General features: G+C 29.8%; 6 protein-coding genes across 6 annotated transcripts; all 6 read right to left on the bottom strand.

Moving 5' to 3' along the window:
* Positions 1-15,168: 15,168 nt before the first annotated feature.
* LOC135961701 (barrier-to-autointegration factor-like) lies at positions 15,169-15,886 on the bottom strand. The gene is made up of 2 exons (XM_065513247.1): positions 15,509-15,886; positions 15,169-15,435 (listed from the first exon to the last, which is right to left on the bottom strand). Exons 1-2 carry the CDS (start codon positions 15,632-15,634, stop codon positions 15,289-15,291), a joined length of 273 nt encoding a protein of 90 aa, XP_065369319.1. The 5' UTR covers positions 15,635-15,886; the 3' UTR covers positions 15,169-15,288.
* Positions 15,887-19,117: 3,231 nt separating this feature from the next.
* On the bottom strand, positions 19,118-19,657 carry LOC135961561 (barrier-to-autointegration factor-like). The gene is made up of 2 exons (XM_065513067.1): positions 19,461-19,657; positions 19,118-19,387 (listed from the first exon to the last, which is right to left on the bottom strand). The coding sequence occupies exons 1-2, from the start codon at positions 19,584-19,586 to the stop codon at positions 19,241-19,243; spliced, it is 273 nt and encodes a 90-aa protein (XP_065369139.1). The 5' UTR covers positions 19,587-19,657; the 3' UTR covers positions 19,118-19,240.
* Positions 19,658-31,396: 11,739 nt separating this feature from the next.
* Positions 31,397-31,937, bottom strand: LOC135961651 (barrier-to-autointegration factor-like). The gene is made up of 2 exons (XM_065513181.1): positions 31,740-31,937; positions 31,397-31,666 (listed from the first exon to the last, which is right to left on the bottom strand). The coding sequence occupies exons 1-2, from the start codon at positions 31,863-31,865 to the stop codon at positions 31,520-31,522; spliced, it is 273 nt and encodes a 90-aa protein (XP_065369253.1). The 5' UTR covers positions 31,866-31,937; the 3' UTR covers positions 31,397-31,519.
* Positions 31,938-35,188: 3,251 nt separating this feature from the next.
* Positions 35,189-35,710, bottom strand: LOC135961644 (barrier-to-autointegration factor-like). Its single transcript, XM_065513173.1, has 2 exons — positions 35,532-35,710; positions 35,189-35,458 (listed from the first exon to the last, which is right to left on the bottom strand). Exons 1-2 carry the CDS (start codon positions 35,655-35,657, stop codon positions 35,312-35,314), a joined length of 273 nt encoding a protein of 90 aa, XP_065369245.1. The 5' UTR covers positions 35,658-35,710; the 3' UTR covers positions 35,189-35,311.
* A 16,455-nt stretch (positions 35,711-52,165) lies between these two features.
* Positions 52,166-52,721, bottom strand: LOC135961611 (barrier-to-autointegration factor-like). The gene is made up of 2 exons (XM_065513139.1): positions 52,516-52,721; positions 52,166-52,442 (listed from the first exon to the last, which is right to left on the bottom strand). Exons 1-2 carry the CDS (start codon positions 52,639-52,641, stop codon positions 52,296-52,298), a joined length of 273 nt encoding a protein of 90 aa, XP_065369211.1. The 5' UTR covers positions 52,642-52,721; the 3' UTR covers positions 52,166-52,295.
* Positions 52,722-55,678: 2,957 nt separating this feature from the next.
* On the bottom strand, positions 55,679-56,220 carry LOC135961637 (barrier-to-autointegration factor-like). Its single transcript, XM_065513166.1, has 2 exons — positions 56,022-56,220; positions 55,679-55,948 (listed from the first exon to the last, which is right to left on the bottom strand). Exons 1-2 carry the CDS (start codon positions 56,145-56,147, stop codon positions 55,802-55,804), a joined length of 273 nt encoding a protein of 90 aa, XP_065369238.1. The 5' UTR covers positions 56,148-56,220; the 3' UTR covers positions 55,679-55,801.
* Between the last annotated feature and the right edge of the window lie 6,161 nt (positions 56,221-62,381).

The following is a 62,381-nucleotide window of genomic DNA, read 5'->3' as shown; positions in this document are numbered from 1 at the left end:
CGCCAAATAAATTTTGTTAAAATTGTTTTCCAAAAAATAGCTTTTTTGTGCACTTTTGTTGAACAAATATAGGAAGAAAATTTTTTTTTTTTTACTTTTTTTAGAATAATTTCCAGGGTCTCCTAATTTTTCAATAACAATATTTTTTAAAGTTGTAGCTACGGTAAATCTGAATAACTCTTGTGAACATATTAATGCAATCCGAACATATCTAGGCATTCTAAATAGCTTTCAAAATCACTTTGTAGCTTAAAATTTTTAGTTTTTTACTATTTTTTGACTGTAAAACAAAAATTTGTTGTTAAAAATGTGTGTTCGAATGTATACTTCTCTATTGTGCTGGAATAACGATGAATGGGCAAATCATTATTGGTATGATCCATGCGCATCACTTTATCCAATCTTGATCACGCAAGACCGGCTTGATGCAAGATATGAAAAAACATTACAATTTTTGAAAGTGGGCAAGGTTTGTGGAGCTTCTGAAGAGTAAATATAAGCTTTTTATATAAGTTTTTGATATCGGTGGAAACCTTATGACTTGGAGATTGAAATTTTAGTGAAATGAATTAATTTTGTGTTTTTTCGGACGTATTTTACCTTAAAAACTAACAATAATATAAAAACTTTGAATTAATGTAAAATTTCAACAGTTACAGATATCACAATAAAATTTGGAAGTAATATAGATCTAAATGCTCTTAAGTCAATGGCATCACTAATGTTGCCATTCTTTGTTTTCAAACATCGAAATTCCTAAAACGGGGAAAATGTGTTCCAAAAACTGAGTTTTTTTTAGAAAATAGCCCACTTTGACGTTATTTATAGTATGATAGTAAAAACGTTTTTTATGTATATAAACAACATATAGGGCTATACAAATATGAAGAGTTTTTGAGGATCGGTGCTTTGCGTTTTTAGAACTTTTTACTCAAACCTAAAATTTTTTTTTCAAAATTGACCAAGTTTGGATAGGGCTTTATACGTTTTTGCATTAAGTTCTCTTTTCAGATCATAAAAATTGTACATATATAGTCCCGAAGAAAATTTTTTTCTATAAAAGAAAAAAAAATATGGGGACTTTTTTGGGAAAAAAACTTAAAAAATACACGCATACAAAGTTGAAATATATAAAAAGATGCTTCAACTTTGGATGCGTGTAACTTTTTATAGGGACAAAATAATTGTTATCAGGTTTGTTTTATTTCCTTTAGAATTTTATCGCAAATATACGTCATATATAAAAAACAAATTTCGACCTTTCGTAGGCCCATCATATATAAAATACGAAAAAAAGATCGAGCAAAATTTAAAAACAAAATTAAACTTAAATATCTTTTGAACTAAAAGAGATAACCTACTAATAAAAGCATATTTTTTGTAGACCTTCTCAAGGACTATTTATATTTTGTATTTCAGCTCATTCGGATCATAAATGGCTTTTTGGCGATTTTTTTTTAAATGTGTGACATTGAGGGTCCACCCACTGATCCCCATTCCGAACACTTCAGGCGAGTAAATAATACAGCACAACATAGAAGTGTGGACTTGATCAAAAAGTATGATCAAAAAAATCCTTGTTTTAGCGTCAAAAAATAGTAAAAACGAAATTTGTTAAGGTACAAAGTGATCTTTATGTGCTATTTAGAGTGACTAGACATATTCAGAATGCATTGATATGTTCTCAAGAGTTGTTCAACTTTACCATAGCTACAAATTTGCCAAACATTATTAGTGAAAAATTAGGAAGACCCTGGAAGTTATTCTAAAAAAGTAAAAAAAAATTTTTCTTCCTATATTTTTTCAACAAAAGGGCACGAAAAAGCTATTTTAACAAAATTTATTTGGCGGACTCTTAGCTATATTATTGCCAAATAAAGTTAAGCCGTATCACAAAGTCTGAATTAGCTGTTAACCCAAAACTGATGACACCTTTTTTAGAGGCCCCACTGATTTTCAGAAACTTTAGGGGTCCATAAAAAAAATCGGTCACCAAAATGGACAAACTGAGTATAGGGTTTTACTACCCTTTGCTAGTAGAGTCGAACCTATACTGTCATGATCGTCTGTTTTTTTCACTGTTGCACAGTGTTATTAATTAAGCACTTAGTGATGATTTTACCAAACAAACAATTTATTTGATTGATCATTTCTTTACATCTTTTAGAAAAATTCAAATATTGAAAAATTTTTCCTTTGACCTTCACGATTTAAGGCTTAACGTTTTCCAATTTTAGTAAAACTTTCAGAGTATATTTAGAATTATCTGTACTATTATATCTGAATACGTTTAACTTAAAACGAGTAAGTAAGAGTATGGAAATTTAGCTCATTCGCCAAAATATAACCAAATAATTTGTTTTCTCGAAAATTTCAAAATTTAAATCGCAGGTACGGAAAATCTATAGGAGATATTTTAATAATTTGTTCATATTTTTATTCCCTATTATATTCTCAATAAATTCAAATGTGATGATCAAAAAATTCTGAAATTTATTTAACAAAATTTTTAAAAATTTGGAAATGGAGTTTTGAAACTGGTGTTAAAAAAATTTTATTTTTTTGGTCATATCTGCGAATAGGTTAACGGTTTCCTACCAAGACAAAAACTCATATACAAGTAAATATGGATATATTTTAAGTCAAAATAAGCTTTTATTTTAATATTTCTTAAAATAAGTTAATTTTGTTCCTACATTTCTTGTTCTAGTGGCCTGGGGAATTTTTAATAACTTTAACATTTGTTGACCAATTTCTGTTTTTTATGGCTCATTAGAATGACATTTACGTACACATTTGTATTCTTTTTAATTAAATTGCAAAAGTAATTTTTTAATGGCAAAATGTTTACAAAAACTGAAAAAATGCATTTTCCCCTTTTAAATGCATCTGAAAACTTCAGTGCGGCACGTCTTAATACCAACCGATTTACTTAAAATTTGTTCAGGATGATTTTTTTTATTAAGAACCACCCTAATGTATACTTTATTGTTTGAACTTTTAAAATAATTCCTTTCAATGTGGGTTAACCGGTTTAACCGGTTTTTTCCGAAAAATCGTTTTTTTTTAAAAGTCCAATTTTCTGTTAACCGACAAACCGAAGTGATGATATTTGACCACCTGAGTTCCGTCTCATTTCGATACGGTCACCAAGGGTGTGTGAATATCCATCTGCGCAGGAGTTACGTCTAGGGACGACCCGTTGGTTGCGCTTTCATCAGATATTTCATTTCCCTGGATGCCCTCATGTCCTGGAACCCATATCAACTCGTCGTGATGTTGTGTCAGTTGTACCAGTGATTGGATACAACTGAGAAGACATGTCGACCTAATAACGTTGGAGTTAAGAGCCTTGATTGATGCAAGACTGTCCAAGTCAAAGTAAAATTTTCGAGATCTAGTTCCTGCATTCTTCCTGCAACTGTATCAATGGAATAGATTTCAGCTTGGACGTGCAGGTATCCGGTAATCGAAGAGACAACAAATGGTCCAGTTCATCGAAGAAAATTCCCGAGCCCGTACCTCTTTCTGTCTTTAAACTATCAGTGTGGATTGAGATCAAGTCGTCCCTTATGACAGAATTCGCAGGCCAATCATCCCTTGTCGTTATTCTGATCCTAAATGTTCTATCAACATTCAGTGTAAATACTATGTAGTCTGTTTCTTGCTCCATGATTGGCATGCCTATCTTTTGTAGGATGGTGCCGTGAGCAATACGGCATTTGCCTTCTTCATTCGACTCTCAGCATTACATTTCCATGAGAGCTTAGAGTCCAAATTTACGCCAAAATATTCGGCTTCGCTTGAAGTCTTCAGAAAAGTACCATCCAGTCGTGGAGGTCTGAATTTTATATCTCCTGGTGAAATGAACCAGTTCGGTTTTGGCAGGATTGACAGCTAGACCGTTTTCCCTGGCCCATGATAGCAGAACGCTGAGAGCTGCACGGGTTAAATTTGTCCGATTTGATTCATGTCCGATTTGATTCATTCCCCGAAATTCGAATAAAAGTAAAAAAAAACCAAACATAGAGGAACAGTTTGGTACAGCTCTATACTAGTTAAACGATTTTTAATTTTGAAGGGACCAGAGGAATAAGCAGAGATTAATTTAAATTATCTATCTATTCTAATTAATAATAACCTAAGAAAAACTCTTTAAAGTTTTAATGTGAACTCATAATTGAGGATCCGCAGAACAAAAGGTACTTTTTCAATTTTATTTACAAATTGATTTGTTGGTATTTTTATAATATTTGGGTTGAAATCTCTCCTAGAATAAATCAATTTCCCAAAATTTTTAAATTTTCAAAAAAGTAACTTTTGTTCTGCGACTTCTCAATTCCACTTGCAGCAATTTAAATTATTTCGCGCAATAATTTGCAGTAATAAATTCTGGCAAACTGTTTGCAGAAGATTTATTTGTTTAATCTCTGCGCCAGATATCAAAAAACTAAATATCATGGTATAAATTAAACAAAAAAAATAAAACAATTAAATCCCACCAAATGGGAAATACTTGAGATTTAAAATCTCTCCAACAAAAGTTTTTTAAAGCTTAAATTTGTTGTTGTTTGGTATTTTTAATGAACATATGATGAGTTAGTTAGTCTGGCAGTGGGTTAAACGGAGTTCAATTTTACGTACCATATTGTTGTGATTGTTATTGTAGCTGTTGATTTTGCTGTAACTGTTTATGGTAGTAAAACAACAACAACAAAACGTACAAAAACAACAAATACATGGAACAGTAAAACTTAATTTCGCTAATAACATAAATAATCTAGTCTATGTTGTTGTTTATGGGTAAGATTTTACATCCTTTATTCTACAAGCCTTGATGCCATTTTACCCATTCGTACATGTGAGACTCATTTAACAATGTTGAAATGATTTTATTAGAAACAAGTAAGAAAGTATGGTCGGTCAAGCCCGACCATATAATACCCTACACTAAGTAAAAGAGCAAAAAAATTTTTCTTTTAAAATTTCAATAATTTATATTTTTGAGTGATTTTCGGAAGTGGGCCTTATATGGGGGCTATGACCAATTATGGACCGATCACCATGAAATTAGGTCATGTGATTTATGTCTATATTAAAGTTAACTATGTTGAATTTTGTGTGTTTACCAACATTTTTAAGCGATTTATGCACGTTAAAGTGATTTTCGGAAGCGGGTCTATATGGGAGCTATGACTAATTATGGACCGATCGTAACAAAATTTGGTGACATGAATTTTGTGTATATAAAACTTATTTGGAACGGAATTTGTGGAGATACATATATAAATTAAACATTTATGACCGATAAAGTCCAATTTCGGGAGGACATTCGTATGGGGGCTAGGTGAAATAGTGGACCGATTTCAGCCAGTTTCAATAGGCTTCGTCCCTGGGCCGAAAAAATAATATGTACCAAATTTTATCGAAATATCTTCAAAATTGCGACCTGTACTCTGCGCACAAGGTTTACATGGACAGCCAGCCAGCCAACCAGACGGACGGACGGACGGACATCGCTTAATCGACTCAGAAAGTGATTCTAAGTCGATCGGTATACTTTAAGGTGGGTGTTAGACTAATATTTTTGGGCGTTACAAACATCTGCACAAACGCATAATACCCTCCCCACTATGGTGGTGTAGGGTATAAATATGAAGTAGAGAGTTGAAATAAGTTAGTGAGTGCCTTATATGGGGACCAGTGTTGCCAATTTAGACCTTTTTGGGCTAAATTTAGCCCTTTTCAATCTTGTTTAGCCACAAAAAAATTAATTTAGCCTTTAGCCTTTTTTTTAGCCTTTTTTATACCCTCCACCACCATCAGTGGTGAATGAGGGTATATATAAGTTTGTCATTCCGTGTGTAACATTGAGAAATATTCATCTGAGACCCAACAAGGTATATATGTATATTATTGATCCTTATGAAATTCTAAGTCGATTGAGCCATGTCCGTCTGTCTGTCCGTCTGTGTAAAACACGCTCACGTCCAAAATACGCAAACAAACTTAGTAGATTTGCAAGAAAACTGTTTATTACTGTCCTAAGCAGTTTGGTATTGAAAATCAGCCAAATCGGTACAGTGGAACCAAAGTTATGAATTAAAATGTGGGACAACCTCAAAAAAAAATTTATAATTTTCACATATTTTTGGTCATACATGCAAATCCCGGTATAACGAATCTCAGTTTAACGAAAATCCGATTTAACGCACGGTCAAATCCGTAACATTGATCACCTTATATAACGAACGTTTCAAAAATTGTATGTTCGATATAACGAATGATGAGAAAAAACAAACAAAATCAAACAAACGACCAAATTTTTAACATTGACAACCTTATATAGCGAATATTTCGAAAATTGTATACTCAATATAACGAACAGAAAGTATAAAAAACAAAAGTAGTAAAGAATGTAGAAATAAGAAAATAAGTCGTTACAGCACCGTTTTCAATGGTTAATTTCTTTAATAATAGGTGCTGTCATTATACCCTACACCACCATAGTGGGGAGGGTATTATGCGTTAAAGTATACCGATCGACTTAGAATCACTTTCTGAGTCGATTAACGATGTCCGTCCATCCGTCCGTCTGGTCGGCTGGCTGGTTGTCCATGTAAACCTTGTGCGCAGAGTACAGGTTTGAAGATATTTCGATAAAATTTGGCTGAAATCGATCCATTATTTCACCTAGCCCCCATACAAATGTCCTCTCGAAATTGGACTTTATCGGTCATAAATGTTTAATTTATATATGTATCTACACAAATATCGCTCCAAATAAGTTTTATATATACAAAATTCATGTCACTAAATTTTGTTACGATCAGTCCATAATTAGTCATAGCTCCCATAGAGACCCGCTTCCGAAAATCAATTTAACGTGCATAAATCGCTTAAAAATGTTGGTATACACACAAAATTCAACATAGTTAACTTTTATATAGACACAAATTACACGACCTAATTTCAGTGTGATCGGTCCATAATTGGTCATAGCACCCATATACGGCCCACTTCCGAAAAACACTCAAAAATTTTGATATACATAAAATTGAGTAGTTAATGTTCCTCTTTCGATTGATTGAATGTTGAAATATTTTCCCCATGCTATGTACACATTTTTACATATATATTGAGTTTCAATCGGCTCAGTAGTTTCGGAGTTATAATAACAAATTGAAGCAAAAAATATATTTTTTATATAAAAATATAAAATTTTTGTGTTTTAAAACAGCATGTAAAATCGAAAACGGTAGAAATTGTTTAGATTTATTACTTTATCTCAAAACCACATGTAATAGGAACAAAATGAGTTATCGATCATAAAAATCGATTGATTATTTTCGAATTTATTTTCAGAAAATTGCATGTGCGTACAAGCGTGTACTTTGAGTGTAAATTTTGAGCAAAATATTCGATAAATTGTATTAGATCTCTAGACCTAAAATTAGTAAACTGATATTAATTAGTTAATTTCCACTCTTTTTCTTTGAAAGAGTATTTTACGCTCAATACTAGATCCACCTCGTAATAAAGTATTTGGTGTAATTACAGTTAGCTTAAAATGATCCTTACACACACATCCATCCAACCATTAATATTCACACAAAAACTCACACATTAGGGAAGTCTTAAGTTTGCACTTTATGGATTTTTGCCTAATATTGTTCTTCGTCTAAAAACCAAATGCTGAACATTTTCGACAAAATCGAATAGCGTTTAGAGGTTGCACAATTTACTTGATGTTTCGAGTTTTGGGTCCAATTAAAAAAATAAATGTCGAAAAAAAAAATCCAATTAAAAATTGTTTACGTATTTCATTTAACTATACATAAAAGTTTATTATTTGACATCGATAACCCATTATAATTCGATAATAAAAATTTACAATTTTGAAATTTCATTTGCCATCCCTGATCTGAGATATACATGAAATTTTTAGAATTTTTTGATCGAGATGCAATATAAAACAGATGTTTTCTAAGGAAAAGCAACGCGGATCGGGTTCAACTAGTTTCAAAAAAAAACCACTAAAGGTTATCCGATTTTGCTAAAATTTTCAAAATTTGGTTTTTAGATGACGGAAAATAATTTTAGACCTTGGTAGCCCCTAAAATCGATAAACGTCCAATATAAGGGCCACCCTATTGCCCTCATATACACACACAATATGACGTAGGATACAAAGTTTAGTGATGCGTAGGAGTTTTTAGTAGATGGAGGGGTTTTTATTATGATGGGTTGAACTAATTCTGCCGGTATCATCAATTTACGCGTTAAATCCATTTTAACGTTATTTTTTATCTTTAAGGTTCTAGGTAAATGTACAAACAGACACGGACATGTACGTTTCATATTTTACATGTTATTGGCCTCTTTCCATCAATCTTCATTTAACAAGGATGTTGCCAGGAATCAGCGCAGGTAACTATAACAACTTTTGTAACTGTATGTAACGTTAAACAGTTAAAATTTAGTATCTTATCCTCTATTTCCTGACCGTGTTGAATGTCTGTTGGAGCAGCTTTGCACAAATCATCAAAACATAATGTAGCGGAGCAAAATGAAAGCAGTCAGCAGAGTTCGAGTCTACCTACATATGAGTATTAATGGCACAAAACCCTTGTCTAACATAGGGAGCGGAAAGAACAAGCAATATGCTTTAATAAATTATGAATTAATGGTTTAAGATTTTGGAAATTTAAGCCATTGTTGGCAGATGGATGAGAGAATTTGCGTTTGAGTAACAAGTGATGGGTTATTGACAAACGTATTTCTTAAATACTGTTTTGATGTTTAACTAAATGCTGCTGTCAAAGAAATTTTGTAGTGAATTTAAATCCACTTAAGACGATACATTATAAAACCGTTAAAACGATATGAAACAGTAACATCATTATATTGTCTAACGTTATGTGAAAACAAAAACCATAGCCGTTTGTGTGATTATTTTGAGTAATTTTTTTGTTTAAGTTTTTTTCTTGTTTCCTCTCATTATGCAATTCTCTGTAATACAAACCATAGAGAAATATACATAGAGCGGAAACTCAAACAAAAAATTACTCAAAATAATCACATATACCAGTGTTGCTTTTGTTATCACCAGGGAAACCAAAATATGCAAATGCATGTTTTTTCTGGTGAGTCTAATCAGCACATGGATAATATATTTACACGTTTCAGAACTATTTAAGAATTTTGGCATCGATTTGTTAGTGCATATTTTGGCATATTTTACCCTTAAATGCATATTTTTGCATATATTTGTTTTAAGAGAATTTTTATGTCACATTTTTGCGTTTTTAGAGCATATTTTACTGTTTAATAGCATATTTTGACTTTATCAAACAAATTTTGTGTTACTTATTTTCCGCTAATGTGTTACAGGTTTTTACTTGCTTTGTTTAAAATTCAAAATTGAAAAATAGATGGCTTTTCACCAAAAAAAAAAATTTTAAAAACAAAAATTTTTTTTTTAATATTTAAAAAAAAAAATTTAAAAAAAACAATTCGAACATGTTTTTTTTTCAAAAAAATTAAAAAACTGAAAAAAAAATGTTTGTTCAGCTAAAAATATTTAAATTTTTTATTTTGAAGTATAATTTGGTGAAGGGTATATAAGATTCGGCACAGCCGAATATAGCTCTCTTACTTATTTTAATATAAAATAAGCACTCTTTTAATAATAGCGCCATCTAAATATCAAATTTTAGTTCTAATTAAAACTTAATCGATCTAAGTGTTAAAGAAATATTGTCTTTTAAATTTGCTCCTATAACATCAGTTGATGTCGAAAGAACATTTTCTATGTATAAAAATGTTTTGAGATCCAATACACAACGATTTATGTTACCTTACCTTTTTAGAAATGATTTGTATTAGCGGTATTGACAATGTAGAGTACTTGGCCTAGTAAAAAAGCAGAAGAGCTATTTATTGACAAACATTTCAATTTCTAATGTATTTTGTTTTTATTTTTTGGATATTGTGCTCATTTACTACATTGCCAGGCCAAGTACTCTACATTGTGAATACCGCTATTGATTTTTTTTAAATAAAAGTATATTTTTTGGTTAAAAATTATATAAAAGTTTGTTTTTTTAAGAGCATATTTTTGAAATTTTAAGAGCATATTTTAAAGTTTTTACTGCATATTTAAAGCGCTTAAAACGATTTTTTTAGAGCATATTTCCGGTTTCCCTGGTTATCACATAGTTTTTTTTACTAATACATTCTCACCACTTAGGTTTTTGTCCAATGAGTTAGGTCTTTGACAGTAGAGTTTCCGATCTATGTATATTTTCTCTATGATACAAACTTTTAAATAAATACAATAATAGACTTTTTTATATATATTGAGTATTGTGACGAATTGGCAAATTATATGAATTAAATATTCAACGATCAACTATACTTTAGCTTACTCTACCAAAACCAGCTTATCTTAAACGTTCACCCAACATCCGTGAGTGGTTTATCGCTCACATGGCCGACAAGTTTCTTTCGTTTTTATACCCTACACCACCATAGTGGGGAGGGTATTATGCGTTTGTCCGATCGGTATAAAATTTTAATTGGGCGTATCCAAGGAGTATTCGAATTTAAGTTATTAAAATGGGCCCTACAAAAAATCCAGGGGCGACGCTATGGGGGCTCAAAGTAGGGTACCTTCGACATGTAAAATATGTAAAGTATGAAAAAGTGCAATATTTTTAAAGGACGGAGTTTTAAAGTGGCATATTTTTGAATCTAATTGAAATATTGACTAGAAATTTTTTTTGTAAGACCAAAAATTAACTTATCTAAACTCAAAAATATAGCTCGGAAAAAATATGGATCAAATTGTTCCTAATATTTGCAATCCTATTAAAATTTTGATAAAAATTTTAGTTTTAGAAGCTCAATGAATATGTAATATGTAATAAAATCTTTATTTATCAACGAAACTCAATGAAATTTTCAGCGTTTTTTAAGTTTCTCATTCTAAATAACAAGGTGTAAAAAAACTTGTCAAAAGGTCAAAGGGAATCCCGCAATTCTTAAAAATTGGAGCGAAAATCCCACAAATGGTATTTTTACAATTTTGTCTATAGGGTTCACATTTCCTTCGGGGCTGGGAAAATTCTTTAGAGATAAATAGGGAACACATCAGGGTTTCCAAAACTGCTTTCCATTTTCTAATCCCAGCTTTGGGATTTTAGAACATGTGGTCCAAAGTTGAAATTTTGATAAAAAATAGGTAAATTTCCAAAGGGCGTAGGGCCGACATGTTCGAAAAATAGGAAATGTTTTTTATACCAAAATTTTATATTTTTCTATAAAGAAACTTTATAGAAAAATATAAAATTGTTATATGTTCATAAAGAAAGTTGTTTTTTAATAAAAACAAGAGTTATGTCACCTTTTTGTCCAAAAAACAGCAAAAATATACTATTTTTTGAATTTTTAAATTGAAAATCTGTTATTTTTGGATTCGTAATTGATATTGCTCTGACATCTGTTGTATGTTGTTGGTAATTTAGTTATCTAACTAACAAAAAAAATTCGAGTCCATTCGGTTCAAAAGTGCGCCCTATATTTTTAAAAAAGCGGACCAAGGTAATGCAAAATTTTAAAATTTCAATTTTGAAATACCTATAACTAGGAAATTATAAGAGAAAAATAGCACACGAAAGCATGTTTTTTCAAGATCTAGCCGAGCGTATTCCAAAAATATAAAATTCTTTGAAATCGGATAAGAAACAAAAAAATGGCACGTGTTTAAAAATTTCGATCAGACTTGGTACGTATTATTTTTTCGGCCCAAGGACCAAGCCTATTGAAACTGGCAGAAATCGATCCATTATTTCACCTAGCCCTCATACAAATGTCCTTCCGAAATTGGATTTTATCGGTCATAAATGTTTAATTTATATATGTATCTCCACAAATTTCGCTCCAAATAAGTTTTATATGTACAGAATTCATGTCACCAAATTTTGCTATGATCGGTCCATAATTAGTCATAGCTCCCATATAGACCAGCATCCGAAAATCACTTTAACGTGCATAAATCGCTTAAAAATATTGGTATAATCACAAAATTCAACATAGTAAACTTTCATATAGACATAAATCACACGACCTAATTCCATGGTGATCGGTCCATAATTGGTCATAGCCCCCATATAAAGGGCCATTTTAAAAGAAAAATGTTTTTGCTCTTTTACTTAGTGTAGGGTATTATATGGTCGGGCTTGACCGAACATACTTTCTTATTTGTTTTTTATTCAATTAATCATACAACAATAAAAATTTCCGGTGCATTTCATTATTTAAATTTTTTCCCAAGTTCCTAAAGCATGAGTCATTTATTTTTCTATGATAATAAGCTTAACCCAAAATAGGTACAATTGTTAGAATATACATTTTCAATCCCCATTTAGCGTTTATTAGAATAAAGAATTGTTTTTTCTTTTTTGGAAATTTCGTTTAAAATAATATGTAATTAAAAAAGTAGAAATCCGATGTCAGAAAATGTTGATGTCATATATTAAACACCTATGAATAATAGTTTTAATTGTTTATTTAAATATTTCTAATTTTAATCATTTGGTTTTAGATCCTGGTTGGTATAAAACTAATTTTTAATTTGAGTAATATAACTAATTTCTAAAGTGCAGTATCAAAAAAGAAGTGACTACACTCTAGATTACTTAAAGACACTAAAGTGACAACTGATTTCACGCTAGATTACCTGCGATATATAAAGTAACCCGTTTACTTCTCTTTGCATTACAAAGATAACATATGTACTAGGGTGATCGGCCCGGTTTTTTTGGTTAAGTCGGTTTCGGTTTTTTTGAAAAATTATTTCTAAAAGAGTGTTTTTATGACTTTTGGTATTTTAAAAACTTTAACTTTAAAAAATCGATATACTCCAAAGCATTTAAACTGTGTTTTATTCTTAAGAGATTAAAATTTACTGATGTTAACGATCTTCGGGTCAAATTTGAACTAAATCTATATAAATAAAAATCAAATGTCGTTCGTTGGTAATTGCATCAGTAGAGAATGGCCGGACCGATTAAGAAAAATTTTTTTGTTAAAATGTTGTTCATAGCCCAACTTAAGTTTTTACCGAATGAAAAATTAACCACGCTCACTTTTTTCGATTTATCTAAAATCGGAAAACGGCTACATCGATTAGGCTAATTTTTTGTTTAAATGATCATAGTAATCAAATTTAAGTTTTTACTGAAAGAAAAATTGAACACTCCAATTTTTTTCGATATATCTAAAATCGCAGGACGCCTGGACCGACTAATTTTGTTTAATGTTCGCAATACATAGTCCGCAAAAGTTTTTATATAAATAAAAATTGTCAACGTCCATTTATTAAATACATCTGCAAAATACATCGTTCTGTGATCAATCATATTTCAGACCATAATTCGTTTAATCAAGAAAAGGAGATCGATCTGTGAGCACTCGTTTTTTCAGACCAATATTCGATTACTTTTATATAAAAACTCAAAATATGTACATTGATTTATATTTATTCTGTTGTTGCAAGACTTAGGTTTTTGGCAACAAACTTAGGTTCTTTATTGCTCAGTAGCGCTTCTATACATATATATTTTATTCTAGGTCCTATATGAATAAAAATTTTCATTCAATAATACTGTTACGAAATTGTACTTGAATTCAAATATATATCGATTTTGAGGGCTGATTTAAAAGTAGCATAATGCTTTCAAATAACAGTGCTGTAATGGCAGACATATCTGTGGGCATTATTAAATAAAAGCTTTCAGTTGATTTGATCGTAAGTTGGCAATGCTGTATTCGGATTCGAATATTCAGTTAAAGAACATTGTAGAAAGTACACCACGGATGGCGTATGTATTAGTAAGATCTAGAATATTCGAATTTTGACAGTTAAAGAGCAATCTAGAATGCAGATGGCAGTGTTATAAATAGTGGCAGAGGTTGCAGTCGTGAGTGAGTTTATCAGAGACGCTTTTCGAATAAACATCAACTAGTGCCTTAAAGTGTGTTGTGTTTTTCAAGTAAATTCGTGTACATTATAAATTGTGTCTGTATTTCTGAGAATTTATAAACGTGTATAAAAAACATTGAATGACTATTTAATTCTGTTGTTGTTGTACATTTGAATAAATAAAGAGTTGCTACCATTTTCAAACTACTAAACGGCTTTTATTTGCAATCAAAAGTATCCGGTTTATTTAAAGGAAATAAACCAACGTTTTGAAAAGGTTAAAACGTAACAATACGTTTTTTTAAACTATTTTAACCCTTTTCAAACCGCTTCTCACAAATTCGCAAATCAAACACAAGCATTTTTTTAACTTGGACAGGACAACGTCTGTCTGGTCAGCTAATTCTCATTAAATCTGAATGTGAAGATCAAAATAATCTGAAATTTGTTTAACATAATTTTTAAAAATATGAAAATGGAGTTTTGAAACTGTCTTTTATTTTAATATTTCTCAAAATATTGTTAATTTTTTTCCTACATTTCTTGTTCTAGTGGCCTTTTGAATTTTTAATAACTTTAACATTTTTTAATGAATTTTTGTACACATTTCTATTCTTTTAAATTAAATTGCAAAAGTAATTTTTTAATGCCCCTTGTAAATGCACCTCAAAACTTCAGGGGGCTTGCGGCAGACCTTAGCCCCAGCCGATTAAAGTTGTGAAGTTGTTCAATCTACTTGTTCTTTTTATTCACATTATTCCTTTTGGTCATCTGTTATTATATGAAACTTATATTTTGAAAACGCTTTTAAATGGGATTTATGTTGTTTGAATTTTATATAATTCCTTCTCCTTTTCTTTATTAATAAAATCAAATTCTTTTTCCAAAAGTAGAAGTGACCTGTTCGTTTTGTTCACTGCAAAAACATTAAGAGATCAATTGTTCATTCACTTAGTTCAGTCAAACAGCACAGAATAGAAGTGAACAACTGAACAAAAAGAACGAACTTGTTCATTTATTTGTTCTGAACAAAAACGACCAATCAGTAAAAAGAACGATTATGCCCAACTCTAGAAAATAGATCCGTTTTTGATAATTGGTTTACTGATATTTGCTGTGTTGTGATATGGCAAACCCCTTGCATTAGTTTTGAAAATAATAAAATAAAATACTTATGCATGGTATAATTAAATTATTGCTGTATTGTTGCTTTATTGATAAAATCCTACATATTTATGTATAACTTACAATATTTTCAATACACATTAGTTTGTAAATTGTAACATTTAAACAGATGTTAATTACAAGAACTGATCACACCATTCATTGAGGCAGTTGAAGCAATCCTTAGCTTGTTTAGAATTGGCATTACAGGTAGTTTGAATCCATTCCGTAAAACGATATTCGTTTCTCTGTAACACTAAATATTGACCGAGAACAGCATTTGCCTATAATAATTTACCGAATCACACATTGTGTTAATTAAATATTCTACTATCATCTATGTATGATAAAACTTACTTTATTGAAGCCAGCTTCATTTAAACGAGCACCCAAATTCGTTCCTATTCCCGCCAGATCTGTGACAGGTTTATCACCCATAGGATCGGAGACGAAATCTCTATGCTTTTTTGAAGTGCTCGCCATGATTGTTTCGCTTTTTAATTAAATTAATCACAAAATATATAAAATTTTATTAAAAGCTTCTGGTAATAATAACGATTAAATTTTATTTTAAAAATTCCCTCACAAAGACGCACTACTTTACTGACGGCGAGAATATAACAAAGTATTTTATTAAACTACATACTCTGTTTCAAATATTATGAAAAGCGCAAATATTACTCAAGTGTGCAATTTGCAATTTAGTGTTTTCCCTTTTTAGATTCCAGAACAGTAATTAATGTAGTTTATCTAAAATTTAGATTCTAAATTCACTTAAGACGAAACGTTATGTGAAAAAACAACTCTCGTTTGTGCGATTATTTTGAGTAATTTTTTTGTTTGCGTGTTTTTTTTTTCTTGTCTCCACTCTTTGAGTATTTCTCTATGATACAAACTTTTAAATAAATACAAAAACAAACAATTTTATATATTGTATATTGTGACGAATTGACAAATTATATGAATTAAATATTCAACTATCAACTATACTTTAGCTTATGTGCTGTTTTTCGATATCTAATGAGTGCTTTGAATGGACGTTTTACATGTATTTTGTTTTTGTTACAATAACAAAACACATGTTAAATTTCCACTCAAAGCAGTGCTGTCAGATTAGGGGATTTTTCCCCAAATTGGGGATTTTATTTTGTAAATGGGGATAAATAATTGGTTTTGGGGATATGGGGGAACAGTTGGGGAAATATTGTATGTTTTGGTGATTTTTGGAATCTTTTTGGGGATTTTTATTTTTTCGTTTCAGTTTATTTAATTTATGTAAGAGATTATTTTAAAATCGAAAGAAAACATTGAACTATAAGTCTGATAAGTCGTAAAATTTCAACAATATGCTATTTGACATTTTATACTGTAAATTCTTGTTATTATTGTTGTGTTATCAATAGACGTGAATGTTTGTTTTAGAAAAAGAATTTGTAAAAATTGCAAAAAAGCATAATTCCACCTGGGAAATTGAATATTTTTCTCAAGGTATTTCTTATGGAATAAAATCTGAAATTTAACTGTATATAAAGAAGGGTATTCATTTCAAAATTAAATGGAAAATTACAATCTAAGTTATCTTACAGTTTGTTAAAAATACAACGTTTTGTGCAATTTTAATTTTTTTTTTTCGAAATAAGTAACATTTATATATGTATTCACCCTTATTCTATTTGGCGTCCATAAAGAAAATCGTCTAAATTTCGCAAGAAAATATATGAAATGGACAGATGAGTGGAAAAAAGTAATTTTCTCTGACGAAAAAAATTTAATTTAGACTGTCCTATTATTCTATTTGGCGTCGTCGACATAGTCGTCAATGTTGAGTCAAAAAATGGTACAGGTCGCAATTTTGAAAATATTTCGATCAGACTTGGTACATATTATTTTTTCGACCCAAGGGCCAAGCGTATTGAAACTGGCGGAAATCGGTCCATTATTTCACCTATCCCCCATACAAATGTCCTTCCGAAATTGGACTTTATCGGTCATAAATGTTTAATTTATATATGTATCTACACAAATTGCACTCCAAATAAGTTTTATATATACAAAATTCATGTCACAAAATTTTGTTACGATCGGTCTATAATTTGTCATAGCTCCCATATAGACCCGCTTCCGAAAATCACTTTAACGTGCATAAATCGCTTAAAAATGTTGGTATACTCACAAAATAGCTCTTTTACTTAGTGTAGGGTATTATATGGTCGGGCTTGACCGACCATATTTCCTTACTTGTTTTTTATTCAATTAATCACAATTAATCATTGACGATGCATTTCATTATTTAAATTTTTTCCCAAGTTCCTAAAGCATGAGTCATTTATTTTTGTATGATAATAAGCTTAACCCAAAATAGGTACAATTGTTAGAATATACATTTTCAATCAGCATTTAGCGTTTATTAGAATAAAGAATAGTTTTTTCTTTTTTTTTTGGAAATTTCGTTTAAAATAAAATGTAATTGAAAATGTTGATGTCATATATTAAACATCTATGGATAATAGTTTTAATTGTTTATTTAAATATTTCTAATTTTAAGCATTTCGTTTTAGATCCTGGTTGGTATAAAACTAATTTATAATTTGAGTAATATAACTAATTTCTAAAGTGCAGTATCAAAAAAGTTGGATTACTTAAAGACACTAAAGTGACAACTGATTTCACGCTAGATTACCTACGATATATAAAGTAACCCATTTACTTCTCTTTGCATTACAAAGATAACATATGTACTAGGTTTTTTTGGTTAAGTCGGTTTCGGTTTTTTTGAAAAACTCAAATTTTTCTTGGAATAATCGGTTTTTTTCTAAAAGAGTGTTTTTATGAGTTTTGGTATTTTAAAAACTTTAACTTTAAATAAAACGATATACTCCAAAGCATTTAAGATGTGTTTTATTCTTAAGAGATTATTTTAGCCACCATAAGAGGTTAAAATTTACTGATGTTAACGATAAAAATCAAATGTCGTTTGTTGGTAATTGCATCAGTAGAGAACGTCCGGACCGATTTAGACAATTTTTTTTGTTAAAATTTTGTTCATAGCTCAACTTAGGTTTTTACGGAATGAAAAATTAACCACGCCCACTTTTACGCCCACTTTTTTCGATTTATCTAAAATTAGAAAACGGCTACATCGATAGTAATCAAATTTAAGTTTTTACTGTAAGAAAAATTGAACACGCCAATAGTTTTTATATAAATAAAAATTGTCAACGTCCACTAATACGCCCACTTATTAAATACATCTGCACAAAACATCATTCTGTGATCAATCATATTTCAGACCATAATTCGATTACTTATATAAAAACTCTCAATATCTAAATTCGCTAATAACTTGGCCAATAAGCGTTGAATCCTGAAAAGGACCTCGATCTGTCATCACTCATATTTTTTTTTTAAACTATTTTAACCCTTTTCAAAACGCTTCTCACAAATTCACAAATCAAACACAAGCATTTTTTTAACTTCGACTGGACAACGTCTGTCTGTTCAGCTAGTTCTCATTAAATCTGAATGTGAAGATCAAATTATTCTGAAATTTGTTTAACATAATTTTTAAAAATTTGCAAATGGAGTTTTGAAACTGTCGTATAGGTTAACAGTATCCTACGAACACAGAAAGTCATTTACAAGTAAATATGGATATATGATTTTTTATTTTAATATTTCTCAAAATATGAATTTGAATTTTTAATAACTTTAATATTTTTTAATGAATTTTTGTACACATTTCTATTTTTTTAAGTTAAATTGCAAAAGTAACTTTTTAATGCCCCTTGTAAATGCACCTCAAAACTTCAGGGGGCTTGCGGCAAGTCTTAGCCCCAGCCGATTAAAGTTTATAGAAAATACCTGTAGATCCGTTTTTGGTAATTGGTTTACTGATATTTGCTGTGTTGTGATATGGCAAACCCCTTGCATTAGTTTTGAAAATAATAAAATAAAATACTTATGTACTTATGTAATTAAAAAATTGGTGTATTGTTTGCTTTATTGATAAAATCCTACATATTTATGTATAAATTACAATATTTTCAATACACATTAGTTTGTAAATTGTAACATTTAAACAGATGTTAATTACAAGAACTGATCACACCATTCATTGAGGCAGTTGAAGCAATCCTTAGCTTGTTTAGAATTGGCATAACAGGTATTTTTAATCCATTCCGTAAAAAGATATTCGTTTCTCTGTAACACTAAATGTTGACCGAGCACAGTATTTGCCTATAATAATTTACCGAATTACACATTGTGTTAATTAAATATTCTACTATCATCTATGTATGATAAAACTTACTTTATTGAAGCCAGATTCATTTAAACGAGCACCCAAAATCGTTCCTATTCCCGCCAGATCTGTGACAGGTTTTTCACCCATAGGATCGGATACGAAATCTCTATGCTTTTTTGAAGTGGTCGCCATGATTGTTTCGCTTTCTCTATGATACAAACTTTTATGAATTAAATATAAAACGATCAACTATACTTTAGCTTATGTGCTGTTTTTCGATAGCGAATGAGTGCTTTGAGTGGACGTTTTACATGTATTTTGTTTTTGTTACAATAACAAAACACATGTTAAATTTCCACTCGAAGCAGTGCTGTCAGATTAGGGGATTTTTCCCCAAATTGGGGATTTTATTTTGTAAATGGGGATAAATAATTGGGTTTGGGGATATAGGGGAACAGTTGGGGAAATATTGTATGTTTTGGTGATTTTTAGAATCTTTTTGGGGATTTTTATTTTTTCGTTTCAGTTTATTTAATTTATGTAAGAGATTATTTTAAAATCGAAACAAAACATTGAACTATAAGTCTGATAAGTCGTAAAATTTCAACAAACATTTTATACTGTCAATTCTTGTTATTATTGTTGTGTTATCAATAGACGTGAATGTTTGTTTTAGAAAAAGAATTTGTAAAAATGGAAAAAAAGCATAATTCCACCTGGGAAATTGAATATTTTTCTCAAGGTATTTCTTATGGAATAAAATCTGAAATTTAACTGTATATAAAGAAGGGTATTCATTTCAAAATTAAATGGAAAATTACAATCTAAGTTATCTTACAGTTGGTTATGGTTTGTTAAAAATACAACGTTTTGTGCAATTTTAATTTTTTTAAGGGTGATTATAAATTTTATTTTTTAAATTATTATGCATGCTATATAAATAAAATAAAAAGAATTGTAGAACAAATAAAGTACATATCGAGCCCTAACCGAGCAAAATAACGTAAGTGAAATTTTTTTCAAAATTGACTTTTTAATGAAAATCGATAGAAAACTTTCGTGCGCAGCAACACCCGAAATAATGAAAATTAAGTGTTTATATATACAGAGATATCGCAATTTCAATTATATCGTAAGCGACACTCACCTCTTTGCTTTACCACAAAAATAACGTAAGCGACATAAAAGCAAAAAGGGGCAGTAAATGAAAGTAAGTGTAGCCGAAGAACTAGAGAGAAAATCAAAAGAAATTGAAATACAAAAAGATAGATGTACTAAATGTGATCAAGGAAAAAATTTAGACAGCAGTCGTCACATCCAAACAGAAGAATTTAAGTTTAAGAATTTTTTTGAAGGAGCTAGTTTCGACCTTCAAATAGTTTTGAATATGCCTCATAGTAAAACAAGTAAGAAAGTATGGTTGGTCAAGCCCGACCATATAATACCCTACACTAAGAAAAAGAGCAAAATCATTTTTTTTTTAATTCCAATAATTTATATTTTTGAGCGATTTTCGAAATGTGCCTTATATGGGAGCTATGACAAATTATGGACCGATCACCATGAAATTAGGTCGTGTGATTTATGTTTACATGAAAGTTTTTTATGTTGAATTTTATGTGTATAGCAACATTTTTAAGAGATTTATGCACGTTAAAGTGATTTTTGGAAGCGGGTCTTATATGGGAGCTATAACTAATTATGGGTCGAACACTATAACATTTGGTGACATGAATTCCGTATATATAAAACTTATTTGGAGCAAAATTTGTATATATATCCATATAAATTAAACATTTATGACCGATAAAGTCCAATCGGTAGGACATTTGTATGGGGGCTAGGTGAAATAATGGACCGATTTCAGCCAGTTTCAATAAGCTCCGTCCTTGGGCCGAAAAAATTATATGTACAAAATTTCGACCTGTACTCTGTGCACAAGCTTTACATGGAGAGCCAGCCAGCCAGACGGACGGGCGGACATCGTTTAATCGACTCAGAAAGTGATTCTGATCGGTATACTTTAAGGTGGGTGCTAGACTAATATTCTTGGGCGTTATGGTGGTGTAGGGTATAAATATTACACTGTTTTGTTCAAGAAAATACTAGTATTACAATTTAAGTGTTTATGGATTGTGTTTTTTATGGGGTGAAAAAGACGGCAAACGATGTTGTAATGAAATTTGTTCTTAGATAAACGGAAAACTGTGAACGGTTTGTATTGCGATAGCTGTGTCTGGCAAAATCATAATAAAGCCATGTTAACCATGATAGCTTATTTCATTATATCATCCAAATTCATTAAATCTATTAAAATTACTTACTTACTACCAGGTCTTACCATGATGCCTGTTGATTCTATTCACAGCACAATATAATCATTTACTCGAATCCGAACTGTATGGGATCCTAGTGAGTGGCCTACAGTTAGTCGAAGTGCAAGAACAAACCCTTACGGTTATGAGTGTATATCGTTAAAGCACTCTGATTTTCTAAACTGGAAAATGTTTTCTGATCTGCTTCTTCCAAAAAAAATAAAATTAAGCTCGATGTGGTCTGCAATTTTTGATACAACCGTGATTACAATTAAATACAGCTATTTAGACAATAGCGAGGAAAAGACTATTAACATTGATTTAAATACTTCTACGGTCCGTGGACCTCCTCCGGTATACAACACAGAATTAAAAATTTCTTCACATAAATTTAATGATATGAAAGCTCTTTGCAATAAAAATAGTATTCCTCAATGTTTTCATAAATAAATGTTTAATTTACTGCATACTTTAAGAAAATATTTTTTCTTTGTAAAGCATAGAGGTAAACATAACGTAAGCTCCAAAACAAATTTGTTGCTCACAAAATTAACTTAAAGATGCACTTATCGCATGTATGATGCCATTAATAGACTACATTTTAATTTTCAAAGAAATCCTTCGCACAACTTAAAAAAAAAACGAAAAAAACTCTATCCTATAAAATTTGATTTTTGGCGCTTACGTTATTTTCGCGGTTAAGGCTCGATATAAATATGTTTGAATTAAAATTAAACTAGTATTTTCACTGGGGATGTTTGTTTTTTTTTGAGGAATTTCGGGGATGAAAATTTTAAATTTGGGGATAAGTCTCCAAAACAATCTGGGAACCCTGACTCAAAGTACTCGTTCGCTATAGAAAAACAGCACATTACTCTATCGAAACCAGCTTATTTTAAACGTTCACCCAAAGTCTCTCCTGCGCTCGCCACATCTGTGAGAGGTTTATCGCTCATTGGGTCGGCAACGAAATTTCTATACTTAGATATGTTCGACAAGTTTCTTTTGTTTTTATACCCTTCACCTTCGTGAGAAGTGTATATATAAGTTTGTCATTCCGTTTGTAATTTCCACAATATGGACGAGAAGATTCTATATATATGTAACTTTTTGAAATCGGAACACAAACGAAGAAATATTATTATTTTTAAAATTGAACATACCCGAGGTCTCCTAGCAAAAGAGGTCTTGAGCTCCAAATCTTCTCGTAAAAAACCGGAAGCTCGATTTTGATTTTAGAACCATGGTTTCTTCTGGAAAAGTTCTTAGAATTTTCCGTAGATTAGGAATTTGCTATACGCTTAGTAGTCAAAAAAATTGACCCACCCTAGTATACATATAAGATTTGGCACAGCCGTTTTTAATTTTCAGTTGTATTTTAGTTTAAAAGCGACGTATTAAAATAGCAAAAAAAATATTTTTAAACATAATATCTTATTTTTTAGTTAATTAGAAAATGCCCAACTTTGGCCCGCGTAAACTTTTTAGTCCTAATATCAAAGGTTGGAAAGGCTGGATTTTTTTTTGGAATAGCCCGATTCTAAATATAATTTTTTATGTAACGAATGTAAAATTTACCTTATTATGTTGAAATATAGCAAAGACAGAGAAGTTTTAATGAAAAAATCACAATAAGTGGTGAATGACGATATATATAATTTGGTCATTCTGTGTGTAGCATTGAGATATAATCATCTAAGACCCAACAAAGTAATATATAACTACTGATTCTTATGAAATTCTAAGTTATGTCCATCTATCTGTCCGTCTCTGTTAAACATTCTCACGTCTAAAATACACAAACAAACTTAGCAGGAATTCAACAAAAAAATGTATCATAAGCAGTGTGGTATTTATCGTTATTATGTTTATGATAAAAGGACTAACTCTGTTGAAAATGGTAAGAATCGGTCCATGATTTCTCCTAGCCGCCATATAAATTTATTCCAGAAATATGGTGCTACACGCAGCGAAAAAACATGGTTGTGAAAAACATAATCTAAGAGTAACATCAAATCATATTATGATTATTATTATTCAAATTTATTTTTGGGAATACAAAATTTAATTTTAATGTACTAAATTCTCAATTAAAATATTATTGATAAATTCACTGAAATTTATTATGCACAGTTCTGTAATTTTTGTCCAGTAATCCTATTACTGGATTTCGTGAATATCGGTCCATATTTTTTCCATTCCTTAAATCACTGTTATTCTCAAAAATTTCTTAGTTGATGCAAAAAATACTAATATTGTACAAAACTCGCTACGGCCCATACAAAAACTTCAATGGGAAACGAAAATTCTCCATTAACTTAACAAAACTGCCAAAGGCTTTTGAAAAGTTAGCTCGAATTTCATTTGTATGTCCTCTTGGGCCATTTTTTGCACTATGAGTGAAAATTTAATATGGTTCATGTCAAGTGAACCAACGGTGGCATGTCACAGTGTCCATTGACATAATGTCCATGGACATTATGTCACTCCAAAAGATGACATTATGTCCATGGACATTATGTCACTTTGGTAGTGTCATAATGTCCATGTGTAAAGTGTCGTAAAGTCCATGGACATAATGACACTTTTGGAGTGACATAATGTCTATGATATTTAAAAAATAATTTAAGTATTTATGTTTTAATTTAACTTCTATCGAATTTACCGTTGTAAATTTAAAGTAGTGATAAGACGATAGCTGCGATTTTTAGTTATCTGTTATCTGAATTTTGTGGAGTACAGACGTCACAAATTTAAAGTTTAAAAAAGTAAAAGTGTTAAAGTGTTAAAATGGGTAATGTAAAATATAAATATGTATGTATTTAGGAATAAATTTGAAAAAAAAAGAAAGTGTCCATGGACATTATGTCAATGGACACTGTGACATGCCACCGAACCAACTTTTGAAATCGATGTCTTCCGATCGGTATGGAATGCATCAAGGTTAGTTCTATGGGATAGTAATTCAGACACAATTTTTCAACAAGATCGGTGTAGAACTCTCTGAGTTAGAGGGGCACTGTGGTTCCAAATCAAAATCTAGGTGGACAAAATTATGAAAATCGGTATCTTCAGAATTTGGAAAAACTAAGTTTTTTCGGAAGCTGACAATCTGCTCTCCTCCAATACAAATGGGTTTTTCAATTGGACATTTCGTTTTCTCGACAGAAGCGCCAGAAGTTCAACAAATTTTGAATCATATTTTCGTTAATTTTTTTTAATATTTTACTGCTTTACTAAATTAGATATATCTCAATGGTTTTACCATATAGAAATTCATACTTTAAAACATTGATATAGGCTTTTATTAAATGTACATATATCTTATATTTATAGGCCTCTCCATTTTCCTGTTATAGTCCTTTAAACTTGGTTCTTAAATATACTGATATTTTTTTTTTTAAGAATGTTATATAGCTTGCCAAAAAAAAAGACCGTCGAAGCCCGTCCAATGACTATATACATCATTTAAAGAAACTTCTGGGGAATGTCTTTGTAAAAAAATTGTAGCCGCCAGCACCCGCCGAAATACTTTTTTTTAACCCTGCATGCCCAAACATATTTTTTATGCGTTATGACCAATGTTAGTTGATTCGACTAACATGCACGAAAAATCGATTCTGTGGAATCGGCGATGCGCCTACTTCTCAAAAAGTACTGAAAACGTAAAATACTATACCTCTTTATATATAAAAATTAAAAACATTTATATTTGCTATGGTTTTTGATTTATTTGTAATTTAATAAATTTTCGTCTTTCTTCAGTCTTAGCAATATCACTTGGAGTTTTTAAAAAAAATAAAAATAAATGAAATAAATTTAAAAACTTAAAATGCTTCCTGGCATTATAAAATTAAGGTAATGCTTTAAGTAATTAAAGCTGAAACAAAGTTGTACTTTAATGTTTTGCACAAAAGGCGCAAAGCTCAACTTTGTGTTCGCCACGTATATTTTTTCGCATTTTGAGCATGCAGTCTTTGTCTTGCTGTGTTTTTGATATAGGAACATAACACGCAAATTTTTCTTTTCTTAATTTTTTTGGAGCTGTATTTCGTCTTCTGAGCAATAATGTCACTTGGTTATTCATCGATGTCTTCTAAATCGTGACCACTGCTTTCATAATTGTCACTGTCCACTAGGGTATTCAATTAATCGGGTTTCTGATTTAATCGAGCAAATAATTAATCGAGGTTTAGATTTAATCGGTTAATAATCGGTTAAATTTTAATTATTCGATTAACCGAATAATTTCCATTTTAATTTTAAATTGAAAAGAAAAACAAGAATTTTGTGTATTTATATAAGCATTTTGTTAATAAAAAGAACAAAAACATAAAAAACGAACAAAACATAACATTTCAACAAAACAATAAATAAACATGTGAGTTTTTTTAGGATTTTAGGGAGATATTCTGAAATAATCTTTTAAAAAAAGAATGTAATTTAAATGATTTTTTTAGTTTTAATAAAACGATCTGACTGATTGTAGATGTTGGAGAAATCGAAAGTAAGGCATGATAAAGAATATCCAATTTCTCAGTTTTTTTTTACTTTTTTCTAATCATATAAAATCTTCCATCATACCATGGATTTTTTTAGATTTTAAATACTTTAATACTTTCTTTAAGTTGTAATAAAAGACTCGTTTCAGTAATGTCTTCAGTTTCGTGTATTACCATATCGTCTTCCGACTCATTAGGACAAAAATCATCATAGAACATTCTAGAAATAAGGGTCATTTCCAAATTCCTTAGTCAGTTTTCGTACTATACTTAAAAAAACTATTGCTAGAAGGGAATGTTTACGAGTTAAGAAATAAAATTTGTGTGTTTAAAATTATATTTCTATATAAAGTGCAAAAAAGAATACATTTCGGTTAATCGGTTAATCGACACAAATTAATCGGTTTATTCGTTATTTGAAAATCGTCAATTTTGAATTATTCGAACAGTTAACCGTCCAAAATTAATCGGTTAACCGATTAACGGTTAATCGATTGAATACCCTACTGTCCACTATATCTTCCGAAGAACTTTCTTCAGATAAACGTGGCGCGTATTCGCTCTCGGAGGTACTAAAATCTTCTTCATCATCATCGGATATAGCCAATATTCTTTAAAATTCATCATCAGATATTCCAGTTGCAGTCATTTTGCAAAGAAAACAAAAATTGCAATAATACCAATGTTAGTCGTTACGACTACGCTGTTTTTACAAACATATTCATACCACTTAAATGAGTTACACAACAAGTTAGTATTGATCGACAGCAGTCTCACAACTAAATCAGATCTCTCAACGTAAAAAATGAGAACGATACAGAAAGAGAAAAAAAAGTTAGGACGGGAAAAATCAATAATGTTAGTCGAAACGACTAAATTTTACGGAATGGAATTTTTAGAAATATTTCTTTATTTATTATTGATTTTTATATATCTAGAACCTACTGTAACTTGAAAAAAATTTATATTGATCTTTTAAAGATCTTTTTTGGAATCAGAGATACCAATTCTATATAAGATGAGCTCCAAATAATTTTGTCCACCTAGATTTTGATTTGGAACCACAGTGAGGGGGTCAAAATTTTACATTTTGGTCAAACAGGGCAGTTACTGCGTAACTCAATCCGAAAACGAAAATGTGTGCTAAATGCATTGAAATTCGAATAGATTTCCTTTTGAATCGAATAAGGAAGTAACCCCCCAGGTGGTTTTTTCTCATCCATGTTCTTAGCAAAATGTGTCCAAAATAGTTTAGATAAAAAATATTGCACTTTTCATCATAAAAAAATTTGTATAAATTTTCGGAAAACGGCTACACCGATTTGGCTAATTTTTTGTTTAAATGATCATAGTAATCCAATTTAAGTTTTTACTGAAAGAAAAATTGACCACGGCAATTTTGTTTCGATATATCTAACATTTTTTTTAATGTTCGCACTACATAGTCCGCAAAAGATTTTACATAAATAAAAATTGTCCACGTCCATTAATACGCCCACTTATTAAATACATCTGCAAAATACATCGGTCTGTGATCACTCATATTTCTAGCCAAAAATCGATTTTTTATATAAATACTCATAATATCTAAATTCGCTAATAACTTGGCCAATAAGCGATTAATTAAGAAAAGGAGCTCGATCTGTGATCACTCATATTTCTGACAAAAAATCGATTTTTTATATAAAAACTCAAAATATCTAAATTCTCTAATAACTTCGCCAATAAGCGTTTAATCAAGAAACGGAGCTCGATCTGTGGTCACTCGTTTTTCCAACCAAAATTCGATTACTTATATAAAAACTCAAAATATGTACATTGATTTAAATGTATTCCGTTCTTTTTTTTTTTAACTATTTTTACCCTTTTCAAACCGCTTCTCACAAATTCTCGCATAAAACGAGACCTGAGTGTAGACATAAATTACACGACCTAATTTCATGGTGATCGGTCCATAATTGGCCCACTTCCCCATATAAGGCCCACTTCCGAAAATCACTCAAAAATATAAATTATTGAAATTTTAAAAGAAAAATGTTTTTGCTCTTTTACTTAGTGTAGGGTATTATATTTTCTTACTTGTTATAATACCCTTCACCTTCGTGAGAAGGGTATATATAAGTTTGTCATTCCGTTTGTAATTTCTACATTTTTCATTTCCGACCCTATAAAGTATATATATTCTGGATCCTTTTAGATAGCGGAGTCGATTAAGCCACGTCTGTCTGTCTGTTGAAATCAATTTTCTGAAGACCACAGATATTTTCGGGATCCAAATCTTCAATAATTCTGTCAGACATGCTTTCGAGAATTTTGCTATTTAAAATCAGCAAAATCGGTCCACAAATAGCAAACTTCTCGAAAGCATGTCTGACAGAATGCTTTCGAGAAGTTTGTATCATCTGGTCTGCCTCGTATTTATCATCTGGCCTGCAAAATGCTCTTTTTTGCAAATTTTTTTTATATGAAAGACAAATTTTGTATGCCTCTCATGTAATGCAGAAAAAAAATATTCTAAAAATTATACACGTCGCGGACAGAATTGATTTTCATTGGCAAAAACATAACTTTTACCATTAGTTAGTAAACATATCAAAACTAAGGTAGCCAAAATATGTAAACATAAATATTAAATTTAAATTTGGAAAAAACTTAATTTTCTATATTTGATCAGATAAAAATGATCATAGCTAAATTATTATAGATAATAAACTGAATTTTTCTTTCTAAATTGGTTGGATTGTAATCTTTGAAAACGGTATACTACATGACATGTGTTATAAAATATTTGTTAAAGTACTATATTTACGTCAACACATCGCCCAGATAAAGTTTATAAACGCCCGGACCCGCGCGTAAAACATTAACATATTTATTAACAATTTTTATTCAAATAACGTACATTTTCTCTATATTAGTTATGGCTTTTTTTTAATGTATGGAAGGTCCAACAATTTGTATGTGCTTAAATTGTTTACTGGTTCAACATTTTTAGTTAATTTTTGTCATAATATCCCTGCCAATTTTTTTGAAATGATTTTACTAATTTTCAACAACAAAAATTTCAGATCATTAGAGTAAATATATATGGCTAAATGAAAATAAAAAAGGCTAAAAAATGGATAAAGGCTAAATTAATTTAACCTAAAAGGGGCTAAATTGACAACACTGACAATGGGTCAAAATTTTCACCAAAAAAAAAATTGAAAAAATCAAAAAATAATTTTAAAATTTAAAAAAAAAATTGAAAAACATTTAAAATAACAACTACAAATTTCTTTTTCCAAATAATGAAAAAAACAACTTTGGAAAAAAAAATAAATTTTGTTTACCTAAAAATATTTAAAATTTTTATTTTGAAGTATAATTTGGTGAAGGGTATATAAGATTCGGTACAGCCGAATATAGCACTCTTACTTGTTTTTTATTCAATTAATCACACAACATATAAAAATTGCCGATGCATTTCATTATTTAAATTTTTTCCCAAGTTCCTAAAGCATGAGTCATTTATTTTTTTATGATAATAAGCTTAACCCAAAATAGGTACAATTGTTAGAATATACATTTTCAATCAGCATTTATTAGAATAAAGAATAGTTTTTTTTGGAAATTTCGTTTAAAAAAATATGTAATTGAAAAAGTAAAAATCCGATGTCCGAAAATGTTGATGTCATATATTAAACATCTATGAATAATAGTTTTAATTGTTTATTTAAATATTTCTAATTTTAAGCATTTGGTTTTAGATCCTGGTTGGTATAAAACTAATTTATAATTTGAGTAATATAACTAATTTCTAAAGTGCAGTATCAAAAAAGTTGGAAGTGACTACACTCTAGATTACTTAAAGACACTAAAGTGACAACTGATTTCACGCTAGATTACCTGCGATATATAAAGTAACCCATTTACTTCTCTCTGCATTACAAAGATAACATATGTGCTAGGGTGATCGGCCCGGTTTTTTTGGTTAAGTCGGTTTCGGTTTTTTTGAAAAACTCAAATTTTTCTTGGAATAATCGGTTTTTTTCTAAAAGAGTGTTTTTATGAGTTTTGGTATTTTAAAAACTTTAACTTTAAATAAAACGATATACTCCAAAGCATTTAAGATGTGTTTTATTCTTAAGAGATTATTTTAGCCACCATAAGAGGTTAAAATTTACTGATGTTAACGATAAAAATCAAATGTCGTTTGTTGGTAATTGCATCAGTAGAGAACGTCCGGACCGATTTAGACAATTTTTTTTGTTAAAATTTTGTTCATAGCTCAACTTAGGTTTTTACGGAATGAAAAATTAACCACGCCCACTTTTACGCCCACTTTTTTCGATTTATCTAAAATTAGAAAACGGCTACATCGATAGTAATCAAATTTAAGTTTTTACTGAAAGAAAAATTGAACACGCCAATAGTTTTTATATAAATAAAAATTGTCAACGTCCACTAATACGCCCACTTATTAAATACATCTGCACAAAACATCATTCTGTGATCAATCATATTTCAGACCATAATTCGATTACTTATATAAAAACTCTCAATATCTAAATTCGCTAATAACTTGGCCAATAAGCGTTGAATCCTGAAAAGGACCTCGATCTGTCATCACTCATATTTTTTTTTAAACTATTTTAACCCTTTTCAAAACGCTTCTCACAAATTCACAAATCAAACACAAGCATTTTTTTAACTTCGACTGGACAACGTCTGTCTGTTCAGCTAGTTCTCATTAAATCTGAATGTGAAGATCAAATTATTCTGAAATTTGTTTAACATAATTTTTAAAAATTTGCAAATGGAGTTTTGAAACTGTCGTATAGGTTAACAGTATCCTACGAACACAGAAAGTCATTTACAAGTAAATATGGATATATGATTTTTTATTTTAATATTTCTCAAAATATGAATTTGAATTTTTAATAACTTTAATATTTTTTAATGAATTTTTGTACAAATTTCTATTCTTTTAAATTAAATTGCAAAAGTAACTTTTTAATGCCCCTAGTAAATGCACCTCAAAACTTCAGGGGGCTTGCGGCAAGTTTTAGCCCCAGCCGATTAAAGTTTATAGAAAATACCTGTAGATCCGTTTTTGGTAATTGGTTTACTGATATTTGCTGTGTTGTGATATGGCAAACCCCTTGCATTAGTTTTGAAAATAATAAAATAAAATACTTATGCATGGTATAATTAAAATATTAGTGTATTGTTTGCTTTATTGATAAAATCCTACATATTTATGTATAACTTACAATATTTTCAATACACATTAGTTTGTAAATTGTAACATTTAAACAGATGTTAATTACAAGAACTGATCACACCATTCATTGAGGCAGTTGAAGCAATCCTTAGCTTGTTTAGAATTGGCATAACAGGTATTTTTAATCCATTCCGTAAAAAGATATTCGTTTCTCTGTAACACTAAATGTTGACCGAGCACAGTATTTGCCTATAATAATTTACCGAATTACACATTGTGTTAATTAAATATTCTACTATCATCTATGTATGATAAAACTTACTTTATTGAAGCCAGATTCATTTAAACGAGCACCCAAAATCGTTCCTATTCCCGCCAGATCTGTGACAGGTTTTTCACCCATAGGATCGGATACGAAATCTCTATGCTTTTTTGAAGTGGTCGCCATGATTGTTTCGCTTTCTCTATGATACAAACTTTTATGAATTAAATATAAAACGATCAACTATACTTTAGCTTATGTGCTGTTTTTCGATAGCGAATGAGTGCTTTGAGTGGACGTTTTACATGTATTTTGTTTTTGTTACAATAACAAAACACATGTTAAATTTCCACTCGAAGCAGTGCTGTCAGATTAGGGGATTTTTCCCCAAATTGGGGATTTTATTTTGTAAATGGGGATAAATAATTGGGTTTGGGGATATAGGGGAACAGTTGGGGAAATATTGTATGTTTTGGTGATTTTTAGAATCTTTTTGGGGATTTTTATTTTTTCGTTTCAGTTTATTTAATTTATGTAAGAGATTATTTTAAAATCGAAACAAAACATTGAACTATAAGTCTGATAAGTCGTAAAATTTCAACAAACATTTTATACTGTCAATTCTTGTTATTATTGTTGTGTTATCAATAGACGTGAATGTTTGTTTTAGAAAAAGAATTTGTAAAAATGGAAAAAAAGCATAATTCCACCTGGGAAATTGAATATTTTTCTCAAGGTATTTCTTATGGAATAAAATCTGAAATTTAACTGTATATAAAAAAGGGTATTCATTTCAAAATTAAATGGAAAATTACAATCTAAGTTATCTTACAGTTTGTTAAAAATACAACGTTTTGTGCAATTTTAATTTTTTTTTTTCGAAATAAGTAACATTTATATATGTATTCACCCTTATTCTATTTGGCGTCCATAAAGAAAATCGTCTAAATTTCGCAAGAAAATATATGAAATGGACAGATGAGTGGAAAAAAGTAATTTTCTCTGACGAAAAAAATTTAATTTAGACTGTCCTATTATTCTATTTGGCGTCGTCGACATAGTCGTCAATGTTGAGTCAAAAAATGGTACAGGTCGCAGAGTACAGGTCGCAATTTTGAAAATATTTCGATCAGACTTGGTACATATTATTTTTTCGACCCAAGGGCCAAGCGTATTGAAACTGGCGGAAATCGGTCCATTATTTCACCTATCCCCCATACAAATGTCCTTCCGAAATTGGACTTTATCGGTCATAAATGTTTAATTTATATATGTATCTACACAAATTGCACTCCAAATAAGTTTTATATATACAAAATTCATGTCACAAAATTTTGTTACGATCGGTCTATAATTTGTCATAGCTCCCATATAGACCCGCTTCCGAAAATCACTTTAACGTGCATAAATCGCTTAAAAATGTTGGTATACTCACAAAATAGCTCTTTTACTTAGTGTAGGGTATTATATATTTCCTTACTTGTTTTTTATTCAATTAATCACAATTAATCATTGACGATGAATTTCATTATTTAAATTTTTTCCCAAGTTCCTAAAGCATGAGTCATTTATTTTTTTATGATAATAAGCTTAACCCAAAATAGGTACAATTGTTAGAATATACATTTTCAATCAGCATTTAGCGTTTATTAGAATAAAGAATAGTTGTTACTTTTTTTTTTTGGAAATTTCGTTTAAAATAAAATGTTATTGAAAATGTTGATGTCATATATTAAACATCTATGGATAATAGTTTGAATTCTTTATTTAAATATTTCTAATTTTAAGCATTTGGTTTTAGATCCTGGTTGGTATAAAACTAATTTATAATTTGAGTAATATAACTAATTTCTAAAGTGCAGTATCAAAAAAGTTGGATTACTTAAAGACACTAAAGTGACAACTGATTTCACGCTAGATTACCTACGATATATAAAGTAACCCATTTACTTCTCTTTGCATTACAAAGATAACATATGTACTAGGTTTTTTTGGTTAAATCGGTTTCGGTTTTTTTGAAAAACTCAAATTTTTCTTGGAATAATCGGTTTTTTTCTAAAAGAGTGTTTTTATGAGTTTTGGTATTTTAAAAACTTTAACTTTAAATAAAACGATATACTCCAAAGCATTTAAGATGTGTTTTATTCTTAAGAGATTATTTTAGCCACCATAAGAGGTTAAAATTTACTGATGTTAACGATAAAAATCAAATGTCGTTTGTTGGTAATTGCATCAGTAGAGAACGTCCGGACCGATTTAGACAATTTTTTTTGTTAAAATTTTGTTCATAGCTCAACTTAGGTTTTTACGGAATGAAAAATTAACCACGCCCACTTTTACGCCCACTTTTTTCGATTTATCTAAAATTAGAAAACGGCTACATCGATAGTAATCAAATTTAAGTTTTTACTGTAAGAAAAATTGAACACGCCAATAGTTTTTATATAAATAAAAATTGTCAACGTCCACTAATACGCCCACTTATTAAATACATCTGCACAAAACATCATTCTGTGATCAATCATATTTCAGACCATAATTCGATTACTTATATAAAAACTCTCAATATCTAAATTCGCTAATAACTTGGCCAATAAGCAAGCGTTGAATCAAGAAAAGGAGCTCGATCTGTGATCACTCATATTTCTTAACAAAAATCTATTTTTTATATAAAAACTCAAAATATCTAAAATTGCTAATAACTTTTCCAACAAGCGTTGAATCATGAAAAGGAGCTCGATCTGTGATCACTTATTTTTCAGACCAAAATTCGATTACTTATATAAAAACTCAAAATATGTACATTGATTTACATTTATTCTGTTGTTGCAAGACTTAGGTTTTTGGCAACAAACTTTGGTTCTTTATCGCTCAGTAGCGCTTCTATACATATATATTTTATTCTAGATCCTATATGAATAAAAATTTTCATTCAATAATACGTTTTTTTTAAACTATTTTAACCCTTTTCAAACCGCTTCTCACAAATTCACAAATCAAACACAAGCATTTTTTAACTTGGACAGGACAACGTCTGTCTGGTCAGGTAGTTCTCATTAAATCTGACTGTGAAGATCAAAATATTCTGAAATTTGTTTAACATAATTTTTAAAAATTTTTGAAACTGTTTTGAAACTGTCGTATAGGTTAACAGTATCCTACGAACACAGAAAGTCATTTACAAGTAAATATGGATATATGATTTTTTATTTTAATATTTCTCAAAATATGAATTTGAATTTTTAATAACTTTAATATTTTTTAATGAATTTTTGTACACATTTCTATTCTTTTAAGTTAAATTGCAAAAGTAACTTTTTAATGCCCCTTGTAAATGCACCTCAAAACTTCAGGGGGCTTGCGGCAAGTCTTAGCCCCAGCCGATTAAAGTTTATAGAAAATACCTGTAGATCCGTTTTTGGTAATTGGTTTACTGATATTTGCTGTGTTGTGATATGGCAAACCCCTTGCATTAGTTTTGAAAATAATAAAATAAAATACTTATGTACTTATGTAATTAAAAAATTGGTGTATTGTTTGCTTTATTGATAAAATCCTACATATTTATGTATAAATTACAATATTTTCAATACACGTTAGTTTGTAAATTGTAACATTTAAACAGATGTTAATTACAAGAACTGATCACACCATTCATTGAGGCAGTTGAAGCAATCCTTAGCTTGTTTAGAATTGGCATAACAGGTATTTTTAATCCATTCCGTAAAAAGATATTCGTTTCTCTGTAACACTAAATGTTGACCGAGCACAGTATTTGCCTATAATAATTTACCGAATTACACATTGTGTTAATTAAATATTCTACTATCATCTATGTATGATAAAACTTACTTTATTGAAGCCAGATTCATTTAAACGAGCACCCAAAATCGTTCCTATTCCCGCCAGATCTGTGACAGGTTTTTCACCCATAGGATCGGATACGAAATCTCTATGCTTTTTTGAAGTGGTCGCCATGATTGTTTCGCTTTCTCTATGATACAAACTTTTATGAATTAAATATAAAACGATCAACTATACTTTAGCTTATGTGATGTTTTTCGATAGCGAATGAGTGCTTTGAGTGGACGTTTTACATGTATTTTGTTTTTGTTACAATAACAAAACACATGTTAAATTTCCACTCAAAGAAGTGTTGTCAGATTAGGGGATTTTTCCCCAAATTGGGGATTTTATTTTGTAAATGGGGATAAATAATTGGGGTTGGGGATATGGGGGAACAGTAGGAGAAATATTGTATGTTTTGGTGATTTTTCGAATCTTTTTGGGGATTTTTATTTTTTCGTTTCAGTTTATTTAATTTATGTAAGAGATTATTTTAAAATCGAAAGAAAACATTGAACTATAAGTCTGATAAGTCGTAAAATTTCAACAATATGCTATTTGACATTTTATACTGTAAATTCTTGTTATTATGTGTTATCAATAGACGTGAATGTTTGTTTTAGAAAAAGAATTTGTAAAAATTGCAAAGAAAATAAAACTGCAAAAAAGCATAATTCCACCTGGGAAATTGAATATTTTTCTCAAGGTATTTCTTATGGAATAAAATCTGAAACTTAACTGTATATAAAGAAGGGTATTCATTTCAAAATTAAATGGAAAATTACAATCTAAGTTATCTTACAGTTGGTTATGGTTTGTTAAAAATACAACGTTTTGTGCAATTTTAATTTTTTTAAGGGTGATTATAAATTTTATTTTTTAAATTATTATGCATGCTATATAAATAAAATAAAAAGAATTGTAGAACAAATAAAGTACATATCGAGCCCTAACCGAGCAAAATAACGTAAGCGAAATTTTTTTCAAAATTGACTTTTTAATGAAAATCGATAGAAAACTTTCGTGCGCAGCAACACCCGAAATAATGAAAATTAAGTGTTTATACAGTGAGCCGCAAAAGTGAGTATACACCAAAAATTATTGGATATTTTTTAAGATAATGAAAATTCTAAAATTTATCCATGATTAAAATTTTAAAGTTTCGGTTTGATAGAGATTGGCTTGAATAATATCTTTGGTTGTGAAAAATATAGATTTAAGTCGGACTATAATGATTTTCATGATCTTAAAAAATCAAAAAATTCGCTGCTGTTTACTCACTTTTGAGGCTCACTGTATATACAGAGATATCGCAATTTCAATTATATCGTAAGCGACACTCACCTCTTTGCTTTACCACAAAAATAACGTAAGCGACATAAAAGCAAAAAGGGGCAGTAAATGAAAGTAAGTGTAGCCGAAGAACTAGAGAGAAAATCAAAAGAAATTGAAATACAAAAAGATAGATGTACTAAATGTGATCAAGGAAAAAATTTAGACAGCAGTCGTCACATCCAAACAGAAGAATTTAAGTTTAAGAATTTTTTTGAAGGAGCTAGTTTCGACCTTCAAATAGTTTTGAATATGCCTCATAGTAAAACAAGTAAGAAAGTATGGTTGGTCAAGCCCGACCATATAATACCCTACACTAAGAAAAAGAGCAAAATCATTTTTTTTTTAATTCCAATAATTTATATTTTTGAGCGATTTTCGAAATGTGCCTTATATGGGAGCTATAACAAATTATGGACCGATCACCATGAAATTAGGTCGTGTGATTTATGTTTATGTTGAATTTTATGTGTATAGCAACATTTTTAAGAGATTTATGCACGTTAAAGTGATTTTTGGAAGCGGGTCTTATATGGGAGCTATAACTAATTATGGGTCGAACACTATAACATTTGGTGACATGAATTCCGTATATATAAAACTTATTTGGAGCAAAATTTGTATATATATCCATATAAATTAAACATTTATGACCGATAAAGTCCAATCGGTAGGACATTTGTATGGGGGCTAGGTGAAATAATGGACCGATTTCAGCCAGTTTCAATAAGCTCCGTCCTTGGGCCGAAAAAATTATATGTACAAAATTTCGACCTGTACTCTGTGCACAAGCTTTACATGGAGAGCCAGCCAGCCAGACGGACGGGCGGACATCGTTTAATCGACTCAGAAAGTGATTCTGATCGGTATACTTTAAGGTGGGTGCTAGACTAATATTCTTGGGCGTTATGGTGGTGTAGGGTATAAATATTACACTGTTTTATTCAAGAAAATACTAGTATTACAATTTAAGTGTTTATGAATTGTGTTTTTTATGGGGTGAAAAAGACGGCAAACGATGTTGTAATGAAATTTGTTCTGCAATGTACAAATATCTTCTTATTTTAGATAAACGGAAAACTGTGAACGGTTTGTATTGCGATAGCTGTGCCTGGCAAAATCATAATAAAGCCATGTTAACCATGATAGCTTATTTCATTATATCATCCAAATTCATTAAATCTATTAAAATTACTTACTTACTACCAGGTCTTACCATGATGCCTGTTGATTCTATTCACAGCACAATATAATCATTTACTCGAATCCGAACTGTATGGGATCCTAGTGAGTGGCCTACAGTTAGTCGAAGTGCAAGAACAAACCCTTACGGTTATGACTCTGATTTTCTAAACTGGAAAATGTTTTCTGATCTGCTTCTTCCAAAAAAAATAAAATTAAGCTCGATGTGGTCTGCAGTTTTTGATACAACCGTGATTACAATTAAATACTGCTATTTAGACAATAGCGAGGAAAAGACTATTAACATTGATTTAAATACTTCTACGGTCCGTGGATCTCCTCCGGTATACAACACATAAATTTAATGATATGAAAGAAAGCTCTTAGCAATAAAAAAGTATTCCTCAATGTTTTCATAACGAGTTGGCCTGGAACATCCCAAAATGTTTAATTTACTGCATACTTTAAGAAAATATATTTTTTCGATACTTAAGAAAATATTTTTTCTTTGTAAAGCATAGAGGTAAACAACGTAAGCTCCAAAACAAATTTGTTGCTCACAAAATTAACTTAAAAATGCACTTATCGCATGTATGATACCATTAATAGACTACATTTTAATTTTCAAAGAAATCCTTCGCACAACTTAAAAAAAAAAACGAAAAAAACTATCCTATAAAATTTGATTTTTGGCGCTTACGTTATTTTCGCGGTTAAGGCTCGATATAAATATGTTTGAATTAAAATTAAACTAGTATTTTCACTGGGGATGTTTGTTTTTTTTTGAGGAATTTCGGGGATGAAAATTTTAAATTTGGGGATAAGTCTCCAAAACAATCTGGGAACCCTGACTCAAAGTACTCGTTCGCTATAGAAAAACAGCACATTACTCTATCGAAACCAGCTTATTTTAAACGTTCACCCAAAGTCTCTCCTGCGCTCGCCACATCTGTGAGAGGTTTATCGCTCATTGGGTCGGCAACGAAATTTCTATACTTAGATATGTTCGACAAGTTTCTTTTGTTTTTATACCCTTCACCTTCGTGAGAAGTGTATATATAAGTTTGTCATTCCGTTTGTAATTTCCACAATATGGACGAGAAGATTCTATATATATGTAACTTTTTGAAATCGGAACACAAACGAAGAAATATTATTATTTTTAAAATTGAACATACCCGAGGTCTCCTAGCAAAAGAGGTCTTGAGCTCCAAATCTTCTCGTAAAAAACCGGAAGCTCGATTTTGATTTTAGAACCATGGTTTCTTCTGGAAAAGTTCTTAGAATTTTCCGTAGATTAGGAATTTGCTATACGCTTAGTAGTCAAAAAAATTGACCCACCCTAGTATACATATAAGATTTGGCACAGCCGTTTTTAATTTTCAGTTGTATTTTAGTTTAAAAGCGACGTATTAAAATAGCAAAAAAAATATTTTTAAACATAATATCTTATTTTTTAGTTAATTAGAAAATGCCCAACTTTGGCCCGCGTAAACTTTTTAGTCCTAATATCAAAGGTTGGAAAGGCTGGATTTTTTTTTGGAATAGCCCGATTCTAAATATAATTTTTTATGTAACGAATGTAAAATTTACCTTATTATGTTGAAATATAGCAAAGACAGAGAAGTTTTAATGAAAAAATCACAATAAGTGGTGAATGACGATATATATAATTTGGTCATTCTGTGTGTAACATTGAGATATAATCATCTAAGACCCAACAAAGTAATATATAACTACTGATTCTTATGAAATTCTAAGTTATGTCCATCTATCTGTCCGTCTCTGTTAAACATTCTCACGTCTAAAATACACAAACAAACTTAGCAGGAATTCAACAAAAAAATGTATCATAAGCAGTGTGGTATTTATCGTTATTATGTTTATGATAAAAGGACTAACTCTGTTGAAAATGGTAAGAATCGGTCCATGATTTCTCCTAGCCGCCATATAAATTTATTCCAGAAATATGGTGCTACACGCAGCGAAAAAACATGGTTGTGAAAAACATAATCTAAGAGTAACATCAAATCATATTATGATTATTATTATTATTATTATTCAAATTTATTTTTGGGAATACAAAATTTAATTTTAATGTACTAAATTCTCAATTAAAATATTATTGATAAATTCACTGAAATTTATTATGCACAGTTCTGTAATTTTTGTCCAGTAATCCTATTACTGGATTTCGTGAATATCGGTCCATATTTTTTCCATTCGTTAAATCACTGAAATTCTCAAAAATTTCTTAGTTGATGCAAAAAATACTAATATTGTACAAAACTCGCTACGGCCCATACAAAAACTTCAATGGGAAACGAAAATTCTTCATTAACTTAACAAAACTGCCAAAGGCTTTTGAAAAGTTAGCTCGAATTTCATTTGTATGGGCCATTTTTTGCACTATGAGTGAAAATTGAATATGGTTCATGTCAAGTGAACCAACTTTTGAAATCGATGTCTTCCGATCGGTATGGAATGCATCAAGGTTAGTTCTATGGGATAGTAATTCAGACACAATTTTTCAACAAGATCGGTGTAGAACTCTCTGAGTTAGAGGGGCACTGTGGTTCCAAATCAAAATCTAGGTGGACAAAATTATGAAAATCGGTATCTTCAGAATTTGGAAAAACTAAGTTTTTTCGGAAGCTGACAATCTGCTCTCCTCCAATATAAATGGGAAGCGCCAGAAGTTCAACAAATTTTGAATCATATTTTCGTTAATTTTTTTTGTAATATTTTACTGCTTTACTAAATTAGATATATCTCAATGGTTTTACCATATAGAAATTCATACTTCAAAACATAGATAAACATTGATATAGGCTTTTATTAAATGTATATATATCTTATATTTATAGGCCTCTCCATTTTCCTGTTATAGTCCTTTAAACTTGGTTCTTAAATATACTGATATTTTTTTTTTCTAAGAATGTTATATAGCTTCCCAAAAAAAAAAGACCATCGAAGCCCGTCCAATGACTATATACATCATTTGAAGAAACTTCTGGGGAATGTCTTTGTAAAAAAATTGTAGCCGCCAGCACCCACCGAAATACTTTTTTTTAACCCTGCATGCCCAAACATATTTTTTATGCGTTATGACCAATGTTAGAAAAATCGATTCTGTGGAATCGGCGATGCGCCTACTTCTCAAAAAGTACTGAAAACGTAAAATACTATACCTCTTTATATATAAAAATTAAAAACATTTATATTTGCTATGGTTTTTGATTTATTTGTAATTTAATAAATTTTCGTCTTTCTTCAGTCTTAGCAATATCACTTGGAGTTTTTAAAAAAAATAAAAATAAATGAAATAAATTTAAAAACTTAAAATGCTTCCTGGCATTATAAAATTAAGGTAATGCTTTAAGTAATTAAAGCTGAAACAAAGTTGTACTTTAATGTTTTGCACAAAAGGCGCAAAGCTCAACTTTGTGTTCGCCACGTATATTTTTTCGCATTTTGAGCATGCAGTCTTTGTCTTGCTGTGTTTTTGATATAGGAACATAACACGCAAATTTTTCTTTTCTTAATTTTTTTGGAGCAATAATGTCACTTGGTTATTCATCGATGTCTTCTAAATCGTGACCACTGCTTTCATAATTGTCACTGTCCACTAGGGTATTCAATTAATCGGGTTTCTGATTTAATCGAGCAAATAATTAATCGAGGTTTAGATTTAATCGGTTAATAATCGGTTAAATTTTAATTATTCGATTAACCGAATAATTTCCATTTTAATTTTAAATTGAAAAGAAAAACAAGAATTTTGTGTATTTATATAAGCATTTTGTTAATAAAAAGAACAAAAACATAAAAAACGAACATAACATAACATTTCAACAAAACAATAAATAAACATGTGAGTTTTTTTAGGATTTTAGGGAGATATTCTGAAATAATCTTTTAAAAAAAGAATGTAATTTAAATGATTTTTTTAGTTTTAATAAAACGATCTGACTGATTGTAGATGTTGGAGAAATCGAAAGTAAGGCATGATAAAGAATATCCAATTTCTCAGTTTTTTTTTACTTTTTTCTAATCTTCCATCATACCATGGATTTTTTTAGTCTATATATATAAAAGAGTAACGTTACTGACTGACTGACTGACTGACTGATTCATCATCGCACAGCCCAAACGGCTGAAGCTAGAATCACGAAATTTTAACTGTGGGTTCCTCCCTCCCCAAAACGATCCGATAAGAAGGGATTTTTGGAAATTCGAACGTTTAGGGGGTAAAAAAGGGTAAAATCGGGTAAATTCGGTAACCTTATATCTTCAAAACTAATAAAGATACAAAAAAACTTAAAATTGCATGTTACTCCATTTAAAAAATAAGCTGACAGGTGTTTCGTACTTTTTCGAAATTCGAAACATTTAGGGGAGAAAACGGGTAAAAACTGTATTTTGGTACTTTTTTTGCACCCTATGTATCTTTTAAACCAATAAACATAGAAACAAATTTTAAATCGTATTCTTTAACTATCAAAAAATAAAAAATATAAATTTGGTACTTTTTGGAAATTCGAACCCCTAAGGGATAAAAATTGTATTTATTTTTGGTACTTTTTCATAAAATATGTTTTTCTATAATTTGACATAGACATACGAATATTTTATTATGATCTCCCACCACGATACAGAAATTTATTTGAATTAAATTTTACCAAAGCAATGGGGATAAAAAAGGTACCAAAAAGGGGATAAAATCGGGAAAATACATTTTATTTGAAATTATTAAGCCAATTTTGATAATTTTTTTAACATTGGTTCCTGGATTCATACACAAATTAACTAACAGGGTGTTATTTGGAACTCGAGTGCAAAGGTGTATATTGGGCCAAATCCGGGTAAACAGTTTGGTACTTTTTTAAAACATATTTTTTCATGGGCACATTAACACAGATTTTAATATTTTGAGACATGTCTGTAGCATAAACAATTTTGGCAAAATGGAATATTTTTAAAGTTCGAACTTGAGGAGTGTTCGAGGAAGAAAAGGGAAATTGGTACTTTTCTCCTAATGGTACTTTTTTAATATTTTAAATTATTTCACTTATCGCCATTAAAGTTAGCTGATATGTATTTGAGTGAAGTTAGTGTTAGGAATAGGGGATAATATTTAGGTACCAAAATGTGTGAACTGAACTATAGGTACTTTTTTGTTCTTCTAATGGTACTTTTTTGAAATTTCTATAACAATGGACTTAGAAACATGAAATTAAACATATACGGTCCTAAGTGAGTGAGAATTCTAGGGGGAGACTTTTTGGTACTTTTTCTTTATTGGAATGGTACTTTTTGTAATTTCTTCACCAATGAACCTAGAAACATAAAATAAAGCTTATATATAAACCGAGTGAGTAGGAAACCACAAGTGTGGGTTTTTTGGTACTTTTTCTATATTATAATGGTACTTTTTTGAATTTTCTATAACTATGGACTTAGAGACATGAAATTAAGCATATATGGCCCTAAGTGAGTGAGAATTCTAGGGGGAGACTTTTTGGTACTTTTTCTTTATTCGAATGGTACTTTTTGTAATTTCTTCGCCAATGAACCTAAAAACATGAAATAAAGCTTATACGGACCGAAGTGAGTGGGAATCTACAAGTGACTGCTTTTTGGTACTTTTTCTATATTCTTATGGTACTTTTTGAATTTTCTGTAATAATGGACATAGAAATATGAAGTTAAGCATATATGGTCCTAAGTGAGTGAGAATTCTAGGGGGATACTTTTTGGTACTTTTTCTTTAATAGAATGGTACTTTTTGTAAGTTCTTCACCAATGAACCTAGAAACATGAAATATAGCTTACATGGGCAAGAGTGGGTGGGAATCCACACGTGGCTGCTTTTTGGTACTTTTTCTATATTATAATGGTACTTTTTGAATTTTCTGTAATAAAGGACCTAGAAACATGAAATTAAGCGTATATGGTCCTATGTGAGTGAAAATTCAAGCGGATACTTCATGGTACTTTTTTTATTATAATGGTACTTTTTTTAATTTTGTATAACAGTGGACTTAGAAACATGAAATTAAGCATATACGGTCCTAAGTCAGTGAGAATTCTAGGGGGAGACTTTTTGGTACTTTTTCTCTATTCGAATGGTACTTTTTGTAATTTCTTCACCAATGAACCTAGAAACATGAAGTAAAGCTTATATGGACCGGAGTGAGTGGAAATCCACAAGTGCCTGATTTTGGTACTTTTTATATATTGTAGCGGTACTTTTTGAATTTTCTGTAATAATGGACATAAAAATATGAAATTAATCGTATATGTTCTAAAGTGAGTGAGAATTCTAGGGATAGACTTTTTGGTACTTTTTCTTTATTCGAATGGTACTTTTTGTAATTTCTTCACCAATTAACCTAAAACCATGAAATTAAGCTTATATGGGAGTGAGTGGGAAACCACAAGTGGGGGCTTTTTGGTACTTTTTATATATTCTAATGGTACTTTTTGAATTTTCTGTAATAATGGACATAGAAATATGAAATTAGGCGTCTATGGTCCCAAGTGAGTGAAAATTCAAGGCCATACTTCTTGGTACTTTTTCTTTGTTCTCATATGTACTTTTGTGAATTTACTATAATGGACCTAGCGTTTCCAAAAAACCAAAGAATTTAAAACCGCGGTTTCGTTTTTTTTTTTGGGTTTTGTGATAATTTTTAAATATTAATTGTTATAGAAACAAAATTAGTTGATAATATAGGAAAGGCTATACAAATTTAAAATTCAAACTTGACGGGTTATGGTTTAGTAAATGCGAATTCAAAAGTGATAATCAATGGTACTATTTGTTTATTGCAATGGTACTTTTTGAATATTTTATAATAATTTTAGGCACACATGATTCTGAATGAATTTGAATTCACAAAAGGTGTCTTTAGTGGTAACTTTTATTTGCATTTTCTATAATAATGGACCCAGAAATATGAAATTAGACATTTACAATTAGATTCACAAAGGGAGACTTAATAGTACTATTTCATTCTTCTAATTGGGGTGGCGAAGCGCACCGGGTCAGCTAGTTTTAAATACTTTAATACTTTCTTTAAGTTGTAATAAAAGACTCGTTTCAGTAATGTCTTCAGTTTCGTGTATTACCATATCGTCCTCCGACTCATTAGGACAAAAATCATCATAGAACATTCTAGAAATAAGGGTCATTTCCAAATTCCTTAGTCAGTTTTCGTACTATACTTAAAAAAACTATTGCTAGAAGGGAATGTTTACGAGTTAAGAAATAAAATTTGTGTGTTTAAAATTATATTTCTATATAAAGTGCAAAAAATAATACATTTCGGTTAATCGGTTAATCGACACAAATTAATCGGTTTATTCGTTATTTGAAAATCGTCAATTTTGAATTATTCGAACAGTTAACCGTCCAAAATTAATCGGTTAACCGATTAACGGTTAATCGATTGAATACCCTACTGTCCACTATATCTTCCGAAGAACTTTCTTCAGATAAACGTGGCGCTTTCAGATAAACTGCGTCAAACAGGGCAGTTACTGCGTAACTCAATCCGAAAACGAAAATGTGTGCTAAATGCATTGAAATTCGAATAGATTTCCTTTTGAATCGAATAAGGAAGTAGCCCCCCAGGTGGTTTTTTCTCATCCATGTTCTTAGCAAAATGTGTCCAAAATAGTTTAGATAGCTATTTCTTCAACCTTTCGAAAAAAAATAATTTAAAAATAATAAAAAATGTTTGACATTTTTTTTTCCGAAACTGCGTTCCTCAAAAATATTGCACTTTTCATCATAAAAAAATTTGTATAAATTTTCGGAAAACGGCTACACCGATTTGGCTAATTTTTTGTTTAAATGATCATAGTAATCCAATTTAAGTTTTTACTGAAAGAAAAATTGACCACGGCAATTTTGTTTCGATATATCTAACATTTTTTTAATGTTCGCACTACATAGTCCGCAAAAGATTTTACATAAATAAAAATTGTCCACGTCCATTAATACGCCCACTTATTAAATACATCTGCAAAATACATCGGTCTGTGATCACTCATATTTCTAGCCAAAAATCGATTTTTTATATAAATACTCATAATATCTAAATTCGCTAATAACTTGGCCAATAAGCGATTAATTAAGAAAAGGAGCTCGATCTGTGATCACTCATATTTCTGACAAAAAATCGATTTTTTATATAAAAACTCAAAATATCTAAATTCTCTAATAACTTCGCCAATAAGCGTTTAATCAAGAAACGGAGCTCGATCTGTGGTCACTCGTTTTTCCAACCAAAATTCGATTACTTATATAAAAACTCAAAATATGTACATTGATTTAAATGTATTCCGTTCTTTTTTATACCCTTCACCATGAGTGGCAAGGGTATATATAAGTTTGTCATTCCGTTTGTAATTTCCACATTTTTCATTTGCGACCCCATAAAGTATATATATTCTGGATCGTTATAGATAGCGGAATCGATATAGCCATGTCCGTCTGTCCGTCTGTCCGTCTGTGTGTTGAAATCAACTTTCCGAAGCCCCCAAAAAACATACATACATGATTCATATATCAATATCTCCGGAATTCTTCCGGCTCGGTTGCTATTTAAAATCGAGAAAATCGGTCCACAAATGGCTGAGATATAAGGAAAAAACCAGGACAACCTCGATTTTTTACCTATTTTTGACCTATATCTGGATTACTAAGTCATTAATATAGACAATATGGATATCTAATGATAGATATTTCAAAGACCTTTGCATCGACGTATATAAGACCATAGTAAGTTGGACCTGGGCTGAGAAATAACCATAAAACCAAAACACAATGTAATTTGTTATTGTTTTCAATGATGTCATGCAAATATATGTATAATAACAAACAAAGCTTTATTTGTATGTATATATGTATGTGTTTTTTTGTCAATCTTCAGCAATGCGAATGTATATACCAGGTGGTGTCGATTCTACAATAAGTACAACATTTACAAAAACCACTTGCAATTTGTTTTTGTTTATGTGGTTTAAGCTGTCAAAGTTTGCCTGTTGTTTTTGTTACTTTTACGTTTGTTGTAGCATTCGCCGCAACAATCATAGGATAATTGACAGCTCAAACATCAAAACAACATTATCAACACCACCTGGTATATAAATTCGCCTTGAGAGAGAGCTTTTTATAATGTGTTCTCAAAAGAGCAACTCTCTCACGCGTACACAGAACCAGTGTTGCTATATATTTTTTGAAGAAAACTTTTTATTTCTAAGTACATACTAAAATTACAAAACCCAATTCGTACATACAGTGGTGGCCACCAATTTAAGACAAATACTTGAATTTTTTTCATCAACTGAATTTTAAGTGCGATAGAGCCAAAATAAAAGGACCTCTAAGGGTATGAAATTTATTATTAATGTTTCTAGTTTCTGAAAAATGTTTGGAAAAATCGGTAAAACATATATGGACAAAGATATGTGGAAATACGTTGACCCACTTCAGCGAACATCCGCTGTTAATAACATGATATGAGCGAAACTAATGGAACTAAAAATACGAAATTTGGTCCGAATATTTTATAATAATAAAAATATAATGATATAAATGTGAGAAAATATGTTTATTTAAAAAAATTTTTTTTTGGTCAAATTGTAGAAAAATGTTATGTGTTCGTGGTAAATATGTATGAATTGACACAGTCGAATAAAACACACTTGTGTGTTAAAACAGTCCTCATGCATTCATATTTGTGGAAATATTTGAAAAAATAATTGACAATCACGTGAAATTTAGCAAACAATTTTTGTCTTAAATTCCTGGCCACCACTGTATATGTAATCAAACTGAGATAATTTATGTGAATTTAGTGCTGGAGACACTTTCAATATATTCAAATCAATCTCCCCATTTAGTGAATGAATTTGGGGACTATCATTTTGAAATCATCGATATCAATTATCAATTTTCCAAAAAAACTTTTTTTTTTAAAAATAAAACTTTTTGCGTCTCAAAAACCTTGCTAAAAAGGGAAAACTTGACATATGGTAACACTGCACAGAACACATATTGTACAAAAACAACAACCACGTTGTTTGAGCACGTTGCTTTTGCGCTTATTTCATTTTTGTTGTTGTATGTTGCTATTGTCAACAAATAATTGAGCAACGCACCACTCCCAGCAAGGCGAATCTATAGAAAGTGACGACAGAACTACAACATGTACAAAAACAACAGGTACTTTGTTTTTGTTAAAAGATAGTCGTACTGTCAAAGTTGCCTGTTGTTGTTTTTGCTTTTGGGTTTGTTGTATTTTTCGCCATTGACAGTTCACTTGTCTAAACAATTCGCCTTGACTCTCATATTGTTATTCTATTTTTTTAGCCGTTTTTAAAACATGAAAGTAAATAACAAACATTTCAGAAAAAGCTTTTTGTTCTATTGTTGTGTTTCATTCTTTTAATACCCTTCATCATAAGTGGCAAGGCTATATACATATATATATGGAAATTTGTCATTCCGTTTGCAATTTCTATAAAATTTTATGAAATTTCAACAGATTATGTAAACGATTCTATATTGGATTTGCTGTTACGGTTCCATATGTGTTCTCCTATTTTAAGATTTTCTTTTCTTTAAATCTTATATACAGGGATGGAAAATTATATTTTTGTTCCGTATTAAAATATTATTAAAAAATTACTTTCTTCATCACCAGAGTACTTAAAATATTAATATTACTGTAGCTTTATGTTGTAAACAGTCGTCTGTTATCACAAAATTGTCTATAGAAAGTGCTGTTGAATACGAGATTTTCTATAGAAAATGCTGTTATAATAGACAAGATTTTTAAAGAAAATGCTGTTTTTCATACGATTTTCTATAGAAAATACTGTTATACACAATATGTCCAAAAAATATAGTTATAGACAAGATTTTCTATAGAAAATTATTTTATTTTCTATAGAAAAATGTTACACTCAAGACTTTCAACAGAAAATATAGTTATACTTAAGATTTTCTACAGCAAATATTGTTATACACAAGATTGTTTATAGAAAATATTGTTCTACCCAAGATTTTCTATAGAAAATATTGCTCTACACAAGATTTTCTATAGAAAATATTGCTCTACACAAGATTTTATATAGAAAATATTGCTCTACACAAGATTTTCTATAGAAAATATTGCTCTACACAAGATTTTCTATAGAAAATATTGCTCTACACAACATTTTCTATAGAAAATATTGCTCTACACAAGATTTTCTATAGAAAATATTGCTCTACACAAGATTTTCTATAGAAAATATTGCTCTACACAACATTTTCTATAGAAAATATTGCTCTACACAAGATTTTCTATAGAAAATATTGCTCTACACAAGATTTTCTATAGAAAATATTGCTCTACACAAGATTTTCTATAGAAAATATTGCTCTACACAAGATTTTCTATAGAAAATATTGCTCTACACAAGATTTTATATAGAAAATATTGCTCTACACAAGATTTTCTATAGAAAATATTGCTCTACACAAGATTTTCTATAGAAAATATTGCTCTACACAAGATTTTCTATAGAAAATATTGCTCTACACAAGATTTTCTATAGAAAATATTGCTCTACACAAGATTTTCTATAGAAAATATTGCTCTACACAAGATTTTCTATAGAAAATATTGCTCTACACAAGATTTTCTATAGAAAATATTGCTCTACACAAGATTTTCTATAGAAAATATTGCTCTACACAAGATTTTCTATAGAAAATATTGCTCTACACAAGATTTTCTATAGAAAATATTGCTCTACACAAGATTTTCTATAGAAAATATTGTTCTACACAAGATTTTCTATAGAAAATATTGCTCTACACAAGATTTTCTATAGAAAATATTGTTCTACACAAGATTTTCTATAGAAAATATTGCTCTACACAAGATTTTCTATAGAAAATATTGCTCTACACAAGATTTTCTATAGAAAATATTGTTCTACACAAGATTTTCTATAGAAAATATTGCTCTACACAAGATTTTCTATAGAAAATATTGCTCTACACAAGATTTTCTATAGAAAATATTGCTCTACACAAGATTTTCTATAGAACATATTGCTCTACACAAGATTTTCTATAGAAAATATTGCTCTACACAAGATTTTCTATAGAAAATATTGTTCTACACAAGATTTTCTATAGAAAATATTGCTCTACACAAGATTTTCTATAGAAAATATTGTTCTACACAAGATTTTCTATAGAAAATATTGCTCTACACAAGATTTTCTATAGAAAATATTGTTCTACACAAGATTTTCTATAGAAAATATTGTTCTACACAAGATTTTCTATAGAAAATATTGTTCTACACAAGATTTTCTATAGAAAATATTGTTCTACACAAGATTTTCTATAGAAAATATTGTTCTACACAAGATTTTCTACAGAAAATATTGTTCTACACAAGATTTTCTACAGAAAATATTGTTCTACACAAGATTTTCTACAGAAAATATTGTTCTACACAAGATTTTCTACAGAAAATATTGTTCTACACAAGATTTTCTACAGAAAATATTGTTCTACACAAGATTTTTTACAGAAAATATTGTTCTACACAAGATTTTCTACAGAAAATGTTGTTCTACACAAGATTTTGACCTATATCTGTATTATGGATATCTAATGATAGATATTTCAAAGATCTTTGCAACGACGTATATGACCATAGTAAGTTGGCCCTATAATGGGTCAAAATCGAAAAAATATTTTTTAACCCAAATTTTTTTTTACTAAATTTAATTTTTTTTAATTTTAAAAAAATTAAAAAACAATTTCGAAAAAAAAATTCCAAAAAATTGGAAAAATAAAATTGAATTTGTGTTTACCTAAAAATATTTAAAATTTTTATTTTAAAGTATAATTTGGTGAAGGGTATTTAAGATTCGGCACAGCCGAATATAGCTCTCTTACTTGTTTTTTATTCAATTAATCACACAACATATAAAAATTGCCGATGCATTTCATTATTTAAATTTTTTCCCAAGTTCCTAAAGCATGAGTCATTTATTTTTTTATGATAATAAGCTTAACCCAAAATAGGTACAATTGTTAGAATATACATTTTCAATCAGCATTTATTAGAATAAAGAATAGTTTTTTTTGGAAATTTCGTTTAAAAAAATATGTAATTAAAAAAGTAAAAATCCGATGTCAGAAAATGTCGATGTCATATATTAAACATCTATGGATAATAGTTTGAATTGTTTATTTAAATATTTCTAATTTTAAGCATTTAGTTTTAGATCCTGGTTGGTATATTTTTTTATATTTTTTATATAAAAACTCAAAATATCTAAAATTGCTAATAACTTTTCCAACAAGCGTTGAATCATGAAAAAAAGCTCGATCTGTGATCACTCATTTTTCAGACCAAAATTCGATTACTTATATAAAAACTCAAAATATGTACATTGATTTACATTTATTCTGTTGTTGCAAGACTTAGGTTTTAGGTTCTTTATCGCTCAGTAGCGCTTCTATACATATATATTTTATTCTATGTCCTATATGAATAAAAATTTTCATTCAATAATACGTTTTTTTTAGACTATTTTAACCCTTTTCAAACCGCTTCTCACAAATTCACAAATCAAACACAAGCATTTTTTTAACTTCTGTCTGAAGATCAAAATATTCTGAAATTTGTTTAATATAATTTTTAAAAATTTGAAAATGGAGTTTTGAAACTGTCGTATAGGTTAACAGTATCCTACGAACACAGAAAGTCATTTACAAGTAAATATGGATATATGATTTTTTATTTTAATATTTCTCAAAATATGAATTTGAATTTTTAATAACTTTAATATTTTTTAATGAATTTTTGTACACATTCTATTTCTATTCTTTTAAGTTAAATTGCAAAAGTAACTTTTTAATGCCCCTTGTAAATGCACCTCAAAACTTCAGGGGGCTTGCGGGAAGTTTTAGACCCTGCCGATTAAAGTTTATAGAAAATACCTGTAGATCCGTTTTTGGTAATTGGTTTACTGATATTTGCTGTGTTGTGATATGACAAACCCCTTGCATTAGTTTTTAAAATAATAAAATAAAATACTTATGCATGGTATAATTAAAATATTGCTGTATTGTTTGCTTTATTGATAAAATCCTACATATTTATGTATAACTTACAATATTTTCAATACACATTAGTTTGTAAATTGTAATATTTAAACAGATGTTAATTACAAGAACCGATCACACCATTCATTGAGGCAGTTGAAGCAATCCTTAGCTTGTTTAGAATTGGCATTACAGGTAGTTTGAATCCATTCCGTAAAACGATATTCGTTTCTCTGTAACACTAAATATTGACCGAGCACAGCATTTGCCTATAATAATTTACCGAATTACACATTGCGTTAATTAAATATTCTACTATCATCTATGTATGATAAAACTTACTTTATTGAAGCCAGCTTCATTTAAACGATCACCCAAAATCGTTCCTATTCCCGCCAGATCTGTGACAGGTTTTTCACCCATAGGATCGGAGACGAAATCTCTATGCTTTTTTGAAGTGGTCGCCATGATTGTTTCGCTTTCTCTATGATACAAACTTTTATGAATTAAATATAAAACGATCAACTATACTTTAGCTTATGTGCTGTTTTTCGATAGCGAATGAGTGCTTTGAGTGGACGTTTTACATGTATTTTGTTTTTGTTACAATAACAAAACACATGTTAAATTTCCACTCGAAGCAGTGCTGTCAGATTAGGGGATTTTTCCCCAAATTGGGGATTTTATTTTGTAAATGGGGATAAATAATTGGTTTTGGGGATATGGGGGAACAGTTGGGGAAATATTGTATGTTTTGGTGATTTTTAGAATCTTTTTGGGGATTTTTATTTTTTCGTTTCAGTTTATTTAATTTATGTAAGAGATTATTTTAAAATCGAAAGAAAACATTGAACTATAAGTCTGATAAGTCGTAAAATTTCAACAAACATTTTATACTGTCAATTCTTGTTATTATTGTTGTGTTATCAATAGACGTGAATGTTTGTTTTAGAAAAAGAATTTGTAAAAATGGAAAAAAAGCATAATTCCACCTGGGAAATTGAATATTTTTCTCAAGGTATTTCTTATGGAATAAAATCTGAAATTTAACTGTATATAAAGAAGGGTATTCATTTCAAAATTAAATGGAAAATTACAATCTAAGTTATCTTACAGTTGGTTATGGTTTGTTAAAAATACAACGTTTTGTGCAATTTTAATTTTTTTTTTTTCGAAATAAGTAAAATTTATATATGTATTCACCCTTATTCTATTTGGCGTCCATAAAGAAAATCGTCTAAATTTCGCAAGAAAATATATGAAATGGACAGATGAGTGGAAAAAAGTAATTTTCTCTGACGAAAAAAATTTAATTTAGACTGTCCTATTATTCTATTTGGCGTCGTCGACATAGTCGTCAATGTTGAGTCAAAAAATGGTACAGGTCGCAGAGTACAGGTCGCAATTTTGAAAATATTTCGATCAGACTTGGTACATATTATTTTTTCGACCCAAGGGCCAAGCGTATTGAAACTGGCGGAAATCGGTCCATTATTTCACCTATCCCCCATACAAATGTCCTTCCGAAATTGGACTTTATCGGTTATAAATGTTTAATTTATATATGTATCTACACAAATTGCACTCCAAATAAGTTTTATATATACAAAATTCATGTCACAAAATTTTGTTACGATCGGTCTATAATTTGTCATAGCTCCCATATAGACCCGCTTCCGAAAATCACTTTAACGTGCATAAATCGCTTAAAAATGTTGGTATACTCACAAAATAGCTCTTTTACTTAGTGTAGGGTATTATCATATTTCCTTACTTGTTTTTTATTCAATTAATCACAATTAATCATTGACGATGCATTTCATTATTTAAATTTTTTCCCAAGTTCCTAAAGCATGAGTCATTTATTTTTGTATGATAATAAGCTTAACCCAAAATAGGTACAATTGTTAGAATATACATTTTCAATCAGCATTTAGCGTTTATTAGAATAAAGAATAGTTTTTTCTTTTTTTTTTGGAAATTTCGTTTAAAATAAAATGTAATTGAAAATGTTGATGTCATATATTAAACATCTATGAATAATAGTTTTAATTGTTTATTTAAATATTTCTAATTAAGCATTTGGTTTTAGATCCTGGTTGGTATAAAACTAATTTATAATTTGAGTAATATAACTAATTTCTAAAGTGCAGTATTAAAAAAGTTGGATTACTTAAAGACACTAAAGTGACAACTGATTTCACGCTAGATTACCTACGATATATAAAGTAACCCATTTACTTCTCTTTGCATTACAAAGATAACATATGTACTAGGTTTTTTTGGTTAAGTCGGTTTCGGTTTTTTTGAAAAACTCAAATTTTTCTTGGAATAATCGGTTTTTTTCTAAAAGAGTGTTTTTATGAGTTTTGGTATTTTAAAAACTTTAACTTTAAATAAAACGATATACTCCAAAGCATTTAAGATGTGTTTTATTCTTAAGAGATTATTTTAGCCACCATAAGAGGTTAAAATTTACTGATGTTAACGATAAAAATCAAATGTCGTTTGTTGGTAATTGCATCAGTAGAGAACGTCCGGACCGATTTAGACAATTTTTTTTGTTAAAATTTTGTTCATAGCTCAACTTAGGTTTTTACGGAATGAAAAATTAACCACGCCCACTTTTACGCCCACTTTTTTCGATTTATCTAAAATTAGAAAACGGCTACATCGATAGTAATCAAATTTAAGTTTTTACTGAAAGAAAAATTGAACACGCCAATAGTTTTTATATAAATAAAAATTGTCAACGTCCACTAATACGCCCACTTATTAAATACATCTGCACAAAACATCATTCTGTGATCAATCATATTTCAGACCATAATTCGATTACTTATATAAAAACTCTCAATATCTAAATTCGCTAATAACTTGGCCAATAAGCGTTGAATCCTGAAAAGGACCTCGATCTGTCATCACTCATATTTTTTTTTTAAACTATTTTAACCCTTTTCAAAACGCTTCTCACAAATTCACAAATCAAACACAAGCATTTTTTTAACTTCGACTGGACAACGTCTGTCTGTTCAGCTAGTTCTCATTAAATCTGAATGTGAAGATCAAATTATTCTGAAATTTGTTTAACATAATTTTTAAAAATTTGCAAATGGAGTTTTGAAACTGTCGTATAGGTTAACAGTATCCTACGAACACAGAAAGTCATTTACAAGTAAATATGGATATATGATTTTTTATTTTAATATTTCTCAAAATATGAATTTGAATTTTTAATAACTTTAATATTTTTTAATGAATTTTTGTACACATTCTATTTCTATTCTTTTAAGTTAAATTGCAAAAGTAACTTTTTAATGCCCCTTGTAAATGCACCTCAAAACTTCAGGGGGCTTGCGGCAAGTCTTAGCCCCAGCCGATTAAAGTTTATAGAAAATACCTGTAGATCCGTTTTTGGTAATTGGTTTACTGATATTTGCTGTGTTGTGATATGGCAAACCCCTTGCATTAGTTTTGAAAATAATAAAATAAAATACTTATGTACTTATGTAATTAAAAAATTGGTGTATTGTTTGCTTTATTGATAAAATCCTACATATTTATGTATAAATTACAATATTTTCAATACACGTTAGTTTGTAAATTGTAACATTTAAACAGATGTTAATTACAAGAACTGATCACACCATTCATTGAGGCAGTTGAAGCAATCCTTAGCTTGTTTAGAATTGGCATAACAGGTATTTTTAATCCATTCCGTAAAAAGATATTCGTTTCTCTGTAACACTAAATGTTGACCGAGCACAGTATTTGCCTATAATAATTTACCGAATTACACATTGTGTTAATTAAATATTCTACTATCATCTATGTATGATAAAACTTACTTTATTGAAGCCAGATTCATTTAAACGAGCACCCAAAATCGTTCCTATTCCCGCCAGATCTGTGACAGGTTTTTCACCCATAGGATCGGATACGAAATCTCTATGCTTTTTTGAAGTGGTCGCCATGATTGTTTCGCTTTCTCTATGATACAAACTTTTATGAATTAAATATAAAACGATCAACTATACTTTAGCTTATGTGCTGTTTTTCGATAGCGAATGAGTGCTTTGAGTGGACGTTTTACATGTATTTTGTTTTTGTTACAATAACAAAACACATGTTAAATTTCCACTCGAAGCAGTGCTGTCAGATTAGGGGATTTTTCCCCAAATTGGGGATTTTATTTTGTAAATGGGGATAAATAATTGGGTTTGGGGATATAGGGGAACAGTTGGGGAAATATTGTATGTTTTGGTGATTTTTAGAATCTTTTTGGGGATTTTTATTTTTTCGTTTCAGTTTATTTAATTTATGTAAGAGATTATTTTAAAATCGAAACAAAACATTGAACTATAAGTCTGATAAGTCGTAAAATTTCAACAAACATTTTATACTGTCAATTCTTGTTATTATTGTTGTGTTATCAATAGACGTGAATGTTTGTTTTAGAAAAAGAATTTGTAAAAATGGAAAAAGAGCATAATTCCACCTGGGAAATTGAATATTTTTCTCAAGGTATTTCTTATGGAATAAAATCTGAAATTTAACTGTATATAAAGAAGGGTATTCATTTCAAAATTAAATGGAAAATTACAATCTAAGTTATCTTACAGTTTTAATTTTTTTAAGGGTGATTATAAATTTTATTTTTTAAATTATTATGCATGCTATATAAATAAAATAAAAAGAATTGTAGAACAAATAAAGTACATATCGAGCCCTAACCGCAAAAATAACGTAAGCGAAATTTTTTTAAAAATTGACTTTTTAATGAAAATCGATAGAAAAACACCCGAAATAATGAAAATTAAGTGTTTATATATACAGAGATATCGCAATTTCAATTATATCGTAAGCGACACTCACCTCTTTGCTTTACCGCAAAAATAACGTAAGCGACATAAAAGCAAAAAGGGGCAGTAAATGAAAGTAAGTGTAGCCGAAGAACTAGAGAGAAAATCAAAAGAAATTGAAATACAAAAAGATAGATGTACTAAATGTGATCAAGGAAAAAATTTAGACAGCAGTCGTCACATCCAAACAGAAGAATTTAAGTTTAAGAATTTTTTTGAAGGAGCTAGTTTCGACCTTCAAATAGTTTTGAATATGCCTCATAGTAAAACAAGTAAGAAAGTATGGTTGGTCAAGCCCGACCATATAAGAAGAAGAGCAAAATCTTTTTTTTTTTTTTTAATTTCAATATTTTATATTTTTGAGCGATTTTCGAAATGTGCCTTATATGGGAGCTATGACAAATTATGGACCGATCACCATGAAATTAGGTCGTGTGATTTATGTTTACATGAAAGTTTTTTATGTTGAATTTTATGTGTATAGCAACATTTTTAAGAGATTTATGCACGTTAAAGTGATTTTTGGAAGCGGGTCTTATATGGGAGCTATAACTAATTATGGGTCGAACACTATAACATTTGGTGACATGAATTCCGTATATATAAAACTTATTTGGAGCAAAATTTGTATATATATCCATATAAATTAAACATTTATGACCGATAAAGTCCAATCGGTAGGACATTTGTATGGGGGCTAGGTGAAATAATGGACCGATTTCAGCCAGTTTCAATAAGCTCCGTCCTTGGGCCGAAAAAATTATATGTACAAAATTGCGACCTGTACTCTGCGCACAAGCTTTACATGGAGAGCCAGCCAGCCAGCCAGACGGACGGACGGACATCGTTTAATCGACTCAGAAAGTGATTCTGATCGGTATACTTTAAGGTGGGTGCTAGACTAATATTCTTGGGCGTTATGGTGGTGTAGGGTATAAATATTACACTGTTTTGTTCAAGAAAATACTAGTATTACAATTTAAGTGTTTATGGATTGTGTTTTTTATGGGGTGAAAAAGACGGCAAACGATGTTGTAATGAAATTTGTTCTGCAATGTACAAATATCTTCTTATTTTAGATAAACGGAAAACTGTGAACGGTTTGTATTGCGATAGCTGTGCCTGGCAAAATCATAATAAAGCCATGTTAACCATGATAGCTTATTTCATTATATCATCCAAATTCATTAAATCTATTAAAATTACTTACTTACTACCAGGTCTTACCATGATGCCTGTTGATTCTATTCACAGCACAATATAATCATTTACTCGAATCCGAACTGTATGGGATCCTAGTGAGTGGCCTACAGTTAGTCGAAGTGCAAGAACAAACCCTTACGGTTATGACTCTGATTTTCTAAACTGGAAAATGTTTTCTGATCTGCTTCTTCCAAAAAAAATAAAATTAAGCTCGATGTGGTCTGCAGTTTTTGATACAACCGTGATTACAATTAAATACTGCTATTTAGACAATAGCGAGGAAAAGACTATTAACATTGATTTAAATACTTCTACGGTCCGTGGATCTCCTCCGGTATACAACACATAAATTTAATGATATGAAAGAAAGCTCTTAGCAATAAAAAAGTATTCCTCAATGTTTTCATAACGAATATGTTGGCCTGGAACATCCCAAAATGTTTAATTTACTGCATACTTTAAGAAAATATATTTTTTCGATACTTAAGAAAATATTTTTTCTTTGTAAAGCATAGAGGTAAACAACGTAAGCTCCAAAACAAATTTGTTGCTCACAAAATTAACTTAAAAATGCACTTATCGCATGTATGATACCATTAATAGACTACATTTTAATTTTCAAAGAAATCCTTCGCACAACTTAAAAAAAAAACGAAAAAAACTATCCTATAAAATTTGATTTTTGGCGCTTACGTTATTTTCGCGGTTAAGGCTCGATATAAATATGTTTGAATTAAAATTAAACTAGTATTTTCACTGGGGATGTTTGTTTTTTTTTGAGGAATTTCGGGGATGAAAATTTTAAATTTGGGGATAAGTCTCCAAAACAATCTGGGAACCCTGACTCAAAGTACTCGTTCGCTATAGAAAAACAGCACATTACTCTATCGAAACCAGCTTATTTTAAACGTTCACCCAAAGTCTCTCCTGCGCTCGCCACATCTGTGAGAGGTTTATCGCTCATTGGGTCGGCAACGAAATTTCTATACTTAGATAGATATGTTCGACAAGTTTCTTTTGTTTTTATACCCTTCACCTTCGTGAGAAGTGTATATATAAGTTTGTCATTCCGTTTGTAATTTCCACAATATGGACGAGAAGATTCTATATATATGTAACTTTTTGAAATCGGAACACAAACGAAGAAATATTATTATTTTTAAAATTGAACATACCCGAGGTCTCCTAGCAAAAGAGGTCTTGAGCTCCAAATCTTCTCGTAAAAAACCGGAAGCTCGATTTTGATTTTAGAACCATGGTTTCTTCTGGAAAAGTTCTTAGAATTTTCCGTAGATTAGGAATTTGCTATACGCTTAGTAGTCAAAAAAATTGACCCACCCTAGTATACATATAAGATTTGGCACAGCCGTTTTTAATTTTCAGTTGTATTTTAGTTTAAAAGCGACGTATTAAAATAGCAAAAAAAATATTTTTAAACATAATATCTTATTTTTTAGTTAATTAGAAAATGCCCAACTTTGGCCCGCGTAAACTTTTTAGTCCTAATATCAAAGGTTGGAAAGGCTGGATTTTTTTTTGGAATAGCCCGATTCTAAATATAATTTTTTATGTAACGAATGTAAAATTTACCTTATTATGTTGAAATATAGCAAAGACAGAGAAGTTTTAATGAAAAAATCACAATAAGTGGTGAATGACGATATATATAATTTGGTCATTCTGTGTGTAACATTGAGAAATAATCATCTAAGACCCAACAAAGTAATATATAACTATTGATTATTATGAAATTCTAAGTTATGTCCATCTATCTGTCCGTCTCTGTTAAACATTCTCACGTCTAAAATACACAAACAAACTTAGCAGGAATTCAACAAAAAAATGTATCATAAGCAGTGTGGTATTTATCGTTATTATGTTTATGATAAAAGGACTAACTCTGTTGAAAATGGTAAGAATCGGTCCATGATTTCTCCTAGCCGCCATATAAATTTATTCCAGAAATATGGTGCTACACGCAGCGAAAAAACATGGTTGTGAAAAACATAATCTAAGAGTAACATCAAATCATATTATTATTATTCAAATTTATTTTTGGGAATACAAAATTTAATTTTAATGTACTAAATTCTCAATTAAAATATTATTGATAAATTCACTGAAATTTATTATGCACAGTTCTGTAATTTTTGTCCAGTAATCCTATTACTGGATTTCGTGAATATCGGTCCATATTTTTTCCATTCGTTAAATCACTGAAATTCTCAAAAATTTCTTAGTTGATGCAAAAAATACTAATATTGTACAAAACTCGCTACGGCCCATACAAAAACTTCAATGGGAAACGAAAATTCTCCATTAACTTAACAAAACTGCCAAAGGCTTTTGAAAAGTTAGCTCGAATTTCATTTGTATGGGCCATTTTTTGCACTATGAGTGAAAATTGAATATGGTTCATGTCAAGTGAACCAACTTTTGAAATCGATGTCTTCCGATCGGTATGGAATGCATCAAGGTTAGTTCTATGGGATAGTAATTCAGACACAATTTTTCAACAAGATCGGTGTAGAACTCTCTGAGTTAGAGGGGCACTGTGGTTCCAAATCAAAATCTAGGTGGACAAAATTATGAAAATCGGTATCTTCAGAATTTGGAAAAACTAAGTTTTTTCGGAAGCTGACAATCTGCTCTCCTCCAATATAAATGGGAAGCGCCAGAAGTTCAACAAATTTTGAATCATATTTTCGTTAATTTTTTTTGTAATATTTTACTGCTTTACTAAATTAGATATATCTCAATGGTTTTACCATATAGAAATTCATACTTCAAAACATAGATATACATTGATATAGGCTTTTAGAAAAGGTATATCTTATATTTATAGGCCTCTCCATTTTCCTGTTATAGTCCTTTAAACTTGGTTCTTAAATATACTGATATTTTTTTTTTCTAAGAATGTTATATAGCTTCCCAAAAAAAAAAGACCATCGAAGCCCGTCCAATGACTATATACATCATTTGAAGAAACTTCTGGGGAATGTCTTTGTAAAAAAATTGTAGCCGCCAGCACCCACCGAAATACTTTTTTTTAACCCTGCATGCCCAAACATATTTTTTATGCGTTATGACCAATGTTAGAAAAATCGATTCTGTGGAATCGGCGATGCGCCTACTTCTCAAAAAGTACTGAAAACGTAAAATACTATACCTCTTTATATATAAAAATTAAAAACATTTATATTTGCTATGGTTTTTGATTTATTTGTAATTTAATAAATTTTCGTCTTTCTTCAGTCTTAGCAATATCACTTGGAGTTTTTAAAAAAAATAAAAATAAATGAAATAAATTTAAAAACTTAAAATGCTTCCTGGCATTATAAAATTAAGGTAATGCTTTAAGTAATTAAAGCTGAAACAAAGTTGTACTTTAATGTTTTGCACAAAAGGCGCAAAGCTCAACTTTGTGTTCGCCACGTATATTTTTTCGCATTTTGAGCATGCAGTCTTTGTCTTGCTGTGTTTTTGATATAGGAACATAACACGCAAATTTTTCTTTTCTTAATTTTTTTGGAGCTGTATTTCGTCTTCTGAGCAATAATGTCACTTGGTTATTCATCGATGTCTTCTAAATCGTGACCACTGCTTTCATAATTGTCACTGTCCACTAGGGTATTCAATTAATCGGGTTTCTGATTTAATCGAGCAAATAATTAATCGAGGTTTAGATTTAATCGGTTAATAATCGGTTAAATTTTAATTATTCGATTAACCGAATAATTTCCATTTTAATTTTAAATTGAAAAGAAAAACAAGAATTTTGTGTATTTATATAAGCATTTTGTTAATAAAAAGAACAAAAACATAAAAAACGAACAAAACATAACATTTCAACAAAACAATAAATAAACATGTGAGTTTTTTTAGGATTTTAGGGAGATATTCTGAAATAATCTTTTAAAAAAAGAATGTAATTTAAATGATTTTTTTAGTTTTAATAAAACGATCTGACTGATTGTAGATGTTGGAGAAATCGAAAGTAAGGCATGATAAAGAATATCCAATTTCTCAGTTTTTTTTTACTTTTTTCTAATCATATAAAATCTTCCATCATACCATGGATTTTTTTAGATTTTAAATACTTTAATACTTTCTTTAAGTTGTAATAAAAGACTCGTTTCAGTA

This window comes from Calliphora vicina, chromosome 5 (assembly GCF_958450345.1).
Source record: "Calliphora vicina chromosome 5, idCalVici1.1, whole genome shotgun sequence".
NCBI lineage: Eukaryota > Metazoa > Arthropoda > Insecta > Diptera > Calliphoridae > Calliphora > Calliphora vicina.
The sequence above is the reverse complement of the archived record's forward strand: the minus strand, read 5'-3'. Positions and strand labels throughout refer to the sequence as shown.

Excerpts from the sequence above, each read along its gene's own strand:
- LOC135961701 (XM_065513247.1), bottom strand. The coding sequence starts at position 15,634 with ATGGCGAGCACTTCAAAAAAGCATAGAGATTTCGTCTCCGATCCTATG. Across the intron at positions 15,436-15,508 it reads ATGAAGCTGGCTTCAATAAA|GCAAATGCTGTTCTCGGTCA; the intron begins GTAAGTTTTATC and ends AAATTATTATAG.
- LOC135961561 (XM_065513067.1), bottom strand. The coding sequence starts at position 19,586 with ATGGCGACCACTTCAAAAAAGCATAGAGATTTCGTATCCGATCCTATG. Across the intron at positions 19,388-19,460 it reads ATGAATCTGGCTTCAATAAA|GCAAATACTGTGCTCGGTCA; the intron begins GTAAGTTTTATC and ends AAATTATTATAG.
- LOC135961651 (XM_065513181.1), bottom strand. The coding sequence starts at position 31,865 with ATGGCGACCACTTCAAAAAAGCATAGAGATTTCGTATCCGATCCTATG. Across the intron at positions 31,667-31,739 it reads ATGAATCTGGCTTCAATAAA|GCAAATACTGTGCTCGGTCA; the intron begins GTAAGTTTTATC and ends AAATTATTATAG.
- LOC135961644 (XM_065513173.1), bottom strand. The coding sequence starts at position 35,657 with ATGGCGACCACTTCAAAAAAGCATAGAGATTTCGTATCCGATCCTATG. Across the intron at positions 35,459-35,531 it reads ATGAATCTGGCTTCAATAAA|GCAAATACTGTGCTCGGTCA; the intron begins GTAAGTTTTATC and ends AAATTATTATAG.
- LOC135961611 (XM_065513139.1), bottom strand. The coding sequence starts at position 52,641 with ATGGCGACCACTTCAAAAAAGCATAGAGATTTCGTCTCCGATCCTATG. Across the intron at positions 52,443-52,515 it reads ATGAAGCTGGCTTCAATAAA|GCAAATGCTGTGCTCGGTCA; the intron begins GTAAGTTTTATC and ends AAATTATTATAG.
- LOC135961637 (XM_065513166.1), bottom strand. The coding sequence starts at position 56,147 with ATGGCGACCACTTCAAAAAAGCATAGAGATTTCGTATCCGATCCTATG. Across the intron at positions 55,949-56,021 it reads ATGAATCTGGCTTCAATAAA|GCAAATACTGTGCTCGGTCA; the intron begins GTAAGTTTTATC and ends AAATTATTATAG.